Below are 70,458 nucleotides of genomic sequence, written 5' to 3'. Positions count from 1 at the left end.
TTCCACGTGCTTCCACCCAACGAACGTCTTTCCCTAGGTCTTTTCCATGGATGAAGGAAAAACAAGTCCATAAACAAACTTATTGAAAAAAATTACGAAAAAAATACAAACTTTTATATAATAAATTTGCAAACAAATTTATTTTTAAAGATGAAGCAAGTTGTTTTTTTTAGGGAAAATTCAAAGCCGCTCTTTTTTTACGTTAATCTTTATGTTTTCAATACATTTCAATTTGTAATCTGTAGCGACAAATTGTAAAGCACTTTTTTTTATTTTTCATTGATAAACAATACAAATTTTCAAAATTAGCACATGTTCAACCCATTAGATGACGAGAAACCTAAGGTTATGGAACGTAATATTGTTACTTTAAAAAAAGACCAAATTTTACGAAAAATAATAATAAAAACAGCTACACCACTTCATATTATTAAAATCAATATCTTCTTCAACTTTTACTATCGTAAACAAAACAAAACCTTCCAGGGATCATTGTAAGATTCGTTCGGCTCACACAACCATCGATGTCCTCCAGCACGCACTTGAACTTTATCCAACTGAGGGAAAATCCATCGTTTGATTTGAGGAAAGCCCTGCTGAACCGCTATACCATCAGCAACAAACAGCTGGCAAAATAAAGACATTTTATGGTTCTGTTTGTTTGCACGATGCCACATCGAAGCCCATAATGATCCCTTCAATTCCATGCTCAGCCAGCAGTCTGTAGTTTCCTGAGTCCTTTCGGAAAAGCTTGCCATTTCCAAACAGCTTATAGAAAGCGTGCAGTTATTGTGTATTTTGACGTAACTGCATTTTTAAAACAATTTGATTACGCAACAAACTTCCTCAATAACAATCCCCGAAATCCCGCCCAAAGTTGTTGATTCCAAAGTGGACTCCATCCTATATGGTCGCAAGAGAGCGCCAAGATTTATTAGGTCAATTACACGTCCAAGTTTATTTATGCCAACTGGAACTTCATTATGAGGCGATATCCTTCCCGCTGCTACACGACTGCTTTGGCTGTCGTCGTCTTGAATGACTTAAGTCTCCTCCACTAGAACTAAATCAAGCTCACTTACTCCTACTGCCTTGCTGCTGCTGCTACTTGTGCTGTGTGTTCTTGGACCCAAAGCCAGCTTTTTGTCTAAGAAAGTCGTAAATTGTCTTTATGCTCCGTCAAGCCAAACTTTCCTCATAAGACCGACCCTGCAAGCGCCAGTCAACCAGCACAACAGGACAGGACACTTCTGGCGAGTATACCGAGACCAAGACGGCGAAAGCAGTTTTAATCAACTTTTAGTCGGTCGATTTATGATTGCGCTATAAGCAATAGTGCTGGCTGTTTTTGTCACACCGATGTTCTGCTGCCTGAGCACAACGCAACACTCTGACTGCTGCTGCTAATGTTTATTGGTGGCTATTTTCCGACGATGGCCTCGTCCTTTTATGTGCAGGTGGTTACGACGGCGTTGACCGCCCGCGTCATTCTGCACCTTGACCAGGGGAGTGTGCGACACGTGGACTTCACACCAGTCCGCAGGCAGGGCAAAGAAATAGTGTGCAGTGAAATTTATGGCAAGGTAATGTTCTACGACCCCCACCCACCCACAGGTTAGACAAGGTTGTTTATGGTGTTGAAGACGTGTTCGATAAGTGGTGGAGATTTTTTTCTTCGTTGAACTGAACGCTGATGACAACGTACGGACGCACAGTGGAACCTCTTCGAACAAGGGTGTGACAAAAATAAAAAATATCGAATAAACTGTTCAAAATGTTTGAATAACCTAATTTGGGGTTGCTGAATTCAAAAAACATATTCATTTTAGTCTGAAATTTAATTTAGAAGCCATTAGGGTGGATCAAAACCGATTTTTGTTTATTAAAATAATAAAACTTTCGAATATTTCGAAGATTTTTTAAGGTTATTTTTTTTTTTTTTCATAAAATTATTTTTATTAGGTCCTTTTCGGTACTGGGACCTGGTTAGGACCGAGTCGGCTTTTGTAATTACATTTGACTTAATAATTACAGAGGATCTTGTGTGTAAATGTTAGTGGGAGGGGAGCCGATTACCCGCGGCCTACTCGGGGTTAGTAGGGAAGGGATTGATGTTAAAGACAAGGCGTGGGAAGGGAAGGGGGATTGTGTAGGGGTCTTGGTTGGCTCTTCTGGCCTTTGCGTTTTGTCCTCAGCCGCAACTCGGTGTCCAGCTGCTGGGGCGATCTTGCTTTGCATCCGGTGCAAACCAGAAACGACGGCTTTGTGTGAAGGCGAGTTATACTAAATAGAGGAAAACTAACTGAAGAGAAACTAACTGGAAGAAAACTAAATAGATATTTTGGAATCTGAGAGGAACTGATAGATAGGATAGAGAACATCAAGGTCTAGCTGAGATAGCGCGTCTCGCATCGGGATTTCTGGTGGTCTTCCTCGGGCCCTGAGGGTATCTTTCAACTTAATTCTGTGAGCCTGGTGATCTGGACACGCCCATACGAGATGGTCGATGTCCTGATAACCCTGCCCACAGTCACAAAGGTTCGTATCACTCATGTTGATACGGTACAGATGAGCCTTGGACGAGTAATGGTTCGACATAAGGCGGGACATCGTTCTGATGAATCCACGCGTCAAGTCCATTCCCTTGAACCAGGCTTTTCTTTGCACCTTAGGTCGTATGGAATACATCCAACGTCCTTTGGTGTCGTCGTCCCATTGATTTTGCCAATCCAGAAGCGCACGCTGCCTCGGAAAACCGTAGCATTCTTGTAGGCTAATTGGCCTTTCATAAATGTCTCCACTCTCAGCACCCTTCTTGGCGAGCAAGTCCGCTTTCTCATTACCCGGAATTGAGCAATGAGCGCGGACCCATACCACCGTGATGCTGAAGGACTGAGCCGCCAGGTTGTTTAAAGTCTTACGTATTTCCGTGAGGAAAAACGTAGACTCCCTGGTCGGCTTCAGAGTCCGGATAGCCTCAACAGAGCTAAAGCTATCGGTGAAGATGAAGTAGTGGTCAGGTGGCATGGTCTCGATGATTCGCAGTGCGCAGTAAACCGCGGCTAACTCTGCGACGTAAACCGAACTCGGGTCCTTCAGCTTAAAGAACAGCTGATAAGATTCATGATAAACACCGAAGCCCGTACAGCCGTCAAGCTTGGAGCCATCGGTGAAGAATCTGTTGTTTGGAGGAACATGGTTGTACTTTGATGCGAAGATCGACGGTACAACCCCCCGCAGAAGATGGTTTGGGATACCGCGAGTATCGGCTTTCATGGACGTGTCGAAGCCAATCAGGGTGCTGCTAGTTAACGGAGGCGTGCGCTGTACCGTTGTGCTCGGGCTCCACTCCCACGATGACATAAAGTCATAATATAGAAGCATGCGCCGAGACTCAACGTGAAGGTTCAGCAACGTTTCAAAGTTGTCAATTACCAGTTTATTCCTGTAATCACACCGGATCAGGAACCGGTAAGACAGTTCGTAGTAACGAGTTCGCAGAGGCAACACTCCCGCCAAGACCTCGAGGGTCATGTTGTGAGTTGAGTGCATGCATCCCAAGACAATGCGAAGACTTCGGTACTGTATCCGCTGGAGAACCAACAAGCGTGATTTCGCAGCTGTTTGGAAGCAGAAACTGCCATATTCCAGCACCGAGAGTATCGTTGTCTTGTACAGTCGAAGCAGGTCAGAAGGATGAGCACCCCACCGGTTGCCAGAGACGCTGCGCAAAAAATTAGTTCTTTGCAGGCACTTTTGCTTCAGGTAGTTAATGTGCTTCCCCCATGTTCCCTTTTGATCGAAGATGGTACCCATGTACATGAAGTGGTCCGACTGCTCGATATTCTTTCCCGAGAGAGAAAGATTGAGCTGCGGCGGTTCATGCTTCCCCGTAAAAACGACCAGTTCCGTCTTCTTCGGAGAGAATTCAGTACCCTTTCCAACTGCCCAATGGGCCAAGTTGTTCAGGGTATCTTGCAAGGGTTCTAGCAGATCGACTTCTTTCTTGGCAGCGATTGAAACCACTGCGTCATCTGCGTACTGTATAAGGGTGCAGTCTCCGGTCAAGCAATCATCGATGTCGCTGACGTAGAAGTTATACATGGATGGACTAAGGCGTGAGCCTTGTGCCAAACCCATGTAACTTATTCGGGTGATTGCCAGATCACCTTGCACAAAGTGCATGTGTTTTTCTGACAACAGGTTGATGAGGAAGTTGCACATCGTCGGATTGAGACCGCTCCGCCGCAGCTTTACTCCCAACACATCGATGGAGACTGAATCGAATGCACCCTTGATGTCTAGAAAGACAGAAGCCATTTGCTGTTTCTTACCACGGGCTATGTCGATCCCTGTGGCCAGCAAGGCTAGACAGTCGCTTGTTCCCTTGCCTCTCCGGAAGCCATACTGCGTGTCAGACAGCAAGTGCTCTCGTTCCATCCATGGTTCGAGGCGGTCGAGGATCATCTTCTCCAGCAACTTGCGTAGACACGACAGCAAGCTGATTGGACGATACGAGTTGTGGTCGGACGCCGGCTTACCGGGCTTTTGAATGGCAACCACCCGGACCTGTCGCCATTCGTGTGGAATTACGTTCTGCTCCACCAACGTGTTGAACAGTTTCAACAGACGCTGCTTGGCGACGTCCGGAAGATTCTTCAGCAAGCTGAACTTGATCTTGTCCGGACCAGGAGCAGTGTTGTTGCCCGTCAATAGTGCTATGGAGAGCTCTACCATCGAGAAGGGAGGATTAGAATCGCTCCCATCAACAACGTCGAATGATGGTTGTGTCGGCACCGAGTCCGGGCACACCTTCTTGGCGAAATCCAATATCCACTTGTCCGATTTTTCCACACTCTCGTTCGGAACGGAACCTCTACGCATGGCCCTCGCAACGCGCCACAGTGTGCTCATGGACGTATCTGCTGGTAGTCCTTCAACGAACTCCCGCCAGTACATTCGCTTCTTCCGCTTCAGAGTATTACTGTACCTGCGATCAAGAGCTCTGTACTTTTGGAAGTTCGCTCGGATTCCACACTTGCAGAAGTCCACATAAGCTTCTGACCTGGCCGCCGAGAGATCCGTACACTCCTTGTCCCACCAGGGAAGTGGCGGGCGCGTTCGGATGTATGGTCCCGGGACGGGTTTCGTCTGAGCTTGTATAGCACTGTCATAGATCAAGTTAGCCAAAAACGCATATTCTTCAAGCGGTGCCAACCCTGCTCGCAACTCAACTCCAATGGAGACTGCCTCCGCGTACTGTTTCCAGTCGATATTTCGCGTCAGATCGTAAGGCATCTCCACCGTTGTCGATTGCTGTGGGCCATGGCTAACCAGAATAGCGATCGGCAAATGATCACTGCCACGAGGATCTTGGAGCACGTTCCAGTCACAGAGAACTGCCAGACTGTTGGAACAGAGCGACAAGTCGATGGCACTCGCCTTCGTACCGGACGTGGTTGGCGTTGGTGGTGTTGCGATCCGCGTAACTTGCTTGTCCCTGTTTAGGAGGGTCATCTGGAAGTCGTCGCACAGTTCATGAATCAGATATGCTTGAGGGTCTGTCTTGTGACTTCCCCACTCGGTGCTGTGAAGATTAAAGTCACCCAGAACCAGTCGCGGTGCCTGCAACAGCTCAAGCATACCCCACAACTTTTGTCGAGTTAACGACACCTGTGGGGGAACATAGACGGACACAATGCAAATGTCCAGTCCTCTGATCCTGGCCTGTACTGCGACTGCTTCGATTCCTCCTAGCTTCGGGAGCGTGACCTTTCTAAAAGTGTGGCATTTCCTGACCCCAATCAGTACGCCTCCACCTCTATTTGGCCCTGCCCTGCTCTCTGTGATGATGTTGTACCCCCGGAAAGCTGGCGTCTCATCTCCGATAAGAAACGTTTCGCTCAGCGCAAACACATCACAGTCCCGTTCGAATGCGAATTGTTGAAAATCGTTTAACTTGGGGGTTAAACTTCTACAATTCCATTGTAGGAAGGAGATGCCGTTTTTCGTTTTTGGTGTATTACCCATCAAAGGAAATGAACGACAAGAGGGGCGTCGTGCTAGCAAGCTGTTTCCCGATGTGTCTAGCGAGAGGCTCAAACCGCTTTATGATTAAACGCGTCGGTTCACTCACAAAAGAGCACAGCCATTCCACGATTGTGGAAAAAGGAAGGACTCCTTTGAAGGCATCGGTGATCGGATTCGGTTGAGGAACCGTTTTTAGGGGGATCTTTGGCAGCTTGGGAACGGGCTTCAGCGGCTTGAGAGGAATCGGTGCCGGCTTCGGTGCCGGCTTCGGAGCGGGCTTACCCGACGGACCGAAAGGAAAATCCTCCTCGAAGTTCAACGAGTCACTTTCCTTACCCTTGCCGCCAGCGGCTTTCCTGGACTTGGAAGCCTTGTTGCGCTTCGGGTTTGGCCCGGAAGAGTCACTTTCTTCGTCTCTCTGGAAGAGGACCTCCACATCGGAATCTTCGTCCCCCGAATCTTCGTCCGCCAAAGGAGCGAAGCGATTGGGGTGGGTCACCTGACTCAGGATTTCCGCGAAGGACTTCTTGGAGCGTTCCCTCAAGGATCGCTTCATCTTGTCCTCGCGCTCCTTGTACTTTGGGCACTGTCGAGTTTTGTGCGGTTCCCCGCCACAAAGCAGGCATTTTTCAGCCTGCTTTTGGCAATCCACGTCCTTGTGGGGGCCGGCGCACTTTGAGCACTTGCTCTTGTTGCTGCAGTAGGTCTTGGTGTGTCCCAACTGCTGGCAGTTTTCGCAGCTCATCACTCGCGGAACGTACAATCGAACTGGAAGCCGAAGCTTGTACAGCTCAATGTAGTCCGGCAGAGCTGACCCTGCAAAAGTCACCCGGAACGAGGCAGAAGGAATGAACTTCTTCTGGCCACCCTCGGTGGTGACGTTGCCCAGTTGCCGGCACTCGAGTACCTCCACAGCTGGAAGTTTAGGATTCTTGAAGCGTCCCACCGCCCTTGAGAGGTCGACAAGCGACAGACTGTCATCGGTCACCACGCCGTCGATTTCGACTTTGTGGGCCGGAATCCAAACACGGTACTCAATGCTGAACCGCAGATCAGTTACGATCTGATTAGCTTGCACCGCGGAGTTCACGATCACGCGGAGCTTGCTCTTGTTCAGCTTGGTACATTCGACCACCCCAGGATAGTGCTTCTGCAAATCCTTGGTGATCTGTACAAAGTTTAACGGCTTCTGTTTGGGCCGGAAGAAGACCACCCATTCCGTTTGCGATCCCTCTTGATACTGACGAGGACGAGGAATCGGTTTTTGGGAATGAGGATTCAGGAGCGGTGGGGGATTTGGATCCGGATTCGGCACCGGTGTTTTAGGAGGAATTGGATCTGGATTGGGAGAAGGAATTGGGTTTGGAGTCAAGGGGGGAATCGGGTCTGGAGTCAAGGGAGGAATCGGTGGTTGAGGGGGAACCGGATTCGGATCTGATTTAGGACGCTTTCGCTTCTTCCTCTTAGACCCGTCCGTGGATCCCCCTTTACCGTCAGCATCCTTATCCTTCAGGAAGTGGTCCCTGTTGGTGGTGTTTGAAGGAACTCCCGAGACAGAGTCCTTCATTTCCACGTCCTCGTCACCATCAATGGATGAATCGAAATCAGATTCCTCGTGTTCCGACTCGATCGGATCCATGATTGAGGAAAAAACGGAAGAAAACTAATCAAACCAAAAATAAGACTAAAATAACGCAGAAGAAATGAGAAAAAAAAATCTAACAGGAAAAAAAAACTATGAGAAAAAAAAAAAAACTAAAAGCAAACAAAAAACTCGCCTTTCGCACTCACCGCCGAACTAGCCGCACTGGCTGCCGCCCGCAGCGGGATGCGCGGGAAGCTCGTTTGCGCGCGCTTGTTGTTGTTGTTGTGCTGCCTGCTGCCAGCCACGTAAACAACGGGGTTGTCTCCGACCTGGCCTGGCCGAAAACTGGTCCGCCGACCGCAGTCGACTCTCCGGGGCCGATTCCACCGACCAACGACCGTCTCTCGCCTCAGCTGCCTCCGCGGCCGCTGCTGCTCACTCCTCCTGCTGCTGCTGCTCGGATGCAGGAACTCGTTCCTCTTCCGCTGCTGCACCGCCGCCGTGTCCACGACGACCAGATTGTGGCCTCTCTGACCACCGGAACGGGCTTGTCCGCTCGCACACGCCTCGGAATCGCCGTGAAAAACGCGCCAAACACACCGCGAAAAAAACACGACTAACCGCTGAGACTTCTGCCGGAGCAATGTTTAAGGTTATTTGAGGATGCCAAATAGAAACAATAGTCATATGAAAAAAAGAGTTATAGAACATTAGGGTGGTACATTTTTATCATTTAAGTATAAAATTTTATAAATTATAACTTTGATTTAAAAAAAAAAATAGAAACAATGCAGGAAAAATTAATATTAAAACATGTCTATGCTTTTTATAATTCAGGATTAAAGTCATTTGCAAACAACTAAATCACTAACCTTTTTTACAAAATGGCTTTTCTCGTTTAATGTTTATGCTATTTAACGCTAGGTGATGCTTTTACATAAATGGATATGTAAACAAAGTCTTTCTTCGTGTTTATTAATCGGTCGTGTTAAAAGTGCTCTCGTTCTAACTCAGTTTTCGTTGGAAATGACGTCTCCGGCGCAAAGTAGTCTGATTATTTAGTCAATTTTTAATGGATATTAATATGTTTCTTCTATAATATACTAGGAATACAAATAAAAAGAAAAGACATCCTTGCCAAAGCGTACACCTGCAAGACTACCTCAGACAAGTGTAAAGCTATACGGACCTACATTTCTGGTCACTTGGAATGCACAAACCAAGCAGATGAAGATTCCATCAACAAATTTATAAAAAAAATTCACGTGCTGTGGAACAAATCAAATAGACTGAAGGAAAGATTTGAGGCCAAAAATGCAGAATGGTTGGACGGATTTTTGGTGTTTGAAAAACCTGCATCATCGCAAGATTCCACCTCCAAAAAACGTGGGTGTCCACCAAAAGATTATGATGAGAGTGGCCCTCGATCTAAACGCAGAAAAGCTAATCACTTACGTGCGACGACCAACAAAAGTTAGTATATAATATGATTAATGTATTTTGACGTCAACTCATGAATATAACAGAAAATATCGACTTTTGACTCTTTATAGAAACATGTCAAATTTGACCCTTCGAGCAAGAAGGAGGGGGAGGGGTCATTCAAAATATCACATAAAGTGGAATAACCTACTTTCAATTACCTTTCTAATGCAACCAGAATCACTCAATTTGATTAAAAACTGGCTGAGTTACACAAGTTTTAAGAAAAAAAATATATTAGTGCATTTTGAAGGTTTGGTTAGTAGAAAACCCAAAAATGTCTACACTCTCCAAGTCATCACAAATTCAAATTTCATCCAATATTGCTCAAATTTTGGGGAAGTGTTTTTGAAAAATCAGAAAAAGAATAAATCATCGAAAATAAAATTTTCATTTTTTTTATTTTTGTCACGCCTGGTTCCACTGTGCGGCGTCAGGGGTGACATTGGGTCAGGGGGTGAGATTGAGTCATACAAATTTTAACAATTATGTATGACTGTATCTCACCCATCACCCATCCTTAAAATGTTTTCAATTGCTCCTTAACTAATAATTTTATCTCTGCCCGCATCACTTTGTTCCAATAATTCTCCACGTATATACACATCGTAGCTTGTGTACTATCTTGTGACACGTCTTATGTTTTCAAAGCAGACTGGTCACAAGATAACAAACATGCACTTGTGAAATTTTACGATAGAAAGTAAGGCATTCCAAGAGGAATATTTAACCAATTCATAAAAAAAGATTAGAAGGGGGGGGGGGGGATGGGGGAGGTGGGTTGGGTAGTATTCAGGTACACTAATCAATTCAAAATGCAATATTATTTTAGTACATTTGTTGAATTCTTGAATATGAAGAAAAATCATAAGGTGATTGCTATATCTGACTTTTTGATCCGATTCGTGAATAGAGTAGAGTAGATCCACTTTGACTTTTTTTAGAAACATGCATATTTTGACCTTTCGAGCAAGTATGAGCAAGATTTGCTATACACAGTCTGAAAGTACATTAAATTTCATGATAGAAACTGCATACGAGACTTTGGTCACACCCGTACAAAATTGTTTCTGAAGGGCTGAAATTCGAAAAAAATTTGAAAATAGTTAATATTTTCTTTCGGTTGAATAGCTAAAAAGGGAGGAGGGGTCAATTCAAACTCCAAGAACAGTAAATTTAACAACTTTTAAATACCTTTCAAATGCAGCCAGAAGAATCAAATTTGGTTGAAAATTGGCTGAGTTATGCAAGTTTTAAGAAAAAATATTTTTTGCGAATTTTGAAGTTTCAGCTACTAGAAATAACAAAAATGTCTGCACTCTCAAAGCCGCCAAAAATTCAAATTCCATCCAATCTTGCTCAAAATTTGGGAAAGTGTTTTTGAAGGTATGAGAAAAAATAGAAAAATAGTAACAATACTGAAATTTAACTTTCATTTTTTGATTTTTGTCACACCTGGATCCACTGTGGGACGATAGGACACTGCTGCAGTGCGGAGTTTAGCACTTCATGATCATATATAACATGCTTGTCAAATGAAGAAATCATTTAAGCAAGTTTAATTAATTCTAGAACAATGATGCCTTAAATACTTATAACTACCATTTGTATGAAAATGTCCACTTGTATGCAATTCTTAAACCTTAAAAATTTGACAGTATCATTGCTCTTAACGATTTAATGAGGGGATCGAAGTAGCTGCGCGGCAGGTCGGACGCAAATTTTTCTGCTCCTGTCATTTTCATGGAGTTTTCCTTTTTTGTAACTTTAAGTGAAATTAAAATTTAATTTCTGACGAATTAGTTCGTATGGTTTGTGTTTGGTCATAATCTCGGTGCGCGTCAGGAGACGAGGTAGGAAAATGGTTTATCTGTGCTGGAGAAGGAAGTGTCCGCGTGTGTTCAAGAAGAAGACCATCATCCGCGTGAATACCTACATTCGCGTTACGGGCAGTTTTATGCCAGATGTGGGCCGGGTGCCGATAGCCATCAAGTCTCAATCATCTGTGGAGGCCCAGCGGAAGCTGGCCAAGTGCACAAGTAGTTACATGGAGCCGACTGAGAAGAATATCTCGGATGGATCGCGGGAAAATATCAGGAATCGCGGGCGGAGAAGTAAAGCAACTCAAGAATGAAGATTTGAATCAACCATGACTTCAAGATGAACATTTTGAAGCTCGTCTCAAATCTGAAATCTATGTGAAGACACTGATGTTTGGTGAGACCTTTCCATTTTAATACAAAAACACATGCATTTACACAAACATATTGACAATTCATTGAAGACAACCACGCCAACCTTATTATATACGCGGTAGGGTGTTCCCTTGGTCGTTCGCTGTGAGTTGTGGATTGCCTGCTTCTCTAATGAAGGTTCGACTAGGGGGGCATGCTTATTAATTTCTCGTCGCTCCATACCCTCAGTGACGTGATGGGAGCAAGGGCGTCTATGCAAAGTGTCCCTACACCCGCTACAAATTTCCGGCGCTTGGGGAGGGAAGAGGGTAACCATTTTGATCTATGCGTCGGTATTTGTAGCACCAAAATTCGTGCAAAAAAACTTATGCACGTGGGTGTACAGATTACGGAGTAAAAGATGATCGAATTGTTCACCTAGCGCTCACATGTGTTTCGGGACCAAGTTGCCTGCGGGAATGGGGATCATACATACATACATACATACATCATTGCTCTTAACGATTTAATAAACGACGTAGGGGAAATATACCCATTTTAATAACTCTAAGCCGTTCGACCAATTCTCATCACTTTGCCGTTTTCCGCTATTAAATCAACATTTTCAGATGTATCAACAATGGAGAGTTGCTTGCTCACTTTTATTTAAGCTATTTATTACTTTGGAACAGTCAAAAACACTTTATGAATGCTGCAATTCATGGTCAAAGTGCTGATAGGCCGATAATAGAAATAGGCTGAAAACCTTTCGTTCAAAGTGATCAAAACTGGAAAAGATAACAAAGTAATTTTCAGATATTTCTTGTCATATTTTTGGAAAAGGTAGGCACCAGGGATGCGAACATTATTCACCCGCGAAAGAGAGAGGAGGCGAAATACACAAAAGAAAATCGCTTCCGAACTTCTCGAATAAAATCAATCTGTTGAAGATTTTTTGTGATTTTTCTTGTTAGGAAAGTTATCTATTTTGATTTGTTTGCAAACATTGCCAAAAAGTGACAGGTCATTTTTCGACATGTGCCGTTACACCTGCAAGTTGAGTAGTGAAATAGATATTTCGCTGAATAATCAAGATGACGATTTTTTTAGATTTCTTTTACCGATCTTTCGTGCGGGAGAGAGGAGAGCCAAGTTCCCTTCCGATTTTTTCTCTTGATGAGCGTCAACAGATTTTTTTGATGATGATTCTTCCATCGCTGGTAGGCGCTAAACTTCTTACAAAATCAAAATTAGAGAACAATACGATATTGCTTTCATGAACTACGGAGAGATTTGAATTAATGGTTTAATTTTTTTTAGACCAAATTTCACATTTCCCAGATTTTGAGTACTTTTTAGAAAAAGAGCAATTTCCCCAAATCATCCAATCCGCAAGAAAAAAATATTTTGTTTTTTTATGGTTGACCCAAAACAGTTATGCTGACTTCTCGATGGCCAAATAAGCTATTTCCATTCTTCCATATAAGTCTTCATTCATGGTTAATAGAATTGGTGTCTTCGGCAAAGTTTTAAATAGAAGGTAAACTGAAATATTATTCAAATTTTTTGGACACTTGAAATCGATTTTCAACAGTCGTATTTTTTTTACATGTTTAAGTGGACAGACAATTGTATTCTTTTTAAACACAGACATTTTATTTGCAATTGGGAAATTATTTTCATTATCATTCTGAAAAAAATATAATTCCGCATCATCTGTTGCATTAACCACTTTTTCTCAATTCCCTCCTTTATTTTTTTTTTATCTCAGGAACTAGTTGTCCGGTTCCCAATGAAAATTTGGATAATTTTCTCCGTTCTTTGACATTTTCTGAATTGGAATTCATGGACACTATTTCTAAAGTTCAAAAATATACTTATTTTTAAGTAAAATTATCCCTTACATGGCTATAACTTGAAAACGGCGCAAATTATCAAAATTTAAGTACTTTTTTCGTTTTGATTTCAAATTAGGTACATTTTAATTTCCAAAATTTAATATACAAAATAAAAAAAATCTGTTTTAGAAAATTTTATAAAAGCATGATTGTTTTCTAAAAATCATGGCTTCCAATAAAAAAAACTCTATCCACACACCACAAAAGTTGCATTTCTTGCATTTTTTTCTAAGTTGTTCTCACCTTAACCTACAACCACCAACCTCAAACAAAATTCTGATTGTAGAAAAGGGTGTCCACGAACATCGTAATTTTTTAATCATCCATATTCTCACCCCACCATCAAGGTCTGGAAACGCTTTTGCCTACAACTTCGATCATAAAATCCAATTCGAATTGAAGGAAATGTTTACAAACAATTAGGTATGACGAGCCCTTACATTTAAAGATGTAAAATAGTTTTTTACATAGAGTTTCATTCAAACTCAAATATACATCATTCTAAAACACAAAACACGTAAACATCTAGAAAATTTTAAGTCTTAAGTCATCATACAAATTGAAACAATAAATGTCATGAATCTTTCTTTCTATAATCAAGCCATTTCTCCGGTAAAGCCTTGAGAGAATCTCAACTAGAATCACGCCAAGTTCAACTAATCTCAAGGCCAAAATCAGCTGGAGACTCGAAGACGCTTCGCACGCCGAAAGCTGCTCAAAATTCCACCCAGGTCACCAATTCTCATAACAATACATCAAACAAGACTTAAGCATCAAACACACACACGAAAGAAAACGTTTATGCCCACACCCTAGTGTTTGTATCCATTAACACACTAACAGCCACACACACACACATACGCACGAGACCACATTTCATCTCATCTCGTTTTCGGCTTTTCTAGTGTTGAAAGAAGGAACCAATAACTCATCCTAATCTGGCCGGTCTGAGCTGTCTCATTTTCGGGCGAGTTTTCCGAGTTTTCCCCCCTTGAACGTGGCAGCCAAGTGTGCGTGTGCAAACAGATGAGGGGGCACACGTATGGAAAAATGGAAGGATTAACGTTTGGGAAGGCCGTAACGAAATACATTTGGATTATTAAACTTTGGAAAACGAAAAGGTTACATTTTGTTATGGTCTGATTAATTTTATCATTTTTATTCAATGTTGCAACTTTTGACAAAATTGTTGTTTTCTTCAACAGAGCCTTCGTTCAACAAGCAGGCTCTGTGAAATTCAACCCCAAGTGTTGCGTAGACAAACTCATCATGATGTGTGTACGGTGCGCGCTGTCGAAGGAAATCGGAAACTTATCGAGCCTATCGTATTCCAACAAAGAAAAACAAGCAATTTTGGTTGATTGTTTTGCATGTTTTGGTTAAATTTGGTTATCAATCTGGCCTTTTTTTTATTGTTTTTTTTTCGATTTTTTTATCATTTTGAAGGTGCAACAAAAATACAATTATCTTTGAATTTGTTACTACTTAATGAAAGAGTGTTCACTTTTCAAGATGAAACAAATCAAAAACAATATTTTATTTTTTTTGAATACTCGAAATCATAACCTACAACTTTGCTGAAGACACCAAATCGATAAAAAAACCCTCCTCGGTATTCGAATGTTTTCATAGCATTTTTCTATTGACATTCCTCAAATTTTAATGTAGGCTTGTATGAAGAAACTAATGATGCAAAATGGATTATTTGGACATAAGCAATCGATGGACATAGTTTCACGCAAATCAAAAAGTAGAAAATAATAAAAAATGTTTTTTTTTTGCGAAATTCTATAAAACTTCTCTAAGGCCATTGCAACCATTTTTTATAAGTTTATGCGATATAAATTGGTTCTTTTTATGTATGATTTACATTGTTGCCGATTCAATAATACATTGGTCTAGATTACACTAAAAAAAATGAGTTCGCGTAAACGTGAACAGAGTTCATGCCAACGGGAACCAGGAAGAAAACTGTTCACTTTCATGGTGCAATGCACTATAAAAGTTGAACAGTTTTCTTCCTGGTTCCCGGTGGCATGAACTCTGTTCACGTTTACGCGAACTCATTTTTTTGAGTGTATCGATTAATTTATGATTAATTTGTGATTTCTCCAATTTTGCTTTTTTGCTGGACAATAAAAAAACAAATTTTTGATCAAAAAGATTAAAAGTCGTACGTCAAACGAACAAAAAAAAGTGGATAGAAGATTAATTGTTTAGAAAAAACTTTAGAACCATAAAACGCTTTTTTTGCAATAATTTATAAAAAGGAAAGTCTTCCAACACTGAAATTTCATTAATATATGGGTAATTCTCCTTCAACTCACAAAGCAACAGGGTCCTAAACTGCCCATGTTCGCATAAATGTCCCATATGCAATATCAGCAAGCTGAGAAAACGCATTTGAAGTTTGTCCTACACATAAGGCTACGTGTTGAGTTTGCGCGAAAAAACTGGATTTTCTCCTGATTTCAAGAACAAAGAACTGGATGTTGTAGGCTTTTCTGAAAGAACGCACGATTTTGAACCAAACGATGGATCAACTATAGTCCCCTTGGAACGACCTGTCAAGTAGGACCTTCTCTGTCAAGAAGAGCCACGTAGTTTTTTTTTTAAATTGATTTGAATATCCATTTTATATCCATTGCGGTCGTACAAAGGGAAAAAAATAATATCACAAATTTAAGCTTAATTTTAGGCTTAATCTACCCGACTCTTCTTGGATTTTTGAGCTTTGCTCTAAGAGCTAAATTTGTACTAAATGAAAAAAATAACTCTGTGAATTATTGCAGATTCGAAAAGTACTTCAATTTCCCATAAAATTACATATGTCTAAAATAATTAATGTTGAGTATTAATTAATGTTGAGTAACGGGAAATGGCAGCAGATTTAAAACATTTTTTAATACTTTTTCTTTGATATTTTTTTTCCTTTTTTTTAATCTGGCGACAAATTATACTTAATAGTTTATTTACACCAAATTTCTATATCTTAACGATTTCTAGCTAGAAATCATTGAAAACTACTAAGTGGGAATCACAAATTGGAAGGGGTCGTACTGCTGTACCGTCACGAGATATATCGAAATATTGGATACCAAAATAACCATTTTTTATCCTCTTCGTGATTTATCGGGTAAATTTTGGCAGGTTTACGGACAACCTCTTCCAAAATGATTGAAATTGCATAAAATCCTAGGTAATTGGGGTTTTAAGTAAATAAAAGATAAAAAAAAAATCAAAATGGAAAAACAACCTAGATCGCATTAAAAAAAACAAAGTAAAAACAATTACCAATTTCTCACTCCAATTCCAGAACAACAAACAATCAACTAGTTGCCCCCGCTTCTTTTATCGTCCCAAGTGTCGATATAAATCATTCGAATAATATTGTTTTTCCTCGGTTCCTTCCTTTTCTATTCATAAAATGGCGCAAAAAAAGTGTTTTCCAGCTGTATCTGTTCTATTTCGATTCGACAACAAAACATGGTAATATACGCAAACAACTATGACCGGAACACTCTTTCGCAGGCGAATCTCTGCTATTTTTTCCTACTTTTTTGTTGCTGGTTGTTGAATGAAAGTATTCGCTTTTCCGTCCTCTCTGCCCTTAGGACACAAGTTGAAATAGAAAAATAAAACGGATGCAGAAGGGAAAATAGATTTCCTCGCGGGCGCACGAAAATTTCCACGGTCTGATTCCAGTCAATTGATAAAAGTGGCTGTGTTTCCAACATAAGGAAGAAAAGGGAGTGGGGAAACAATAACGCTGCAGGAAAAAAATGTCCGCAAAACCGCGAGTTGACAATTTTCCCTCCGCAAACAACGAGAAAGCCCGTAAATCTTTTTTCTGGTCACCCTGATTTTATGCCGAAACTTTTTCTTTTTTTGTTCTGCGAAAGCTCTAGAGCTCCTACACACACACACGTATGGAATGTCCAACTTTTATTTTATTTCCCTTCAACTCTAGCGACAACTCCACCCTAGCCCTGGTGCGCCCGGGGCGTTACACCAACCAAATGAACGACTTTTGGGCAAACAGGTTGACAATCCACTTTGATGACGTTATTTATGGTGCTGTTGCGACAAATAGTACTGCAATGGGGAAAATATATACTATACGGTACCGGTTGTTCCAGTAAAACATCTGATCAGAGATAAAAGTTCACGTTTTTGGCGTTTCAGTTTTGCGTCATCGCTCGCAAAATTCAATTGAATTTATATGGCCAAATTTGGACCACACGCGCGTGTACACACGCTAGTCGCATATGCTAATCGCGAACAGAGGTCATTATGAATCTTCTAGAGTTCAGAGGGAACGTTTTTCATTCATATCCGCAGAGTCAACGTACAGAACACTGGGCTAACTTTGACGCAATAGATTTCAAACTTTTTTTTTTTTTTGTACACGTTTAAAATTATAAATTCAATAATTTTAACATTAATTTAAAACATTGATATCATAAAAATATGACACACCAAACTTGCTTGACTGAGTTCAGTATTTTTTACTGAAAACTACTCTACTGATTTTTTCAACCAAGAATTTTTTTCTGAAATGTCTGCAAACTTTAACTGTTGATTTCAGTAAATTTTACTACATTCAGAAATCAGAATTCGGTGGTGTGCGGGGTTGAAATTTGAAAAGTTTGGAACCCGATTTTTTTATTAATTTTATTGATTACACCATCCAACAAAATTTCTGCGCAGACTCAACTCGATGGTAAGCATGAAGTTTGGGCTCCCTAGAAACACGTGTACTTTAAATTTTTCAAAAATATTTAATTTGAGCCGAATGGTTTTTCTCCAAAATTTGTATGGAGAATTGGGTCCTAAAATGAAGCTTAGATTGCTGATATTATTGTTTACAGCGATAAAGCTTATTTTTCTGAGTACAATGACCCTTTGTACGACCACAGGGAGTTTGAAATGGATTTTTAAATCAATTTTGAAAAATTAACCTCGCGGTCCTTCTTGACAGAAAAGTTCCTACTTGACAGCTTGTTCCAAGGGGACCATAGTAGTTCGTGTCTTGCGAACCTTCGTGGTGAACGGACACTAGAGCTGCGGTATTTTTTACTACCTAAGCTCAGAGTTATTTCAAACAAAATTCACAGTCTTTTTAAAGACTACCTGAGTTACTTTCCAAAATTCTAAACAGTCTTTTCAAGACTAACCCCACCTGAAATTTTGCTGTATTTTACAAACGAAGCCATCTTTTTAAGAGAACTTTGCTTGCAAAATGCGTCAAAACAAAGGTAAACGCAAATCTTCTGAAGATTTGATCGTTACGTCGGTGAAGCGTTTGAACGCTAAACCGGCTAACGGAAACAGAAAAAGAAAACAGCCTCATCCGAGGTCTGATTCTGATTCTGAAAGTGAGGTTAATCCTCCAATCCCATTGGCAAATAGTTTCGGTGTTTTATCCGAAACTGTTGACAAGGATCCTTCTCCTCGTACTGAGCCTTCTGCCGTCGAGAAACGAGTAAAGGCTCCGCCAATTGTAGTGACTTCCATCTCCGATTTGGCCAGCTTTCGAACGCAACTGAAGAATTGCAAGGAAACTTGCAATTTGAAGGTTTCGTTCCAGCTTGGTCGAAGAGGAGAATGTCGCTTGTTGACGGAATCTTTACAAGATCACCAAACTTTTGTTGGTTATTTGAAAAACCACAAACACAATTTCTACACGTATGAGACCAAGAATGCTCGTCCATTCAAGGCGGTCCTGAAAGGTCTCTCCAACGACTTGTCGGTGGATGAGATCAAAAACGAACTTAAGGTGTTGCTTGGCTTTGCCCCATCCCAAGTAATACCAATGAAGAAAAAATCAAACGGGAATATTTCTCGCTTTGGTTTGACTTCACAATTTTATCTGATTCATTTCAACAGAAATGAAATCAACAATTTGAAACTTTTGGACAAAGTTCAGTTTTTGTTCCATGTACGGGTAAAGTGGGAGCATTTTAAGAAACATGGCGGTAATGGCCAGAATCTGACCCAGTGCCGGCGTTGCCAGGCATTCGGTCACGGTACTGATCATTGCGCCATGGTTCCAAAATGCATGGTTTGCGGGGATTCTTCTCACGACAAGGACAATTGTCCCGTGAAAGAAGTCACCCAATTTAAATGTGCAAATTGTGGTGGAAATCACAAATCAAATTTCTGGGATTGCCCCATCAGAAAAAAGGTTTTGGATTCTCGTGCTAAGCATCAGCCGAAATCCAAACCGAAATTTTCTCAAAGTCAGGTTGTACCTGCATCTTTAAATCAAACGTTCGTGCTGTCTCACTCGAACAATACCCCTACCATGGAAAAGTTAGGTAACAGCAATGGCATTTCTTATGCCAACGTCGTTTCGGGTTCGGGTTCATCCACGAATTTTAAATCCTCTACCAATTTTCAAATTGGGCAGGTACCTCAAATTTCATTTGAAAATTTTTCTGCTGGCAACGCTTTGGGATCTTCTGATCTCGGCGATGTTACGTTTGAAAAAATGTCTTTTTTGCAAAACTCACTGTTTGGTTTGATTCAAACAATGAGTAATGCTACATCCATGATGGAAGCTATCCAGATTGGATTAAAATTTGCGAATGATGTTGTTCTTACCCTGAAGTTTAATCATGGATCTAAGTAATTCCATCAATATTATGAATTTTAATGCTCGCTCTTTAAAAGCGAAAGAAAATGAATTTTTCAACTTTTTACGAGTTCATAACGTGCATGTTGCTGTTATAACCGAAACATTTTTAAAAACTGGCACTTATTTGAAAAGTGATCCAGATTATAAAGTTATAACCAATAACAGAATGAATCGAAATGGCGGTGGAGTTGCAATAGTTATCCACCGTAGTATGACTTATAGTACGTTACGTGACTTTAAGTTAAAAGTTATTGAAAGTTTGGGCATTGAACTTGAAACTTCTTTTGGGAAAATTATGATTGCAGCTGCATATTTGCCTTTCCAATGCACTGGGGAAAATAAAAATTATTTCAAAGGGGATTTGAATAAACTTACTCGGCATAGATCTCGATTTTTGATCATCGGTGATTTTAATGCCAAACACCAATCTTGGAATAATTCAAAAGTAAATTCCAATGGTAAAATTCTATTCAGAGATTGCACTTCAGGTCTTTATTCGGTTTTATATCCGAATGGGCCAACTTGCTTTTCTTCTGTTAGAAATCCATCAACAATTGATTTGGTTTTGACAAATCAAAGTCAGTATTGTGGTCCTTTAGTGACTCATGCTGATTTTGATTCTGATCACCTTCCAGTAACTTTTTCACTTTCTCATGAAGCAGTTACCAGGCCCAATAGTTCTGTGTTTAATTATCACAAAGCTAATTGGGACAGGTATCAGCATCATATTGAGAATAATTTAAATCATGATTTTGTTTTAGAAACCAAAGCTGATATTGATTCAGCCTTGGAATCTTTAACTAATGCAATTTTGGATGCAAGGAATATTGCTATTCCTAAAGTCCAAGTCAAATTTGACTCTCCCATTATTGATGACGATCTTCAGCTTCTGATTCGTCTGAAAAATGTTCGCCGAAGACAGTATCAACGTTCTCGTGATCCTGCACTGAAGCGAATTCAAAAAGATTTGCAAAAGGTTATTGACCACAGATTCACTCTCCTGCGAAATGAAAAGTTCGCAAGAGATGTCGAACAAATTAAACCTTATTCCAAACCTTTTTGGAAACTTTCAAAGGTTCTTAAGAAACCTCAGAAACCAATCCCTTCTTTAAAAGATGGTGATAATATTTTATTAACTAATGGGGAGAAAGCTCAAAAACTTGCTCAGCAGTTTGAGAGTGCTCATAATTTCAACTTAAATTTTCTGAGTCCTATTGAAAATCAAATTTCAATAGAATTTCAGAATATTGTTGAACAACAGTTTTCATCAGATGATGTTTTTAAAACGGATCTGAATGAAATAAAATCTATTATCAAAAAGTTTAAAAATATGAAAGCCCCTGGTGAGGATGGCATTTTTTACATTTTAATTAAAAAATTACCTGAAGCAACTTTAAGTAGCTTGGTCAAAATTTGCAACAAATGTTTTGATTTGGCATATTTTCCCAGTAGTTGGAAAAATGCCAAAGTAATTCCGATTTTAAAACCGGATAAAAATCCTGCTGAAGCCTCAAGCTATCGGCCCATTAGTTTGCTTTCATCTATTAGTAAATTATTCGAAAGAATAATTCTTAATAGAATGATGACACACATTAATGAAAATTCAATTTTTGCTGATGAGCAGTTTGGATTTCGCCTTGGGCATTCAACTACTCATCAGTTGTTGAGAGTTTCAAATTTGATTCAAAGCAACAAATCTGAGGGCTATTCTACTGGCGCTGCTCTTCTAGACATAGAAAAAGCATTTGACAGTGTTTGGCATAAAGGTTTGATTGCGAAATTAAAAAGGTTTAATTTTCCGATTTATATCGTGAAAATTATTCAAAATTATTTGACGGATCGTACTCTGCAGGTATGTTATCAGAATAGCAAATCTGATCAACTACCTGTACGTGCCGGCGTCCCTCAAGGAAGCATTTTGGGTCCAATTTTATACAATATTTTTACTTCTGACTTGCCGGATTTGCCCCCAGGATGTCAGAAATCACTTTTTGCTGATGATACAAGCATCTCCGCCAAAGGTAGAAGCCTTCGTGTCATCACAAGAAGATTACAAAAAAGCTTGGATATTTTCAATTCTTATTTGAAAGAATGGAAAATTACTCCAAATGCTGCAAAAACTCAACTTATTATTTTCCCTCACAAACCAAGGGCTGATTTTCTTAAACCAAAAAGTCATCACATTATAAAGATGAATGAGGTAAATTTAAAGTGGGAGGATAAAGTGAAATATCTTGGACTTGCTTTTGACAAAAACCTGACTTACAAGGATCACATTGAAAGTATCCAGGTTAAATGTAACAAATATATTAAATGTTTGTATCCACTTATAAACAGGAACTCTAGACTTTGTCTCAAGAATAAACTGTTAATTTATAAACAAATTTTCAGACCTGCCATGCTTTATGCTGTGCCGATCTGGACAAGCTGTTGCTTAACCAGGAAGAAAAAACTTCAGAGGATTCAGAACAAAATTCTGAAAATGATTCTGAAACTTCCTCCCTGGTTCAGCACCAGTGAACTTCATCAATTAGCCGAAGTTGACACTTTGGATGTTATGTCCAATAAGATAATTGATGCATTTCGACAAAAATCATTGCAGTCTTCAGCTGCATTGATCCGCTCTTTATATAGTTTATAAGTTAGTTTTAAGGTATCCCTTTTCCCTTTTGTACATGTAGGACCTCCTACATTTGAAATCACTGAATAGCGAAAGCTAAATATTTCATGAATAAATGAAAGTTGCTAGTATTTAAAATTGAGGTGAAAAGTCATCGATTGTGATTGGACACTCAATAATATTTTAACTGAATGAATGTACATGGAAGAGAAAATCAAAATAAATATATATTTAAAAAAATAAAAAAAAAAAAAAAAAAAAAAGGGGACCATAGTTGATCCATCGAAAAAATGTTGTCTTGTCATTATTTTTTTTGCATTAAAATGAAAAAAAGTGATCATTAATGGTTTTTGATCGTGTTTTTTACCGTTGTACATAAAAATTGACATAGGGCTTTAGTACCCAATTAGTGCTGTTCGCTACTTCCACATATTGCATGCAATTTTATGGTTGTATGCAAGAGATTGATTGATTGATTCGCAATGCAATTGAATTAGCTATCATCTGGTTTGTGAAATTCGACTTACCAAATTCGACCTGCATCATATTTTACTATTGAGCTATTCTCTTTGAAAGGTGAAGAAAAAGAACTTTCTGGAGGTTCTCTTGCCAAAATAATTAGACCTATAATTTTATGTTTGCTCATTAGCCCCATTATTATTTGTCCACTAAATTGTAATTTTCGTAATTTTTTGCAAAACCACTTTTTTCAAAAGTTAAAGATCCGCGTAAATTTAACCGATTTTTAACTGTCTTGAGCGCAAATGAAAGGTGATTAGTTGGCCTTCAGACAAAAAATGGTTGCGAGTCTCAAAAATCTAGCCTAAAATGGGAGAAGTTTTCCGAGATATGATTTTTTGACAATTGTCAAACTTGGTTTTGATAAATTTTGATTATTTTGATGCTCTTATCAAAATATGTCGAATATTGGTGAAATTATGTACAGTTTAAGTCGAGGAAAGACAAAAAATTAAAGAAGTCTAAAAATTTAAAAGTCAATTGAAATGAAAATGTCAAAATAAAAGAAAAACCATAATTTTAATATTTCAGTAAAAGAGTGATTGTACACTGCATTATCAGTACATTGAAATTGCAATCATAAGTATTCAGATGATCTAAGCTTCGACATAAATAAAATTAAAGAATTGAAAAAAAAAACATTTCCGGTTTTGTACAATGAAATTTCTCTAATATACTAAATACTGTTAAAACAGTCCAAACTAAAAATTAATAAATTCATCTATCTGCAAAAATTAAAAATTGCAAAAGTTTATTGTTGTCAAAACTTTTACCCAGTTTCAAAGATCATCAGTCGAGCTTATTTGAAAATTGATAATTGCAAGATATATCTCATTTTATAAATCTGTTGAAACCTTATTTAAACATTACAATATATTTTATTTTTTTATCTTTTTTGTAACGATTTTTGTATTCCGTAAACATCATTAATCAAACAGAAAAAAATTGTGGTTATATTCATCATTGTAATATTTTATCAAAAACTAGTGAATTTTCATCAGGTTCACATTATTACACATTTTCAGGTAAAGTTACTCAAAAGAGTAAATATTCTACCAACCAAATTTTCAAACTTCCAAAATTCAACTTTTTTCTGCTTTGCAATGATTACCAACCATCATTGCCGTCAAGGAGATTGCAACCGGCACATGCTGATTCGATTTGGTGCAAACATTCATTAAATTGAATGAAATATACAGAGCATTTTAGAGTGATGATACATTTTCCACTTTTTCCTTCGAAATTTTAATGAAATAGTAAATTTTAAATTAAGTTTTTGTTTGCCCTCGTTAGACATTGCCCAGTTAGATAAAGTTTGAAGTTTTTTTATTTACTATATCGATCGTTGATGTTGCATTTAAACTGTGATAAATCTAATTGTTTTCAGCCAAAGTTTTACCAATTGAATAAAAAAACTGTTGTAAAATGGATTTCAATTAGTTATCTTGTAATCATAACATTTTAATAAAATTAAGTTGATATCAACATAACACATTCTATTTTTTAATTTTTTAAAATCATAATTTAAAAATAATTTAATAATTTGATGGATAAGAAAATCGGTGCTAACTTTAGAAATGAAATATCAATGTTAAACATCATTTTATTCTAAACTTTTGTTTAAATAAATCAAATCGAAAAGATAACAGGTCCAAACTAGCACTCTTCCCTCTCTAACCAAAAATCACTGCACCCTACACTCTATAATGCCAGTGTCGGACGCTTCAAAACATAATCTCGCCAAATCGCTTAGCATTCTTGCGAGGAATGCTAACAGCCCCAAAAAATCTACCAATGAAAAGGATCTTGGCTAAATAAAAAAAAGAGACTCCCAACAAAAAAACACCAACAACCCAGCATCCAAGCGGGCAAACAGTCGTCGTCTGAATAGAGTGCTCAATTTGAATTTTAGATGGAATGTGATGACAGCATCGGGAGGTCCTTATGGCACCCTCCTCCCACCCTCAACCCAATCCGGAACGTAAGCGCGATGAAATGGGATGAAATCCGGCCATCCTTGCCATAAACACGACAGTTCACGACTTACAGACAGCTCGGGGACGCGCACTCGTCGTTTTTGCCGTTTCTAGGAGTAAGAAGTAAGGAGAAGTTCCACTATTTTCCATACGAATAAAAATCTTAAACACGTACGTCAAAAACATGCACCAATCGTGATGGAGTGTTTTGGAATATGAATTTTCTGGGCCGAGGAAAAAAAAAGAAATAAGTGGCGTCGAAACATTTCTGCGGCAGTTCACCATGTGAACCATGTTATGTAGATTCACTTACAGTAATGTCTTTCTGAGAGTTGACACAAAACGTCGTCATCGTCGTCATATTGCAGTGGCAATTTGCTGGTTGGGATAATTTGTAGTGATTTACTGGCAGGAGATTATAAGAATTAAGTTGAGTTCTTATTCTAATCTTCTTAATTTTGAGTGCAATTGGGCAGTTCAAATAATTTACAAAATTAACAAAATAATAGAAATTATCAAAATAAATATAATATGATAATAATATAACTGAAATCAATACAAATGAAATGTATTGTCTTAAATTGAATCAATTTAAAAACTGTAGATGGAAAACCCGCTCCGTTGGAATCGCTGGTGGCAGTTCGGCTCACAATCCAAAGGTTTGAACCCTGGGGGGGGGGGAGTTTCCTTGGAGTAGAAAGAGGTTTGGGTGCTCTCCCCATTCAAGCCTTTGGATTCCTAGGATCGAGCACAAAAGACCTGGGGGTCGTAAAAGTGGATGTTTTCATTGATTTGGTTTGATTTTTTAGATGAAAATAAAATATTAGAATAAAAAATTATATTAAACTCGACAAAATAAGTTAGAAGGTGATAAACGATGGAAAAAAAATCCTTTTGTAAAAAAATGACCCACTTGTGTTGTTAATTATGTCAGATAATAACAACCTCCCTGTTCGATTAGTTAACCATTAAATGCGGTCTACTAATATCCACCAAGATTTGAAGCAAACACGTGCGTCTAAATTGACCTCTTCGACCGTGTACTCAGTTAATCACCAACATGCTGTCGCGCTGCCAAGGGAGATTTTAGGGTGGTGCAATTTGAAAATTTTACATTTTCAGGTTATTCATAAGCCAAATCGTTTGTTTAAACTTGTAGAACGTGTTTTTGTGTATTAGCACTTCCAACCTTTTTTTTCATTTCAGTGAAATATTTGAAAATTTTAAAACATTTGATAAGACCAATAATAGACAATCACACCGTATTTGCAGACTGAATACTAATGAGCAGTTCTCTAAGGAATCGGTCTTTTTTCTTTAATTTTAATTTTTGTATTTTTTAATCCAGCTGAAACTTTTTTGGTGCCTTCGGTATGCCCTAAGAAGCCTTTTTGCATCATTAGTTTGTCCATATAATTTTCCATACAAATTTGGCAGCTGTCCATACAAAAATGATATGTGAAAATTCAAAAATCTGTATCTTTTGAAGGAATTTTTTGATCGATTTGGTGTCTTCGGCAAAGTTGTAGGTATGGATATGGACTACACTGAAAAAAATGATACACAGTAAATTTTTTTTTAGTTGATTTTAAATTTCACTTTTTGTCATTAAAACTTGATTTGCAAAAAAATACTATTTTTTTTTATATGTTTTAGAGAACATCAAATGCCAACTTTTCAGAAATTTCCACAATGGGTAAAAAATCTTTGACAAGTTATGATTTTTTTAATCAATACAATTTTTTCAAAAAATCGAAATATTGGTCGCAAAAATTTGTGAATTTTATTTTTCGATGTAAAATTGAATTTGCAATCAAAAAGTACTTTAGTGAAATTTTGATAATGAGAAAATTCTCTATATTTGTTTGTTGATACGACCCTTAGTTGCTGAAATATTGCCAAAAAAGCTTAAAAACAAGAAAATTGATGAAGTCTCACCCAAAAAACCCACCATTTTCTAATGTCGATATCTCAGCAACTAATGGTCCGATTCACAATGTTAAAATATGAAACATTCGTGAAATTTTCTGATCTTTTCAAAAAAAAATATTTTCAGAAATTTTAAAAAGAATTTCTCAGCTTTTCAAAAATATTTTTTTCAAAAGTGGGCAAACATGGGCACTATTTTAAAAAAATCAATAACTGCGACTATTTTGAAAAAAGTTACATAAAAATGGCTATAACTTGAAAACGGTGCACATTATCAAAATTTCACTAAAGTACATTTTGATTGCAAATTCAATTTTACGTCGAAAAATAAAATTGAAAGATTTTGCGACCAATATTTCGATTTTTTTTTAAAAAATTGTATTGATTCAAAAAATCATAACTCGGTCAAAGATTTTTTGCCCATTGTAAAAAATTCTGAAAAGTTGGCATTTGATGTCCTCTAAAACATATCAAAAAATAAAAAAAATAAAAATAGTGTTTTTTTGCAAATCAAGTTTTAGTGACAAAAAGTGAAATTAAAAATAACCAAAAAAATTTACCGTGCATAATTTTTTTTAGTGTAGTCCATATCCATACCTACAACTTTGTTACTCGATCGATCAAAAAATTCATTCAAAAGATACAGATTTTTTAATTTTCACATATCATTTTTTGTATGGACAGCTGCCAAATTTGTATGGAAAATTATATGGTCAAATTAATGATGCAAAAGGGCTTCTTTGGGCATACCGAAGGCATCAAAAAAGTTTCAGCCGGATTAAAAAATACAAAAAAATCGAATGACCGAAATATCAGAGAATTGCTCTAATATTAAAATTATCAATAAACTATAAACAAACCTAATGAAACGTAAAAAGTATGGCAAAAGGCTTGAGATAATTCACAGTATAGCAAAGTTTTGACGTGTTGACCAACTTGATACCAATTGTTGATACGAATACTTAATAGAATATAATTGCATAAAACATAACTGCTTTTTCTCACTGCGAACGAAGATTTAGGTGGATAAATCGAATGAAAATTATGGAAGAACGACGAGACGCCTGTAAAAAAAAGTCATTTATTTTTGCAAAATGTAACGTCATGATTCGAATTCCCGGACGCTTCGAAACCCGGACACCTCATCTTGTTTTATCAATTATTTGGATATAAGTGCGCATTATGAATGTCAAAACTGTGTTATTTGATAAATTCTAACATCAACTTTCATTTCAATTTTGTTTGAACGCTGTAGTTAATGTCAAACCAACTAAATAAATTAAAATTATAAGATTACTAAAAATGCGAAACATTACATGTGAAATATTTCATAGGCGTCCGAAGCACCGGGAAGGCAAAGCAGAAATTTATTGTTTTGATTTCCTTAAATTCAAGCAAATTTTTATATAAAATATCGATTGTTTTGATTTTAACAGCTTATTTGAGACCTAGAGAATGCCATTCACTAACATTTCAGTCCATATTGGTGCGAATCATTAGCAAAAACGAGTGTCCGGAATTCGAAGCAAAAGTGTCCGGATTTCGAATCAGCTTTTATCAGTGTCCGGGATTCGAAGCATAACAAGTCATTTTAATTTTCAAATTCTGATGAAAAATTGTTAGAAAAGACATATTTTGCATGCATTCTCTTAAAACTGACTGTTAATACTACATCCTGATGATATTTCTTCATTTCCTACTTATTACATGATTTTTTGTCAGCTATAACGAAAATGATGTGCTACTAAGTGTCCGGATTTCGAATCATGACGTTATAGCTTGCCTAAGGCCCCAAATCGATCAGAATATTCCCTCCTACATGGATACTTGTATAGAGAAACGAATGATACCAACTAACTTCTTACTGCGTTCCAATCTTAATGTTAGAAGAATTTTTTATTGTGCTTCCGAATATTGTTACTATTTTTGCAAAAAGTTTACCTAAATCAAATTTAAAAAAAAAAATGATCGCTCTAACTTTTTCGAATAAACGGTGCATGATTTAGTAATGTGCGTGAACTTGTGAACGAATAGCATCTAATAGCGGAATTGTTTACATAGGCTCTTACAGAATCAACTGGTAGTAAAATAGGGTTGACCAATATTTTTTTAACACCGTCATGTTTCATCAAAATAATTGCAATTAAGTTACTTACTCCATTTCCTATATATTTTTTTTTAAAGCTGCAATAAGCAATGGAATTCCCAATGTTTATAGGACCTTCTCAAACAAAACTCGAGATTTCCACTAATTCAAACTCATCTAATCCTACACAATCTACAGGTATGGGTTAAGTAGTTCACAATCATTATTCCAACATGCGTTTGCTTCTCTCTCTCTATCTATCTACGCCCTGCGTGATATCGGATCTTTGTGTTTGTCCGCGTGCTTTTATTTTCCTCCTCTCTTCCATGCACTTTGATGGTTGCTTTTTAGGCACATTTTAGATAAGTTTCGGGCGAATGTTTTGATGATGTCGACGACGAGGTGAACAGGTTGTGGTGCGTGTGTGATGGTCAGTTGAACAACAGTCATCATCGACGGGCAGTCTGTCTCCAAACCTAGCAGTGGACAGCCCGTGACAGAGTAACAAAGGGCCCTTAAGGTTGAAATGTGTTAGAATTGTGTTACTAATAATTGTCTAAAAATATTTGGTAAAACTTCAAAATTTTTAGTAGATTAAATAGCGAAATCACTGTCGAATCTCAAAAGTTGCATGTTGAAAGTAGAGAAAGTTCAAACCACCCGAAAATGACTCCAAACAATACTGTTTTGTTTTCGATGCTGTTACTGCCGTTTGTCGTGGTGCATGGTAAGTGTAGCAAAAGACCAAGTTTACGGTTGAGTTGACACATTAGAAGCACAGTTGAACAATCATAATACAACCGTCAGTTCACTTTACATGGTTTTTACATAACTTACTCTTTAAATTAACTAAGAAAATCAATACAATTCGCATTTGATGCAAATTGGAACGTTACATTAAGATTTGCAAAATATAGATTTTTTTTCCAATTTCATTGTAAAGCTATCAAATTTTCCTGTCATTCCTTTTTTCGAAAACTAAAACTTCATAATTCTTATCCGTTCTATTCTCGTGTTGCTACAGAAAAATTGTATGCAACTCGTTGCAAAACATGTTTTTTAGCACTCGTCATAATTAACTAACTCGATAAATCTTGCTGGATAAATGTACGACTTGTGCTGAAAAAATCTTATTTTTAATATTTTTTTTTTCTTTTTCTTTTTTTTTCACCGCAAATAACAGTTCTGTAAAGTACTTTTCAGTATCCATTTGAGTGCCTAAAAGTTCAACTTTTCTGCACTTGTATCGAAAACTAAAGCTTTTCGATACTATTTTAGCGTGTAACAATAATCTTGATAGCAAATAACATTCATCAATCTTTTCACTGACAAAATTCAATTCAAATTGTATCTTTCCGGAATTTCACAAATATTACATTCAACTGGTTGTAAAATTAGTTTTTTTGCAATTCCGTCGTGAAACTTCTTACTTTTCCTGTCATTCTCAAACGACGAAACAACCTACTTTTCTGTACCAAAAATACCAGAATCGAATAGCAACACTTTTCAAAATAAATACTGAAAAGTTCTACTTTTCAGCACTGAAATGGGTACTGAAAAGTTGAACTTTTCAGCACTTGTTTCGAAAAATGACACTTTTCAACACTTTTTTGATTTAAACGATTTATTGACAAAATACATGAAAATTTGACTTAAAATTTCACTCAATGGGTGTTTTTCGGAATTGCAAAAAAATGTTGTATGGAACTCGTTGCAAAACTTGATTTTTTCAGCACTCTTCGTATTTATCCAACTCGGTGAACCTCGTTGGATAAATGTACGACTCGGGCTGAAAAAATCCTCTTTTTGCAACTTGTTGCATAAACTACCATTTCAGCACTCGTCGTAATTATGTAACTCGATAAACTCGTGCTGAAAAAACTTATTTTTACACAGTAAAAAAACATGGTTATATTACTCCTGGGAAAGGGTACATCTTTTATGTCAGAAAAAATGTGTAATTTTACCTCTGAAAATGTGTAATTTTACCACTTTTCTGGTAGTGATGTAAAATTACATCATAAAAAGGGAATACACAATTTACACATTTTGTTTCCGTGAAGTAAATATGTTATATTTTTCTTTTTTTATTTTGCATACATTTTTATCTTTTTAAACCACTGCCGATTTTTACTAATTTTTAAATTTTTCCATGATTAGGTCATTTTGATCAACTATTGAAAAACTTTACTCATGTGTTTCTATTTTAATTTTTAGTACTTTTATCTACATTTGAGCCCTTCAAGTCCAGCCCAAAACAGGATTTTTCTTGTACTACTCGACCCTCTCCGATATCAATGAAACTTTGTAGACATGTTATCCTTAGCTTATTTAAGCCTCGAGAATGGCATTTGAGAAGGGCGTACATTGTATAAAAATAAGTGGTCAAAGACAATTTGGAGGAAATTTGACGGGCATTCTAAAAAAAATACTGGAAGAAAAATACATGCATTTCTATGAGATTTATTAATTTTTATGTTTAAACGTGAAATTTGAAATCCAATCCAAGTGAAGATACTACGGTTTAAAAAATTAAAAGCTCAAGGAAAAGCTCGTCTAATTTTGAAAAAAAAGTGTCCACGTGGTTTATGGATGGTCCCTAGTTTGCATTTGACAGCTTTCCAATTTAACTCTTTTTATTATTGATGCAAGCTAATTTTTCTATCCAGGTTTCTACCATTCAACTTACCACACTGAGCAATGTAATTAAGCTTCCAATTTAAAAAATATCAAAGGCAAACTTATGGGAAATTTGCTTTTTTTCCTATAAAAAAAAATTATCTCAGAATCTAAAAGTATTTTTCATTTTTGCTACCTAAATGAACAAAATTTTCAAACATAAAGACATAATTAACTATTTTCCCCCGTAAAGTTACTCCGTCCGCTTCCCATCCTTTGTTTCCCCCGGCCAGATTTCCACGAAAGTAACTTTCATTAAAAACCACCAACTGAATGGCATTTTGGCACCCACCACAAACCATCACCACTACCACCACCTCCCTGGTGGCACCTCTCGAGAGTCCTTCTCTCACACCTCATCAATAATTCATTACATTTACCCGTACCGTCGTCATCCACGTGGTCCTGTGTGGTTTTAAGGGGGTCCCATGTTAGTAGAACCGACGTAATTCCGAAACCAGTCACCTCTCCTCCCCTTCCCCCTTCAGACCAGGGCGTCGAGTGCGCACTGGAAATCGATTCCGATTTTTGTACTTTTTTTTGTTCTATGTTTTTTCTCATTTCAATGGCGTTGGAAAAATGGATAAAGAGCAAAGTTTTTTTTCTTCTCTCTACCGTGGAAGTGTTTTTCTTTCTGCGTGATGATTTTAACAGCTTTCACCAAGGTGTGTTTTCACATTAGTAGCACACACTCTACGGGCTGTTACGATATGCTAATAAAATTCCATTCTGTGAAAGGAAGGACCGTTGAAATCGATGTTGAATAGAATTTTAAGTGAAAACGTGGATCCAACATGAAAACAATTGTGTTGAATTCAGTCGTCCTAGTGCCAATTTTTTTGTTCAATTATCTTTTTTTTTTTGCACTTATTTGATCATGTTCTATTTATTCTATATTCATTTGATTTGTTTTCTTTTGTTCTACTTAATATTCGACTCTTTTCTTATCATTTATACATCTTTTGTTATTTTGGCTCTTTTTTACTCTTTCACGGGTCCCCCACAGACCGTTATTATGAAAAAAAAAAATTTCCACCCAAACCAATGATTGGACATGGTTCCTGGGACCATTCTGCACCTCTGGGCCGAGTTTCAAAATATTTGCCGGCAGAAATTTCGAATACGGTCAGTTTTAGTGTTTTGAGTAGAAATTAAGGGGAAATCGCATGTAAAATGCGTAGGAAAAGTTCAAACCTTCGATGTTTTAACTCTAAAACGTTACTGGTCATAGTTTTAAGTTGTTCTTACAGGTAGCAGAGTGATAGAAAACGATTTACCGGACTGACTCAGCCGGATTAAGCCTAAGTTAAGTGACTTAAGTCTATAATTTACAAGTTTATACATAAATATCTAATAAAAACTCCTACATTAGGCAAGGAAAGCTAGATTGCACAAAACTAACATAAAATGGGGTGACTTTTAGCCAAGGGGTGACTTTGTACCAACTTTACGATTGCATAATAGCTATACAGCTTAACTACAAGCTCGATAGGCTTGAATTGTAAGGTTTAATCGTTGCAAATATTGTTCATAGTTTATGTTGCACTCTCCCAACATTTGCCAACAAAATGCCGTAAAAAGTTAGATAATCACGAAAAACTTAAAAAAAAATAGATAGTTTTATTAGCCTTATTGTTTGAACCCGACAAGAGTTTTAGGACACAAACTACAACTACTTACATACAATTCATACATCGCCCATCGTATGTAAGTATTTGTAAGCCCAATAGTATACACATATTTGACTACACTATTTTCAAATTTTCATAAGATATGCCAAGCTTGTTAAAAGAGTAGATGAGTGATTGTGTTTTCACGTGGGGAAAGAATAAGTTTTGTTTTGCTGAATATATTATTAGCAAACGTACTTGCTGATCAATAATATGTTTCAATGAATTGTAACGATGATCAAAATTTATCAACAACACTTTATTCAATTATAGGATACAATATTTTATTATGATATACATGTTTAAAATTCATAATTGGTTGGAAATATTAATCCTATAGGAAGTTGTGACATAGAACTTTTTCTAATAATAATCATTACACAGGACAACAAAAAAGTATGGGCTAAATGATTTCTGAAGTACTCTCTGGATTTCATTCGTATGTTTCAAATTTGTAAAAGTTTCAAAACAAAAAAGGACAATTTATTTTGCAATACCACAAATTTGCCACGTAACAAAAGTTGTTGCCCTAATATTTTGATTGTTTTATTTAGATTCAGTATGAATTGATTCAGAAAAATTTGCGCATGATTTGCAAATTTGTCACTTCAAGGTGACTTTAAATCAACAGGCCTTATTTAAATCGAATTAGCAGATTTGCGTAGCAATATCATCAAATTGTTTATGTGGGAACATAAATAGACCAAATTAATCCATCTACAAAATTTGTATATATTACTTAACATAAAATTCATATTTATAAAACAATCTTTGGTCGTTTGTTGGTACAAAGTCACCCCTTGGCTCAAAGTCACCCCATTTTATATAAGTTTTGTGCAATCTAGTTTTCCTTGACTTGAAATTGCCTAATGTAGGAGTTTTTATTAGATATTTATGTATAAACTTGTAAATTATAGACTTAAGTCACTTAACTTAGGCTTAATCCGGCTAAGTCAGTCCGGTAAATCGTTTTATATCACTCTGCTACCTGTAAGAACAACTTAAAACTATGACCAGTAACGTTTTAGAGTTAAAACATCGAAGGTTTGAACTTTTCCTACGCATTTTACATGCGATTTCCCTTTAATTTCTACTCAAAACACTAAAACTGACCGTATTCGAAATTTCTGCCGGCAAATATTTTGAAACTCGGCCCAGAGGTGCAGAATGGTCCCAGGAACCATGTCCAATCATTGGTTTGGGTGGAATTTTTTTTTTCATAATAACGGTCTGTGGGGGACCCGTGATCTTTTCTTTCAATTTATTCTCTTTTTTCTACTGTTCTCCAAATATCTAATCACAACTATATTGCCGTAAACCGGGGTCAATCGGGACACATGGGGCGAATTGGGACAGCAGTTTTAACCATGTTGGAGCACCATATTTTGATTTTTCTGGTTGGTTTCGGTTAGAACAGACTCAGGTCAACAAAATGTGTACATCCATTTCCAAATTTAAAAGCTTTAAGTGCTCTTAAAATTGCTGTCCCTATTCAGACTGTAGTCCCGATTCACCCCAGATTACGGTGCTTTAATTATTGAATTCCAACTTTTAATTTTACACTCCCTTCACTTCCAGTGACTTCCCTAAAGTGTTTTCGCTGTAACAGCAACGACAATCCGGACTGCTTCAACGTGCGGCCATTAGCGAAGGTCGACCCACCGACGACGACGACGTCTCCGAAGCTGGCCGCCACCAATGTGACGAATCTGTCTGCCACGACGGCGGCGACACCGACTAATTCAGGCAAACAACTCAAAGAACCGGTGCCCCTATTTTTGGAAGAATGTAGCCGAGACGAAAAAGGACGCGAGCCTTTTTGTCGGAAAATGGTTTATACTGGTGAGAATTTTGAATTTTAAGATTAAATATTTTTCTTCCATAAAATGTAATTTTACAAAATTTTCAGTCATACAAAACAAGCATCATCGTGTGGTGCGGGAGTGCGGATACGAACCATCTCCCAAGGACTGTTACATGGCGGACAACGACTTTCACCTGGAGATGGTGTGCCAGTGCTGGACGGATGGATGCAACGGGGCGGAAAGGACAAAGTTTGGCTCGATCGCGGTCATGACCGCTGTAGTCGGTGTTCTACTAAGATTGCTGGGCAATTAATGATATAGTCGTACAAGAAAAAGCTTCATTTATATTTTGTTTATTGCTTTTTTTTGAAATTGAAAAATGTTACACCAATATAAATATGTGAAAGTGTGAAAATTGTATGGAAATAAGTGTTTGAACTAAGGCTAAAATTTGTTTCAAATATCACAATTACTAAATTTTTAACACTCAATAAGAAAAACTGTTCTTTTTAAGATTTTTCAATTTTTTTTTAATTTTAATTTTTCTTATTGTCTACAGAGATTACATGCGAACCATATTCTATATTTTTATAACTTAGTATTAAACAACATTAGGTAAATATTTTCTCACGTTTTTACGTTATCGCAAATAGATGTTTCTTTTAAAAGAAATATTGGAATAACACTTTTTTCCATATACACTCAACCCCCGGTGGTTGGTCACTTTTTCGTTTGACACTTTTTTAGTTTGTACCCCGTTGGTTTGACAAAGTCAAACTAAAAAGTGACGAACTGTCAATGCATTATATTTTCTTTATAAAATATGAAAATAAAAGTTACTTAAATTTGTATCCAAAGCTTATAATTGCCCAGTTATCGAACAAGTTAAAACTAAATTAACTATAAACAGCAACAAAGCTATTGAAAATCAAATTTGAAAGGCCTAGTTAAAGCGATTCCGTTCAGTGTAATGTCAAAATTGTATTTAATTTTGTCACATTGCTTAAAAATTTGAAAAGCAATTAATAATTGAGAGCGGTAAATTGTATTTGCAGCTTATATTAAATTTGGGGTGGCAGTGCGTGGCCGAATGGTTACGCTGTCCGCTTTGTAAGCGGATGATTCTGGGTTCGATTCCCATCTGCTCCAACCTTCCATCGGATGAGGAAGTAAAACGTCGGTCCCGGCCTTGGTTGTTAGGCCGTTAAGTCATTCCAGGTGTAGGAGTCGTCTCCATGCCATAAGTACAAACAACACACCAAACCAAGCCTACTCCGGTGGAATCGCTGGCGGCGGTTGGACTCGCAATCCGAAGGTCGTCAGTTCAAACACTGGGGTGGAAGGTTCCTAGGAGTAGAAAGAGGTTTGGGTGCCCTCCCCATTCAAGCCTTCGGACTCCTTGGTTCGAGCAGAAACTTGCAATAGAGACCACAAAAGACCCGGGGGTCGTTAATGTGGATGGTTTGATTTTGATTGATTTGATTTTGATTAAATTTATAAATTTAATTTATCAATTCATCGCAAATGTTAGATGTAGATAATATATCATTTTAATTTACCAGAAATACCTAACTATCAAATGAAATCCCAAAGCCTTTTCCACTTTTTGAAAATTAATTGTAAAATAATAAAATAAATTCAAGAAATTTTTATGTTGGCATTGGCTGGTACAAATATTTTCAAAAGTTTTTTAAAGATTGATGTTAATGTTTGGTATTTTTCAAAATTGTACTTGAAATTTCATGTTCAGTCCAGACTCGATTATCCGACGTTTGTATGGGACTTCGGATTGTCGCATCAAGAACAAAATATTTCATCAACGCCATTTTGGCCGCCATCCCTGTTTAAAAAAATTTAAATCATTTTAGCGTAGATTAGGGGTCATACTTGAGCTCGATAATTAAAAGCAAGACAATGAAAAAACTTTTTTTTGTGATACGATTATCCGAAGTTTCGATTATCCGAAGTGAAATTTTTCATCGGCCTTCGAATAATCGAGTCTGAACTGTATTTAAAATCATTCCTAGAGTTTATTTATTTATCGATTTATTTTTTTATTTAAAAGGTCCAATAAACAAAATTTCATTTTTTTTTTTGCTTTTTGGGTGTTTTTGAATATCCCTGAATCAAGGTGGCTTCAAAAACACTCAAAAACTGCCAAAACCCAAAAATTAAAAATTTTGTTTATAGGACCTTTTAAAAAAAATTAAAATCTGATTTTTTAAAACACTTGTTTTTCAAGTTTTTTCTCTGAACCTAATTATGAGAGCTTCAATTTTTGATGTATTTTTACTAATTTCTTGTTATGTTTTTATTTTCACTGTAATTTGTTCGGTGGTTGATATTGACTTTTTATAGACAGGTTTTCAGAGCCAGAGCAATTCTCCGAGAATTCGATTCGGTCATTCGTTTTTTCTTGTATTTTTTAATCCGGCTGAAACCTTTTTGGTGCCTTCGGTATGCCCAAAGAAGCCATTTTGCATCATTAGTTTGTCCATATAATTTTCCATACAAATTTGGCAGCTGTCTATACAAAATTGATGTATGAAAATTCAATCATTCATCTGTATCTTTTGAAGGATTTTTTTATCGATGTGGTGTCTTCGGCAAAGTTGTAGGTACGGATAAGGACTACACTGAAAAAAATTATACACGGTAAAAAAATTTGGGACATGAAATGCCAATTTTTCAGAAATTTCCAGTATGTGCAAAGAATCTTTGACCAAGTTATAAATTTTTAAATCAATACTATTTTTTCAAAAAATCGAAATATTGGTCGCAAAAATTTTTCAACTTAATTTTTCGATGTTAAATCGAATTTGTAAACAAAATGTACCATAGTGAAAATTTGATAAAGTACACCGTTTTCAAGTTATAGCCATTCTTAGGTAACTTTTTTGAAAATAGTCGCAGTTATTTCATTTCATTTCTTTTGAAAAAAATATTTTTGAAAAGCTGAGAAAATGCTCTATATTTTGCTTTTTTGAACTTTGTTGATAGGACCTTTAGTTGCTGAGGTATTGTCATGCAAAGATTTGCAAACAGTAAAATTGATTTTTTCTAAGTCTCACCCAAACAACCCACCATTTTCTCATGACGATATCTCAGCAACTAATTATCCGAATTTCAATGTTAAAAAATGACAACATTCGTGAAATTTTCCGATCGTTTCGAAAACAGAGTAATTCTCGCTGAAAGTGGACCACTATTTACACAAGGTGCTCAAAAATCAAAAGCAATGTACTTTTCCAATAGCACCCACCAAGTTATGAATGAACCCATGTTTGGTTGGTTAAATTTGGCCTCACCTCGGCGCCACGAAGCTGAAACATTTTTTTAAATTGGTAATTTTGTGACTTAGGCGCGTCTACAAAATTGCTAATAACTTCAATGAACCCTTGATGTTTAGGGGTGTTTTGGAAAGGAAATGAGCAGAGCTTTCGAATGCACTTGTCAGAAAAATACCGTTCCATACATTTTTTAGCCACAAAACACCAATGTATTTTTAAAAGTCATTTTTGAAGGCCGGCGCCCCGCTTTATCGAAAAACTGACAAATCCATTCGAAAGCTGAGACGATTTCACATAAAGGACCAATAAATCTAAGGTGTATGTTCCTCCTATCTTTTTTAATCTAATTTTGATTCTGTAAGCGCAGCGCTCCGGTCGCATTTCGGGCACCCAAAATGTTGCAATTTGCTCGCCCCATTTTAAGGTTTTGTCAAAAAATATAGGTGCTCACTTTTTAAATGATAGTTTATTGTCCAAGGATCAAAATGCACTTTCGATAATTGAGCAATATTTATTGTTTTGGGTTCTTCCAGGCAATTTAATGTCGAAAAATTGTTTTTTTTACTTTTTTTTGGTAAAATGCTCAATAACAATTGGGTGGACTTTTTTCTCAGTAGAACTAATGAATGTAGCATGTAGGAAATTTCACACGAACATTTTTCTCTAAAAGAAAACGTAATTTCGATACTCCAGTGCCAAGATATTTTAGTTTTAGTGAGAAAAAAAGTGAGAATTTTACAAATTTCTCAGAATTAACAAGCACGGCCTATTATTTACATGCGGCATATGTTTTGGAGGCCAGAGTATGGTTTCTTATAGTTATTTTGGTCGCTGAATTCGGATCTGGAATCAAATTTCAGATAAACAGTGAACAGTGATATTTCAGCCACGCTCAAATATTATTTGCGTGTATTCCCCATAGCCACTTAGGGATCAGCAGCCGAAGCCGCTTACCATCGCGCCACGAGGCCTCTCAAAACAATCAGAAGTTGAAAAAAAACAATATCCATAAAGAAATCCGTAAGTAAAATAACAATTAAAGGTGAGCGAAAGATGAAATATGACCGAATTCACTAGCGATTAAAATTACAGCATATTACCGCAAATAACTATTGGGCGTGGCTCCAAATTTAACGGTTAATCTGAAATTTGATTCCAGATTCCGAATTCAGTGACCTAAATAACTATAAGAAACCATACTCTGGCCTCCAAATCATATGCCGTATGTAAATAACAGGCCGTGCTTGTTAATTCTGAGAAATTTGTAAAATTCTCACTTTTTTTCTCACTAAAACTAAAATATCTTGGCACTGGAGTATCGAAATTACGTTTTCTTTTAGAGAAAAATGTTCGTGGTGAAATTTCTTACATGCTACATTCATTAGTTCTACTGAGAAAAAAGTCCACCCAATTGTAATTGAGCATTTTACCAAAAAAAAGTAAAAAAAAAAAACAATTTTTCGACATTAAATTGCCTGGAAGAACCCAAAACAATAAATATTGCTCAATTATCGAAAGTGCATTTTGATCCTTGGACAATAAACTATCATTTAAAAAGTGAGCACCTATATTTTTTGACAAAACCTTAAAATGGGGCGAGCAAATTGCAACATTTTGGGTGCCCGAAATGCGACCGGAGCGCTGCGCTTACAGAATCAAAATTAGATTAAAAAAGATAGGAGGAACATACACCTTAGATTTATTGGTCCTTTATGTGAAATCGTCTCAGCTTTCGAATGGATTTGTCAGTTTTTCGATAAAGCGGGGCGCCGGCCTTCAAAAATGACTTTTAAAAATACATTGGTGTTTTGTGGCTAAAAAATGTATGGAACGGTATTTTTCTGACAAGTGCATTCGAAAGCTCTGCTCATTTCCTTTCCAAAACACCCCTAAACATCAAGGGTTCATTGAAGTTATTAGCAATTTTGTAGACGCGCCTAAGTCACAAAATTACCAATTTAAAAAAATGTTTCAGCTTCGTGGCGCCGAGGTGAGGCCAAATTTAACCAACCAAACATGGGTTCATTCATAACTTGGTGGGGGCTATTGGAAAAGTACATTGCTTTTGATTTTTGAGCACCTTGTGTAAATAGTGGTCCACTTTCAGCGAGAATTACTCAACAATATTTTGATTTTTTTTAAATCAAGAGTAACATTTCAAAAGGATTTAATATTGAATATATTATTATTATAATTTTTTTTTTTGTTATGATGCATTTATTCAATGTTAAACAAAAATCATCTTGCATTCTTAAAAAAAACGAGCTCTTTGAAAAAAATCAGCAATTTTACTATTGCTATTCTTATATTTTAAAGCCTCAAAGCAGCATACGCTCCAGTACATATTCCAACACTATTTCCCCTGCAAAGGTCACCCAGTACGTGTACGGCCCAACCTAGAATAAAAATAATAAACCCCCATCGCGTCCGTATAAGCATTGCCTCCCCCTTCCAAAGGTCGCCCACACCGGAATCTGTGACTTTTTATCGGCATGACCCAGCACCAGGAAAGCGGCACACCAACCCAATACTTATCGCATCAACAGTCTTGCTCGCCACCCCTCGAAACCACACCCGCGATTTATGATTTTCCTTAGTGGGGTAAATCGGGAGACGATTCTTCTAAAACTGTACCACAAAGAAAGGCCAACATTTATTCGTTGGGTACGGAGTGTTTATGATGGCTTACGGAAAATGGCCAGCGCCAGGACGGGTGCGGAAGATGTTTCGTATGAATAATTTATGAAGCGTAATCACGCGGTAAAAGTCAGCCAGTAATAACGCTACGGCGCACAGGTGCGAGGTGCGGTTAATTGGCGGTTGCACTTTGCCCTTTGTGGTAGTAATTTTGATAAAGGTAACATCTTCGGGTAGGGTCAAGGAATGAAAAGGACGAAGCATTTTACTTTTATGATGGCATTTTTTGCTTTTTATTAGACTATATTTACAGATGATTGCAACTATTGAGAGTGACTAGCTTAGTTGGTGAACCGCTTGAAATCAAACGGGTCGCCGAATTCGACCTCGTATAGCAGCTGCTGAATTTTGAGCTTCACCAGAGCGTTCTTTTGGGTAGAGAGTCTCTTCAGCACGGGAGCACAACTTAGCAGAAATCGCTCATCCGGATCGGTTATGGCCACCGTAGCAGGACTAGGCGCAACAACTTGCTGACTACTCTCCACCACTGGAACAGTGGTCACCGGTTCGACGGTATCGTCCTGCATCTGTTCAGTGTGGTGTTGTTGTTGCTGGATAAGCTCTATCCGCGCTGAGTTCCCACTGCTGTTGGCTTCCTCCAGAGATTCGTGCGTTTCCGGTATGGTGCAAACCGTAGCCGTGGACGTTTCTTCGACATCTTCGTAGATGTACTCGGTTTGGTTCTCGTCAAACTGATCCTCAACCTCGTCACTGCAGCCCAGAAACTCACCGTCCTCCGTCACGTAGTCATCCAGCTGGATGAGACGATTTCCTTCGGATAAGATTGTTTCCTTATCGCTGATCGATTCCGTATCCGCGATGCTGAAATGGTGCTCATTGCTGAGTAAAACGGATTAGCAAAAGTACAAGTAGTAAAATACCATAATTTAATACCCATAGAGTTCCACATGCGACCTCAAGAAGCTCATCAGCTCGTAATAAACCCATTTCTTGCGTTTCATTCCTGGCATAGTGGCCGCAAGAATTTCCTGTCGGTAGTACTTGATAAACGTATCCCGCAAACTCTTCCATCGCTTCTTGCAATCTTCAACTACAAAAAAAAAGAATCTCAAGTTATTCACAACCATGCTGCAATCAGCACGCGTCGCCGTCGGTTAGCTTGTCCAGCGACGCGTTCGACTTAGCTCCATAGCTTGGCGGCAACGCTGCACTTCCAGCGGTTCCAAAATTTAATGTATACCTTTGACGCCGAACGCTTGGGCAATCTCCGACCAGGCGCTGTCCGTTGCGCCCGGCTTCCGGTACGCCTTCATAGATTTGTCGTACAGCACCGGATGCAGCTTGACCTGTTCGATCAAGAATTCCTCCTGCACTCGCCGGTTCAGCAGTGATTGGCGGCGCCGCTGGTGGTGGTGCTGCTGCTGCAGCTGATTCATGTCTCTTTTATTTGTGCCTTAAAATAAAACTAAAATCAACCATTCGCTCAACGTGACCCGATTCACCCCATTAAGTTATTTTCATAGCATTGGAACCTATATAAAAATTAAACATAAAAATTTAAAATAATATTACCTTTGAAGCGACGATCCAACTTTGCACGCAGCGTTGACGTTTGTTTGTTTTTGCTGCGTCGCTTTGCTGTCAGAAGAGCCCGCGTTGCCCTGCTGTAAATTTGCTTTTGCTTCGCGAGGGCAAATGCAACGCCCAGCGGGTGACGCTTGCTGGCAGTCTCACAGCATGTGGAGGAAAACGCGCACGCATGAGCAGAAACGATCGTTTCGAAGCACGTGATTATATGGCTGAATTTCGTTCGCGAGAAAAATTGTACGTCTTTGCAGTTCTTTAATTATTTATATTTATTTGGTTAAAATTTGGATATTGAATGAAATATTTTTTTAAATGTAGCATCGAATGAATGTACCGTTGGCTGGAGTGAATTGGGCGAGCTGTTTTAGCCATGTTATTGCCCAATACTTTGATGTTTTGATTAGTTAACCTTCTGTAGAATTGCTTACCACTGATATGAGTCGGTAGTTTTAAACCAATCTAGCAAAACAATATAATTGAGCCAATGTCGAAGTGTAAACAAGGAGTATATTCTGCTCGCTCCTAACGTAAACATCAACTGACGTGAGCAGGCTAAATTCTTTGTTAACACTTTGACTTTGGCCCATTGACATTGTTTTGCAATAATGAACAAATTGTCGTATTCCGTCGTTGTCGTGCTATCTTGTCGAACGCGCATTTTGGGCCAAATAGGGTCCTGATGCCCTATGTAATTTGTATGTACAACGATTAAAAATACGCTTAAAAACCATTTCTGATCCCTTTTTTTTATTTTAATGCAAAAAAAAGGTTGACAAGACAACATTTTTTCGATGGATCAACTATGGTCCCCTTGGAAAGAGCTGTCAAGTAAGACCTTTTCTGTCAAGAAGGACCGCGAGGATAATTTTTCAAAATTGATTTAAAAATCCATTTTAAACTCTTTGTGGTCGTACAAAGGGTCATTTAACGCAGAAAAATAAGCTTTATCACTGTAAACAATAATATCAGCAATCTAAGCTTCATTGTAGGACCCAATTAAGTTAAGAATTCCATTTTGTGCAGTTCTCAATGCCTCACCTTTTGACTTTTACAAATCTCCAAATTTCGATTTCAATCGTGAGATATTCAATAAAAAACGACAAAATTCCGTGCATTATTGTCACTCTTCATATGAAAGAAGTTTCAATTTTGTCGTGCTATCTTGACGCACCCTGAAAATTGCTGCAAGTGCATCAACTGGTCATTTCAGGTCAGAACGCGTTTGACACACGTAAATGCCCAACTACCGTAAACATTTGTAATTATAACTCGGGACTCCGGCAACCAAGTTCAGCCAAACTTTGGGACAATGCCCAGAACGGCCAGTCAAACATGACGTGTTGTTATTGTTGACATTGCGTGCTCTAGCTCTATTTCTTGATTATTCAAGGTCAATTATTAACCCTCTACAACCTAACCCCGCCTTTAGACGGGCTTCGATCTTAAAAAATCGCCAAAAATCAATTTTCTAACCGATCTTTGATTTTTGAAAAGCATTGGAAAGAAGAACTCTTTGAATTTTAGAAAATTTCAGGGTTGGAAGTTCAACTTGTTTTATGTGACTTTGCCAATGTTTTTAAAAATGAAATATTTTTAGGGGTCAACTTTGGCTGTGTTTTTTTTACAAACATTTCCTATATTTTCAGTAAAATAATTTAATAATAATTTTTGTAGCGTCCCAGACTATGCATTTACGCATTTTTTTTATGCAATTTAAATGATGATGGTGCGATTCTATAGCAGAAAATGTTAAAAACATGGAAAATATTGAAAAAGTGACTGTAAAAACGTGAAAAAATAGATAGGCGAACTGTAATTATATTAGATGGTAGAGTGTGGGTCTCGTGGTGCAGGGGTAGCGGCTTCGGCTGCCGATCCCGATGATGCTATGAGACGCGGGTTCGATTCCCGCCTTATCCACTGAGCTTCTATCGGATGGTGAAGTAAAACGTCGGTCCCGGTTTCTCCTGTCTCGTCAGAGGCGCTGGAGCAGAAATCCCACGTTAGAGGAAGGCCATGCCCCGGGGGGCGTAGTGCCAATAGTTTCGTTTCGGTAGAGTAGGCCAAATACTACCAAAAACAATCATAAACTAAACAAGATAAATGCAAATTAAAATACTAAAAATGAAACAAGAAAAAAATAAAACAAGAGAAGTAAAGTTTTTCGTAGAACAAAAGTTGCTCAAAATGACCTCCTGAACACGGGAAAAATAAATATGTGCGAAAAAAAAAATTTGGGCAGTAGAGGGTTAAAAATCGTTTTTCTCAGAACGTCAAAAAGCGGCGTGCGACAAGATACACCATGTGTCCAGCATTTGCTCTAATGCAATTATCAATTGCATCCTAAAGCCCAGCCACTTCCTTAGCACATGTTCCCTCCACAATGTGTTTACGCCAAATAGACATCTACATCTCTCAGCCGCAAACCATAGTCAAGGTCAATAGCCAGCATCACGTCTCCATAACTATCTACAAAGTACTGATTGAAGCAAATTGAATTACATCGCACAACTGACTGGGCCCATTCGATAACAGAATATTCCACTACAGTTAGGGAGGTCGCACCGCCCCGGCCAGCGCATGTGCCCTCCCAGTCGCAAAAAGATTGCGCGCTCAATCAACCACTTCCGGTCAGCTTTACGCTACTAAATTTAGACTTCTTGACTTTTGGGGTGAACTTATTCTTGACGACACTGACCAAGGTAAACATTTTTAAGGGGAATCGTTTCTCTTGGAAATGAAACAAATTTCGGTCGAAGAACTAAAACTCAATTTTGTTCTGTTTATTTTTCCACAAGCTGTAACGCTCCAGCGTCCAAATCGATTTCCTGACACTGAATTTATCTTTTGGGGAAAAATTCTAGCATACAACCAGTTGTTCACAAGCAGCCGATCAATGGCAGTCATTTGCATAAAATTTAACGGTCCGTTATTGCGCATGGACACCCCTATCTGGTCGAAGTAGGCCGCACCAGTTTGGAAAAAGGTAAGCGCCTCTAATCAACTCAACTGGAGGAGGCAAGTGTTGCCAGAACGTTTACAAATTTTATTTTTTTATATTTAAATAATTTTAATTTATCGCTAACATTATATTTTTTAATTTTACTTTTTAGTTCGATTTTATCAGCGTATAAAGCAGTATAATTTTTCGTTTATTTTTCATTTATTTTTTTGTTCTTACGTTAACACTAGTTTAAACTCTAACTGGCTACAACATTTTTCAAGGTTTTCTTCCAAAAATCAATCTGAACCGATAAAATACTCTTTCCTCCCGAGCTTGACGGGAGCTCGTCTCACACAAATGTATGAGAATAAAACAAGAGTAACGATCTAGTTCTGGGTGGAGACAGTTTAGATCAGGGACTAAATCATGACGCTAGCTAACTATTTTTCAAATTAGGGTAGTGTGGTGATAACGGGGGCTCAGTTCCATTGAACTAGAGGTGGCAGCGAGCTCCCCTCACTAACAGAAACCCTTTATCCGATTTTCTTTGTCGTTACTCTATTATTTATAAAGTTTCTTCAGTTGACAATTGTTCATAAACTCTATTTCATAGACGCGTCTACCATCTACTTACAATAGCTTTCGCGTACTTCATACTGACTAGTTGCGTGTGTTTCGTGTCAAAAAATTCTGCAACAGAATCGTACATGATGGCAGCACTGGTTTGATTCACGTGAAGATATCTGGAACATTTGTATTTCCAAATTTGAAAAATAAAGCTCATCAGAAATGGGCGAAAAAGAAACTTCTTTTTTGGTTTTTCTGTGTGTGTAATTCACCAATTTTATTCAACTTGTTTTTCGGAGTCTTAAAATAATTCGGTTTTTTTAAGAAGCCATCGACGTAGTTTCCTAACACTTCTAAGATATCTCGACGATCGCTGCAAAAAACTTAACCTGAAGCTGAACCCTCCCGCGCTCACATCCGCATCTGTGTAGAGTACAACGATACTGTATTTACAAAGGAATATTGCCATGCCAAAACCGGGGGTAGCCATTTTGCGCGCTCAAAAGCACGTGCCCATCGCAAAATGGCGTCGCTGAACACAGAGTTTTTCGTTATCAATTAGTTGGGACGAAATTAGATTGCTCGGGTTTGTTACGGATGGGCACGAGTTTTGGGGCATGCGAATTGAACTCCCCCGGTTGGTTCGAGGAAATTTAGCTTGCACTTTAAAATATCTCATAAATAGCGAATGTGTGTTCGGAACCTAGCTTTTATAGTACTAGTAATACAATTTAAAAAACTAAATCTATTGACTATTCAACAGTGTTTCTTTTTGTTTATTTTCTGCAAAGGTTCAATTTGATTTTCGTTTGAACTAATGGAACGTTTACTTGAATTCCAGTACGGTTTTTTGTTTGGTTGTCTTCTTAAACTATAGCATCGTGATTTTTTCTTAAACTTTTGATGAGATTTTAAAATTCCTACGCGCGTTCGTTCTGCGGTTGTGTTGCGTGTGTGTGAGTGAGTATGTTTGTATTTTTGCTAGCTTTTATTCAACTTTTGCAGCACCTAAAAACTGTTCGAAGGGAGGGCGGGGACAAAAATCAAACATCTTTTTTTTTCTGGGAAAGCTACACTAGCACACTTCTCCTAACCGGGCGACACACGCCATCGGATTAAGCACGAACGAGGAAGGCGATGGCGGCAGCCAACAGCAGTCCCAGGGTGGCCTGCACCGACGAGGCGCCGTTGCAGTTGTCCTCGAAGCAGGCGCAAACCTCCTGGCGGCCACCAAATCCGGAACGCTGGTAGCACTTGCCCTGCAAAGAAGAATCAAGTTTTCAGTTCAAAACTCCTTTTTTTTTTAAAGTAACCTTTTCGTACCTTGTAGGAGGATTCATCCCAGCCGCAGCTACGGATCAACCTGGTGTCTGGGGGCACTGCAAGAAAAAAAAAATAAAATGTTAGAAAAATCTAAGTCAGCTTTCGACAGAGGCAACGTACGGTTGTTGACGGAGAACTCGATCGACTGGTGGATCTTCCGGCAGAAGGTGTACTTGTTGCCGTCCTTGAGCGTGTCGCAGTCGACCTGCATTTCCGCCGGCGGGACGTCGTACGCGCACTGCGAGTCGTCCGCACTGTTGCAGACGAAGCACCGGATGGCATCACCTGGAAATAAATAGATTTTTGTTATGTAATATTTGTTAAATCACTTTGATTTGAATTGATAAATTGTAAGTTTGTAGTTTAATTTCAACTTTGTTATTGTAGAAAACTTTATTTGTGTTTTGGTTTTTAGAAATATTATTTCAAAGAAGCAATAAAAAGCTAATCAAGTCATATTTAGTGTAATCATCAGAGCATTTAAAGTTTTAAGCATCATATATCTTTGTCAGTCCATTTTGCATTGCATGCGCAAAACTGAACTAATGTTTCCATCGTAGAAGCTGGCCACTTTTTTTTACAGACACTCTAGAGTGCGAAAGCTGAGCAAAAAGCTGAGCAACGCCAATCGATTCAACGTTCAATTTTCTTCAAAATAAGTTCTGGCTCCCCGGGCAGACGGTAATGACAATAGCAAATACTGTTAAAATAACAGAAAGTGTAATGGAATCTTTTTGAAAAATCCATTTTTGCATAAGGGTTTAATAACAGTTTATATTTTCATAACAAAATTTGTTATTGGTCTGATATTGATTGAAAGCCAAAACAACTTTGGAATAACATTTTTTGTTATGGAAGAATACCTCCAACTGTTATTGGGATGATATTGATTGAAAGCCAAAACAACTTTGGAATAACATTTTTTGTTATGGAAGAATACCTCCAACTGTTATTGGGATGATCGGGTTAGTTGCTAAAATAACAAAAAATGATAACAAAGATTTGTTCGAAGAATAACTAAAAAATTTTTTAGTCTGTTATTATAATAACAATAATATCAAAAAATGTTATTCCCAAGTCATTTCCGTCTGCTCGGGTCGCCTTTGAATGGCATGCTGTTCCACAGATATCCGCAGTTTTAAAATGGAGGTTTTAAACTTTTTTTTGTGAAAATGGCAAAATTTGGGGGTGGTGTTGTCAAAAAACAGGGGGTGGTCCGATTTGGACGAAAATCGAGAGTGTTGCTTGTTTTGATAGTATCAACCAAAATTGGGTCCTAAAATCAAGCTTAGATTGCTGATATTATTGTTTACAGCGATAAAGCTTATTTTTCTGAGTACATTGACCCTTTGTACGACCACAAAGAGTTTAAAATGGATTTTTAAATCAATTTTGAAAAATTAACCTCGTAATCCTTCTTGACAGAAATGGTCCTACTTGACAGCTCATTCCAAGGGGACCATAGTTGATCCATCGAAAAAAAGTTGTCTTGTCAATATTTTTTGCATTAAAATGAAAAAAAGTGATCAGAAATGGTTTTTAATCGTGTTTTTTACCGTTGTACATAAAAATTGACATAGGGCTTTAGTACCCAATTGAGCTTGATCAGAAAATGTTGATTTCGAGTGCTGTGCACTTTTAAGGTGGAATGACCCATATTCAGTCTGATACATGGATTGATCTAACTCATAAAGAAAACTACCATGAGAACTATGTAGAAGGCTAGACAGAGAAAAAAAATACTTCCATTCAGTTTAACGAACCTTTATCGAACGATTCCCGAAATAAATTGATCAATTTAAACCACACATTCAGATTGATTTGGTCGGTGGTTTATCGAACCACTTCAATATGCTATTCTCAATTATGTTTTGTTTATATTACGCCTCAATCTGATTCAACTGGTAGTTTGGCGATATGACCGGAACGATTCCCGGCGTCATCAGATCAATTAAACGAAATGATTTCATCTCTGGAGTTTTTTTTAAAAGGTCCAATAAACCAAATTTCCAGTTTTTGCTTTTTGGGTGCTTTTGAAACCGCCTGTAGTCAAGGGGATTCAAAAACACCCAAAAAGCAAAAACTGATAATTTGGTTTATTGGTCCTTTTAAAAAAAACGTTACTTAATCCACCTTTAAGTGGTTGGTGCCTTCTTCACATTTAGAGCATAATGATATCCAAAATAGATACAAAAGGGCGAACATTTCAGTGTTCTATCAACATGATTAATTATTCATACCATCGGATTAGGTAGTCAGATCTTCATAAATCAGGGCACTTATATGCTTATAACTTCTGATAGGGTTGTCAGATCTTCAATCTTTTAAACTCGTTGTAAAGATCTTTTGATTACCTATCCAACGAAAGGTCGTATGATAGATTCGGACAACGTTTTCATCGAAATATATGAGATCCGGCCTCCAAAAAGTGCATAAATAACACTTAAGTGCTTATAACTTTTGATAGGGTTGTCAGATCTGCAATATCTTGAACTTGTTGGTAAGGTCTTTTGAATACCTTTCTAAAAATGTATAACATGACGGGGTTTCTTACAAAAACCACCCTTTTTACAATCTTCCGGACTTTTGTTAAAATCGTTTTTTTAGCGTAACTTTTGAATTGCCTAACTAAACATTATAATTTTCAATAGCGACTTATGGGACCCCAAGACGGATCGAATGAGACCAAAACGGTCCAAATCGTTTCAGCCAGTGCCGAGATAATCCAGTGCAAATTTTTTTGATCAACATCCCACCACACACACAGACATTTGCTCAGAATTTGATTCTGAGTCGATATGTATACATGAAGGTGGGTCTAGGAAGTCAAATTAAGAATTTCGTTTTTCGAGTGATTTTATAGCCTTTCCTCAGTAAGGTGAGGAAGGCAAAAACTTCAGATCTGTTTTTTAACAGGAAACGTAGGAGTTTCACAACGAAAATTTTAATATTGTATGCTTATAAAAATCTGAAAAGTTGTTGTTCCGTTGGTGCTACACTCAACCCCCGGTGGTTGGTCACTTTTTCGTTTGAAACTTTTTTAGTTTGTACCCCGTTGGTTGGTCAAAGTCAAACTAAAAAGTGACGAACTGTCACTTTTTACACGGCGCTCACGCACACTATCAAAACAAACGTTTGGTAGTGTGTGTGAACTCCATGTAAAAGAGGTGTCAAACTAAAAAGTGATCCCGTTCGTTTGACAACAGTTGGTGTCAAACCATCGGGGTTTGAGTGTACTATTCTGAGTAAAATTCTCGAACTCGTGAATTGTGTTCATGAATTTGAGAACCACGAAGGAATATATTCACGTTTATAGTACAAATGCACCATTAGGGTGGAATCAGCAACACATTTTTCAGGTCCTTTTTAGGGTCCCATACAACCTCCCAAAATTTGGAAGAGATTGGTTAAGCCCACGATTGGCGCAAAGCGAATGAAATTTGTATGGAAATTACTATGGGAAAACTTGCATTTTCACATTTTTTAATTTAAAAAATTCATGTTTTATTATTTTATGAAACCAACACCGTAGCAGTGTAGCCCTGGATGTCCTGAACAACTCCCCCGAAGAAAGTATTTTTCAGTTTTCAAAAGTAGTGTATTGAAATAATCAGTGAAACTCAAATAGTCTGCCAACATTGCCAAAAGAACCATGAAATACAAAATAGACATAAAAGTTCTTATATTTTGATGAACCTTACTTAAAATCGATGTCAAGAAGTATTCAGAAGACATTATTTAGTTAAGTTGCACCCCAAATCCTCAAATATATTATAGCTTTAGAAAAATTCCGCTTGACTGGCAGTGTTGGCAAAAAGTATTATTTTCATCAAATATTTCGAAATGTCTCTCTTGAATGCTCTGTAATTTTTGTTAGAAGCAATTTGGCACCATACTGTCTTCGGGAGAGTTGTTCAGGACATCCAGGGTTATACTTCTACGGTGTTAGTTTCATGAAATAATAAAACATGAATTTCGTAAATTTAGAAATGTGAAAATCCAAGTTTCCCCAAAGTAATTTCCATACAAATTTCATTCGCTTTGCGCCAATCGTGGGCTTAACCAATCGCTCCCAAATTTTGGAAGGTTGTTTGGGTCCTAAAAGGGACCCAATAACACTTTTTGTCAATAACACATTGATAGTTAACTTATTTTTCAACATTTGTTGCTAACTTCTTCTTGAGGTATTTGGAATATTTCCCCACTAATCTTAATATTTTAAATTTTGCAAAAAAAAATCAAGAAAAAAATCATCAACCTATAAATAACACCCCGGTTTACGGAACCCAGGATGTTGAACATTTTTAAGAAAATTTCTAGCAGCTCGGACTATGATCAAATCAGCTTTTACTTTCCCCTGGCTTGAAGGACCAGACGTTTATGCAACAAAGATTTCGTAATAAATATTTTTCTTTTCTACGAACATACAACGAGTGCTGAAAAAAAAGAGTTATGCAGCTAATTGCGTTGCACGGCGGAATCACCATTATTTTTTAAAGAAGTTTTGTGGAACTTCGGAACAAAAGCCAAAATGATAACGTTTTATTAATAGAATTGTGTGTGAAAGTCGTTTAACCTCTATTTATTTAAAAAATAAACAATTTGAGAATATCATGGGAAAATGATTGAGAAAACACCAAAAATGCATAAAATGTTTGAATCATAACAAAGATATAAACATATTTTTCTGGATTTTTAAATCACAATCTATTGTGACGACTGGAATTGCGAATGTGCCCACTGTGCATTCGGCGCTGGACTCGAACTCGGCCCCAATGCCGAGCCTCGACTGTCGTTGACAGCGCGTCATTGTTTACTGTGTGTTGTCATGTGGTTGAAATAAATGTTATTAACTTGATTGATTGAAACAGTTCGCACGCATTTTATTGCTCTTGACGAGATTTATCCGTTTGTTTTAATCAATTGTGTGATTTATCTTTACACCCCAAGACCGGGATTCGGCTAACCTCCGGTCGTCTGTGGGGTCGTAAAAGTGGCGACGAGACGGTGACTTTTGGCCGAATTTTCAACCGGCAAAAGTTGAACCCGCGAAGGAGGAGGCAGCACACGGCGAGATGGAAGGTGTTCCGGGAAAAGTCGTCGTTGGCGTCGGCGCGGAGCTGAGGGTGGACGGACAGCAAGAAGCACCGTTGGCAGCCGGTCAGCAGCAACAGTTCCAGATCGAGTCGCTCCTCCAGAGTTCTCCACAGGCGGCGCAGTACATCGAGTGGTTCAAACAGCCGCGAGGTTATGTGGCGGAGTTGTTCCGACGTGAGCAAGAGGTGGTTCAACGCCAGCTGGCAGAAATGCACCAGCAGCAGCTGGACTTCATGCAGCATCAAGGACAACTTGTGCGGGACATCTTGGCGGCGCTGACCGTGGCGGAACAGAACCGGGAGACTTGCGATGGCGATCGAGCGCGCCACGAGGAGAACAACAACAAAGGAATTGAGGTTAGTTCCGGTGTGCGTGGACATTGTGTGGAGCGTCTGGCCACGTCATCGACCGAAACAACGCTCAACACCGGTTGTCAGCTGGTGTACCCATCTACATTCGGGCCAGGAACGGCCGCGGATGCCCTCAAGGCGGATTTGAAGAACTCGGTGCCGGCAACGAGCGGAACATTGGTGTTCCAGAGCACAAAAGCAGTTGCTCCTGTGCTGGCCGGACTGGAGTGGATTCTGGATCCGGGAGACGATTACGAGCACCTGTCCCAACCACCCGGAGCGATAGTTTCGCTGGGTACGTCGCAGCAGTCGACGCTGGCTGGACCGCAGTGCACTTTTGGTTGCCTTGATGACGTCAAGGGCCTGTGCCGGAAGGTGATTCTTCGTGACGCTTTGATAGAGCAAAAAGTTAAGGCGGGGAGGAACACCAACACTCAAGCGCTGAATGCCGATCTGAAGGCGTTCGGAAGCATCCCAAACGAGCATGTTGTGGGTGGTGCTCCGCCATCAGAAGCAAGATTCGAGCGCATTCGAACGAAGTTGGAATTCGAGCCTCCACCATCATCACCATCATCATCGGCTCAAGCGAACGAGCCAACCGATCGAAAGACTTCACGCTGTTGGAAGAATCCACCACTCGAGCTGGTGTGCGTGAAAAGAAGCAGCGAGCCAGGTGCGGTCAGGAATTGTGTCGGCTATGAGACGTTTATTGTCCGGAAACGACCGCGCGCTATCCGCACACTCCGTCGGGCTGACTGGGATCCCGGACCGGATGCAGCAGTGATGCCAGCGATGCTCGTAGTCATCTGGCTGGAACCATGGAGTTTGACGAAACCGAAGTCTTGTGCAACAACGCCGACGTTTGGGGAGGCCTCGGAGCAACCGGGGAGTCTGGCGCAACCAACGACGACCGGTGTCATGAGACATCCTCCGACGCAGCTTCCCGTTGGCTACTCGTTTCCTTCATCCACATCAATGTCACCCCAGCAGTCCACATCGACAGGAAGTGGACGTGCCCCGTCGGTACAGGTGCCATGCTGGTCTTCAGGTGAAGATCGACGCAGTGGTCCGACCCGTACCTCCTATATTAAGTGGGGGGATATTGTGACGACTGGAATTGCGAATGTGCCCACTGTGCATTCGGCGCTGGACTCGAACTCGGCCCCAATGCCGAGCCTCGACTGTCGTTGACAGCGCGTCATTGTTTACTGTGTGTTGTCATGTGGTTGAAATAAATGTTATTAACTTGATTGATAGAAACAGTTCGCACGCATTTTTATTGCTCCTGACGAGATTTGTCCGTTTGTTTTAGTTAATTGTGCGATTTATCTTTACACCCCAAGACCGGGATTCGGCCAACCTCCGGTGGTCTGTGGGGTCGTAAAACAATCGAACTGTATTCAAGACACTTAAAAACAGCTTTTATTGACAACAACTTATCACACCTTGTCTTATTAAAGTTTAACCCAGCTGATTCAACTACCCGTGTAAATTCCCTGCGAGTCGAGTCTGTTAATTAATTATAAATGACTCGTGATCGTTCAAACAGGCAGAGAACAAAAAAAATCACCCGAGTAAATAAATACATCGCAATGACTCTCTTGCTAGGAAGACTACACTCAAGTCTGGTTCAATTTCCATAATTCCTGACTTACGTCATCACTGCGAAAACCAGATGACCTTGAACAAGTGAGGGTGTGCGCGCCATCGGGTCAGGAATTGGAAAAAAAACACACACACGGCAGACACGGGGTTCTTCCCGCAAACATACAACTCGAATTTAAATTATGCCCCATAAATCCCCCGCGTCACGTACGACGTATGACTCGTTTGATTGTTCACATAAGCACACACACACACGGTGGTGGGCCAAACCTTCCTTCCATGCGGGCATGCCTCTCGGAATCGATAGAGAGTCGACCAACGCGCGAAAAGAATCGACCAAAATCCGGTTCTTGGAGAAAACACTTTCTAAAAGGAATGACGAGCCCCTTGGAAATTCTTCACTTCTGCTCAAAAATTCTCTCACAAACACATGTCGGAAGGGATTCTCTCGCCAGGATATCGATCCGGGCACCTCGCCGCATCCTCCGGTGGCCACCCCCCTCTTCAGTGTTACCAGAGCCCCTTCGAACCTCTAAAGGGGAAAACGCTTAACCACTTGACTTACATAATCGTGTCCTTTTTTGTTCTTGAACCAAACTTGAGCACTTTTGTTCTATGTTCTTTTTTGACTGGATTTTTTTAAGGGCGACATTTTCTTCATAATTTTCCTTTGAAAAACTGTTTTTCTCAACAAAGGAATCGATTTGAAGACTTTATTAACAAGTGAAAAATCGATTCTTGCACAAGAACTTACCTTGGTGCACCACGAACGCCAACACCAGGACACTGGCCAGGATCATCGATTGCAGCACAGCCATATTGAGGAGTTCCGGATTGACGGGCAGGTTCCTGTCACGAGTTCTAAACTTGGTGCAGCACACGCCTGGAATGGATTTTTCACACGCGTATTAGACCAGAGCAGAGCCGAGAGGGTGGATGTGAACAATTTTCCAATCAAAAGACCTCGCCGTGGGGGGCCAACGCCACACTGTCTACGGAACACCGGAATGCTCACCCCGGGGACCACACACTCACACGCACCGGACCAGCAGCCAACAACCAATCCAAACCAACCCAACGACGGACAGTCAATCAATGGCCAACGGGCGAACCCCAACTGTGTGCCAGCGACGACCCTTTTCGCTCTCTCGCTCACGACGCGACGGCCGCTCTTTGGGGGGTGGTGAAATATTGTGTAACCGTGTGAGTTTTTCTACCGACCCCCCTCCTACAATATCACGGCCCCCAAAATCACACCCCTAACGGTGATGGGCTAGCCACTTTGAACCACCCTCCTAGGGGAGAGGGCTCCATAGGGGGTGGCACAGTGGGCTTTTAAACTGATTTGAAATAAGGCGTTTTGCTAAAATCTCTCAATTTAAATCCTTTCCTCATATTTTTAATAGGAGCATGAGCATGAGCATGAGCATGAGAGACCACCCATGGTTGTCCTTCTCCGTTGCTGAACAGGACCGTAATATCCTATCAATACAACTGACCATACGCTTAAACGATCTAATGGTGTTTCCCTTATCAACAGCATGTATGAATGCGTTGAAAAGATAAAACATCAAGATCATTAAAACTAGATCTGAAGCAAATAGGTTACAGTCATTGGCCACCAACGGCGCCCGCCATGTCAGTTTGTAGATCTCGGGGGGATTGGGACGGGAATGTTAGTTAGCACAGGTTGCTACAAAGGGTGGGTTCTATACGATATCCACACCCCCACGTGTGCCGGAAAACTACTTCTACTTGGGATTTTGTTAGTGGGTAAGGGTAATGGCCAGGATTCATCATAAAGGATGATGATGCGACCCAATAATCAATAAATTTTGTTTAATGATGTGATGTATTATGCATTCTCAAGGCAAACAGTCGAAAGATGCGGATGAGATTATTCCCGGTTATTTGGTGTTGAGTTTAGCATAAATGATTCAATCTTAGACAGCCGGCTGTGGAAAGATAAAACCAAATAAAATGCTAAAACGCGAAACCGCTCGGACCAAAAAACACACACAATCGGGGGGAAAAAAGACGGAAACGGCAACGAAAATCCGGCTTGCTGACCGCGACGCGAACCGTTCAAATTCTCCAAAGCAACTGTCAAACCACCTCATATTTTTAATAGGAGCAAGCAAAAGCCTTTTTTGATCTCTGTCATCTGGGGCGAATTGGGACAGCTGTTTAAGCTTGTTGCTGCACAATATTTATATCCCGAGTTTTTTTGAATAGGTCCTATAAACATATGAAACACAATAGCTTATAGGTCCTTTAAAAAAAACTCCAGATGTATTTTTGACTGGTTTCGGATAAAGAACAACAAAAATAGAGCATCGCTTTCTAAATTTCCAGCTCCAAATAGGTACTGCTGTCTCTATTCAGACTGTAGTCCAGATTAACCCCAGTTGATTGCGCATTTTTTCGATATGATTTTTTATTCATCCCCTAAATTACTGTCTTCAAAGTTATTTACAACAAGGTTTGAATAATTTTACAAGATTTTTGCAGTTGGGTCGGTCACTTTTTCGTTTGACACTTTTTTAGTTTGTACCCCGTTGATTGGTCAAAGTCAAACTGCCACTTTTTACACGGCGCTCACGCACACTATCAAAACAAACGTTTGGTAGTGTGTGTGAACTCTGTGTAAAAGGGGTGTCAAACTAAAAAGAGACCCCGTTCGTTTTACAACAGGCTGTGTCAAACCATCGTGGTTTGAGTGTATGTAATTTAAGAAAATTAATTTGAATTTATGATTATTTGTCGTTTACGTCACATTTTTTTTTAAATATGTCTTCCTGTTTTTAATCATAGAAGCCAATGTGTAATGCCAAAAACCAAAAAAAAAAAATATTTGTTCACAAATTTGGTTTTGGTTGCAATATTTTTTTGACTCATTTTTCGGAGTGATTTTTGATTATTTTTTTTCGCTAAACAATATTTATTTTCCCTAAAACGCCCTGCCATGCCCAAACATAAGCTTTTATGGGCTATGTCTGTACAGGATTTTTTTCAGGGGCATTAAACTATGTATAAGGCTAGTACGCAAATCGGAAGGAAAGGGGTCAAGAAACAGCTTTACGAACAGCAGAACAAAGGAGAGGGAGCGATTTCTTGGAAGAAAAGCACCCTCTCAGGCTTGCTTTCGCTGCCTCTGCCATTTGAAATTTTTCTTGACCGGTTCCTTCCGAAGTGCGTATACAGCTATAACTAAAGGAGCTTTTACACTACGGCAAACAAACAAACAAACTCGCATTTTTTGATAGTTTGCCAGTTTTCTTGCTTTGTTTGTTTGCCTGGATTTGTTCGTACAAACGTCAGCCTGCATACATTTAGCCTTGTTTACGAGTTTGCTAATTTGGCAAACTGTCAAACATGAAAAAGTGCGAGTTTGTTTGTTTGTTTTCCGTAGTGTAATGATCCTTTAGTATGTATGTTGCGTGCATTTTTGAGTATTTTTTATGTATTGAAATACAGTTCCTGGCATCCTAATCTATCATTCTAATGGTGAGCACCGCAGAGATAGATTCAGTGAACGGGCCACATTTCACAGAATCAACAGGGGAGGATGGATGCGTGGACATACCGTACCAAACGCTCCGAATCAGTTATGGTGTGATGTGTGCGTTTCATTAAGAGTTTTTTTTTCATAAATTTATTAACGCCGTTGATTTCAACAAATAACAGCATTGAATGGAAAGCTCTCACCAAAACCTGATAATTTTCAACAGTTGCAGCAGCCTTCGTAATTTTTTTTTAACTTCTGATTTTCACCATTGGTTTTTTGTTTTATTTTTTCTTTTTTTTCTTTTTTTTGTTATGGCAAAGAAAGCGTTTCTCCCGTAAGACAGGAAAACTGTACAGTTTCACAGCGAAATTGCAAAAAATTATATTTTTGTTATTTCAAAAATCCAAAGCAGAAGGTTCAGGGATAGAGGGTGACGAGCGGGAATTCCCGGGAAATCGACCATTTTTTGACCTCTCGTTTCCCGGGAAATTTGGTCGAGACTCCCGGGAAATTTTATACTTATAAATATAGAACTAAAATTTTATAAACTAATCAGAAAAACATTCGAAAAATTCGAAATGGATGTTAACTTGTCGAATGTTCCAATAACTATAATTGAGAGAAGCCCAAACAATGTAAGCCCTAAAATTTACCTTAAAGCATACTTAGCAGTTACATCCCAGAAATGAATTATAAAGTTTTTTTTTATTATTTGTAATTTTGAGTCCCTAAAAGCGCAAAAAATGATCTTGTATTTACAGATTCAGAAAAAAATCTAAAGGTTGAAATAGTTCCTTCAAATAATGAGGCTACTTAAACAAACTTTTTTTTTTAAATAAGTATGAATGAATTGTAACTGAATTAATTTTAAAAAAAACAAATTTATGACCTTTCCTTTTTAAATTGTTAGCAGTTTTGGCATACTCAAAAAAAAACTCCCGGGTCCCGGGAATTCCCGAGAAATGGCCAAATTCAACTCTCGATTCCCGGGAAATTCAAAATCTCGAGAATCGTCACCCTCTATTCAGGGATCATTGAGATTTCGAAGATTTTTGGCGGTCTGGGACCCTAACCCGTCGGCCATCAGGAGGTTCAAGAATCTCATATTTAATACGCACCGACCCTGATTTGCATGAGTCACATTGGAAGTCTAAATATAAATCGAGGATCCTGCTGGTACATTGCTTCTATGTTATGGCGAAAACAAACAATGCCCAATGATCACGGAACTGAACCACAAGGAGCCCTGCCAATTTGGAATATGTCGTTGGAAGCAGCGCGAGGGCTGATATCATCAAAAACCCGAGATTAAAATTAGCTGTATTAGCATAAACCAAGTCTGATATAGACAATACTTTCCCATAACTTATCAGTGTCAGTCTTAGGGAATTGGATTGGAAAAACACACACACACACATTTCGCGGTGCATCCATGGGGCTAAAATTTAATGACAAATAAAAATCCCACCAAAGTTTAAAACAAAAAAAAAAATTCTAGGATTTCGAACGGCAACAAATATCCACTTGTTCCACTGTGTGCCCAAAGGTAGCAACCCCCTCCCATTTCTTTCTCGTAGCACCCTTGGCAGGGGTGGTTGGCTGAATCGTCCGGTGGGGTGAGGTGGTCTCCAAAGGATCCATTATCCCCTTCAAAAACACACACAACCACTCGCACACAAATACATAAAAAAAAAATCAGAACCTACACCACGAGAACAAAGAGAGCGCGGAACAATCCAAACGACGGGGACACGAGCTCGTTACCGCACTGCTGACCGACCGAAACAAGACTGTGGCGCTGGAACTGTGGGGCGACCCGGCACCGAACAGGGAAGTTCCGCTCCAGGGTGAGAGTTTGAGAATGATTCGCAGTGAGAGAGATTGAGAACATCTCAGCGATTCGCGTCCCGGGGTGAGCGCGTGGAGAAATTCAGTGCTATCAAGAATTTGGCGGGTTTCGTACGCGGTTGGGGGGGTTCTGGACACGTGGTCTTCCTTGACTTAACGTAGTTTGATTCAATTAGTCCCTGGTTCTGAGGGTCTTCGACATAAACATAAACAACTCATGTAGAGCAACCGCCCACGTCGGTCTGATAACGTGGTCACCATGTTGCAGCTGCAACACGATCGTCTGCACTTTATGTTTTGATAAGAAGGCCTTATTTATTTTAGTCTGCGTCTTAAAATTTCCATCACGAGTCTACACTCTCCATCCACCGCAATCAATTAGCTCAATAATGGGAAAAAAAACTTGAACTGGCCGGTTCGGAACTGTTTCAAACCTACGAGAACCTGCGCTGAGCTGTGTCGAGGTGATGGTGTCGTCATTTGCTCGATAATTTCCAATTAACACCGGGGCGCAAACAGCCGAGCTAGGACAATCTGTCGTCAACACGAGAGATTGAGAAAAGACACTGTCGAGCTCTAATAATGACGATTGACTTTGCTGAAGGAATTAGTTTAGTTGTATTTCAATAGATTACGTTTAAAATGATTGTTAAAAGGGTTGGACTGCTAAAAGCTAGCGTGTAACAACATTTGAACTGAGTTTTACTAAAACTAAACACGTACACAACGCACACAAAATTTTGACGAGATGGGTTTCGTAATCTAAAAACTTTTGAGCTGCTGCTGCTAAAATCAAATTTTCTACAGCGCAAAATTTCTTGGCTTGATCCAAAAATCCAAACTTTTCTTTTTTTTGCAAACAATTTAAAAATGTAACTCTAAGCTATCAAGCGCACACTATGGTTTTGGAGATTTCTGCAAATTTTAAGTCATAATGACGAGGTGCTCCACTTTGATTTTGCTACGTTGTGGTGTCAATTTCGTTTCTGTCCTGCTAATTCTCTGGTCTACTTTTTGGGTCCTGGACGGCGACGTAGGATTTAAAACTTACTTAAAATATCGTGTACAATGTGCGTACCTCTCCACACGCGCGCGGGTATAAAATTGGATTAACAACACTTCCTCCCCCTGACTTCACGTTAAAACTCAAACAAAAGGTAAAAACAAGCAACTACGGCTAGAATCGTGTAAAACTTTGAGGAAGCCCTTCAAAATCCACCGGACGAAGCGGCCAGCGAGCTACCAAAGCCACTGGAACTGCCGCTGTAGCTGGTCGCCGTCGGCGAGCTGGAACCGAGCGAGCCGCTAAAATCGTAACAGTCAAAAATCTTGTCGCTCAGAATGTCCTCCAGGCTGCGCTCGAACTCGTCCGCCGACTCTTCCAGCAGCGTGTTTGACTTTTGCTGCAAAATTCAACAGTTTGTTAGAAACGCGAGTCAACCGATGAGATTTGGGGTCGCTTTACTTCGAGGTAACGCCGAGCGGCCACCACAATCTGGCGCAGGTCCTGCACAATCTCGTACACGTTCCGGTAGCCGCCGATTTGGGCCTTCGAGATGATCGAGCGGAGATCCACAAAGTTCGGGTTGATGGTGTGAAAGTCTGGGAACTGGTGAAAAGAGAACGAGAGCGATAGAGAGAGAGAGTGGGGTGTAATGTTACGTTACATCACGCTGAAGGGCTCGCGGAAGGATACTCCTGCTTATGTAACAGAGATGATTCACCTGCCGTGAGAGAAGGTGCAAACTTGCTCGCAAGAGCGCGAGAGTATCCTGAACAAGGACGCAATGCTGCGCATGCTTCATCGACAGCAACACACAACTCCAAAGGAGGCCAATCAATGACGTCAGCGAGGCGACGCATACTTACATAATTCTTGGTAAACTGCCCCACGAGAAAGTACATCGCCTCCTTCACGCTAAACACCTTCTGCAGCAGAAAGTGGATCTTGGCGACGGTTTCACTGTCGAAGCTCTTCCGGATGATGGCGTCGTTGAAAAAGTCCGTCTGCAGCTGGCCACCGAGCGAAATGTCCCCTCCATCGCCATCAGCCCCAGCGACACTTCCCAGCAAATCGGGCCGATCCTGAGCGATCGGATTCTTCAGAATCTTGGGCGTTGAAGTCACCGGACTAGGCTCCGCCAACGGGTACGAACTCTTCACCTGGCAGCTAACCTGCGGCGGAGGCGACCCAAAACCCGGTGGCTTCTTGACCGGCTCGTAGATTCCCGTCTTGAAGTACGTCCCGTTCTCGTTGTGCTTCATCTGGGCGTGCGTCGAATCGTTCACCACCGACATCAGGAAGCTCTTGGCATTCTCAAACACCACGCTGCTCCGATCGGACATGTCGCTGGTGCTCGTGTTGTCGGACGACGAAGTCGTCGTCGCCCCAGCCGCGCCCTTGCCGCCCTCCCCCAAGTTCGGAATCATATCCTTCAGGTACTCGTACAGCTCGTGAATGTGGCGCTCCTTCTCCTCGTCCGTCTTCGACTGACGACCTCCTCCATACTTGGACTCCTTCTGCACTCCGCTCGTCCGCTGCGTCTGCACCATCTGGTCCAGGTTCGTAAACGACTTGATCAAACAGTCCACAAAGTCGATCGTCGAGTCCTGCCACTTGGAAAAGCTCTCCAAAAAGTCCGGACTCAGCACCTTCTGTACCCGCTCCAGCCCCTCCGGCGTGTTGTACACGTACCCCTTGATGATAATCCACGCGTTGATGATGCGCGTAAAGACAAAGATAAAGTCCTTCACCGCCCAAGCGATCCCCTGCGAGTTGATGTTCGCGAGCACGCTGTCCGGCCGGATCAGGTCCTGCTTCATCCGGGCGCACAGACTGTCGATCTTCTTGAAGCACGGCCGCTTCTGGTGGTGCGTCGCCAGCTGTTCGGCCAGTTCGCAGCCCTGCATCGCCATCTCGGTCAGCGCGGCAAACTTTTCCTGGTCGGCCACGGCGCCCGTTCCGCCGAAGCCCGTTTCGGACGCGGCACCGCGCGATGTTGAGTCCGGTGAAAGCAGTGGGCTGAGCGGGGCGTCACTGGAAGAGGGGGTTGGGATAGGTGTTAGAATTTGTTGCTACTCTGAAAGGACGATTTGGCGACAGTCGATAGTTCTTAACTGGAATTTTCAATGAAAATCTTTCTTTTGAATGGAAGCAACAGGCTCCGTGACTTAACATTTGCTTCTTCTATCTCACTTGCAGAAGAACCCTAGATATATTTGGAGTTAGGAATTAATATTATCATATTAAATACGCGCCTATCCCTAATTAGATCGAGGATTGTTTTCGTGCTTTCTATGTTAAAGTGGTGCAAGCAAATGACCAGTAACCGCAAAGAGTTCTGAAATGGGTATGTGGGTATGAACCGTGACCAAAAACCGCCGACCACTTGCTTGTTACGGCGGTAGACCCACATATCTTCACTCTTTGGAGTCGTTAAATAACCAAGAACGTCCCAATAGGTTGTTACAACCATACTCGGTTACCTTACACACTCACTGAAGCCGTCTGGGTAGGATCCCTCCCCAATCCCCGCCTTTGATTCTAACAACATACTATTATAAAGGAAATTCATAAATGAGAAAAGGTCAATGCGGACGGAGAGCAAATCAAAATCAGCTTCTTTCAACATTTCGCAATTCGCAATTTTCAGTGTAAAGGCTAGTATGCTGATCGGAAGGAAAGGGGTCAAGAAACAGCTTTACGAACAGCAGAACAAAGAAGAGAGAGCGATTTCTTGGAGCTTTTCTTCACCCTCTCTGACTTGCTTGCGCTGCCGCTGCTGCCCATTTGATTTTTTTCTTGACCGGTTCCTTCCGAAGTGCGTATACCGCTTAAGAATGGGCCTTGACCGATCTTTTGCACCAGGTTCCCGACGAACACGCACTGCCCTTACACCTACATCTCACCCTTGTTCTGAGTCAGCACGAGCAACACGCTAGAACACGCTTTGAGTGTTCGTGCCAGGCATGCACACCTTCTTTTCCGGTTACGCATTTAAACTCGGCCGGGGGTGGTACATTACGTAGGGTTTGATGTAAGTATAAGCGCCTAACCATTTATAGTGTGCCTATCAACTTTCATTAAAGCAAAAACTGTTTTATTTTTAGTTTGAATTCAAAAACTTATTGTTATTTACTGTGTATTGTTCTCTCCTGAAATCTTCCCTATTGTTGAGTCTGTTTATCTGTTGCTATTTCTTTTGTCGCGGTGTTTTGTTACAATATTTTGGTCCTAAGCATGTTATAAAAGTTTACCAAAAAATACAATAGTAATATTTGTGTAAATCCTTTAACCATTCCATAAATTGAGTAAGGGCTCAAACCTCACTTGTGGATTGAAAACAATAGACAGTAAAAGAGAATTTATTTTATAAAAATCAAGTATCAATAGTAAGAGAATGATGAGCGTATTTTGAAGAATAAAAATGAGAAGCTAGATGTATTAGATGTAAAATTAGACAATAGTTAATAAATAGAGATACAAAACAAGCTTAGATTATAGTAATGATAATTTATAGGACAGATAAAGAATTATTCAAATAACTAAATTCGCAATAAAATCAAAAAGAATGATAAACAAACGATAAATAGCGAATGATAAATAGACTTGATATTACTAGTACATTAAGAAAAAGTATATTTTTAAGGGAAAAAAAACAAAACAAATTTTGTTACAGCAGTATCAATTGATAGAAAAGAGTGGAATAGCTTTGAGAGATAAGAGAATCAAAAGTTAGTAAAATTAAAATCAAATGTTGGATATTAAATAGAAGAATCAGTGAAGAATTGGGAATCAGAAGAGCAAAATAAAAATAGGAGATAGGTGGTAGCTGAGAATGAACAGAAGAGAAACCCCGTTGTGCGATGTTTCAGGTACATCCACAGCAGTTGACTCAACATACTGCGAATCAAAACAATACCGTCTACAATCACAAATTACTTCCCTTTCCCACATTGTCGCGCCCCTTTCTTTTAGCCGTCTCGACTCTGACCCGCGGTGGTCAAAGGTTTACGATCCGTTTCCACAGGCCACCAGTTAGGTCATCATGAAGACCAAGCCAACGTGGAGGTAAGAAAATAGGACACTCGCAAGGAACCAGAGCTTTACTGTTCTGATCAAGATATGATCTAGTAGAACTACGGATGTAGTTAGTTGCACTCCTTCCAGGATGTTCCTCACCTAGACGTCAATCGAAGAGCACGCAACAAGTTCAGTGCCAATGCATGCTATCAATCCTTGGCCTGCGAGAATCAGTAGAGCAAAATAAAAACAGGAGATAGGTGGTACAAAGCTGAGAATGAAAAGAAGACAAACCCCGTTCTGCGATGTTTCGGGTACATCCACGACAGTTCACTAAACATGCTGCGAATTAAAACAATACCGTCTACAATCACAATTTCCCTTTCCCACATTGACGCGCCCTTTTCTTCTAGTCGTCTCGATTCTGACCCTCGCTGGTCAAAGGTTTACGAGCCGTTTCTACAGCTAGGTTACACCTTGTCATCATGATGACGAAACCCAGCCAACGTGGAGGTAAGAATATATGACACTTGCAAGGAACCAGAGCCATACTGTTTTGACCAAGATGATCTAACAGAACTACGGATGTTCTTGGGTGGGGGGGGGGTTCCTCGCCTGGACGTCAACCAAAGAGGTATCATCCACCCTTGATCTGCGTTGTTTTTTTTTTTTTTTTTTTGAATTTTGAAACATGTTATCAATTTTTTTAAATCTTTCAGTTGCTCACCTGACTCCGACGGCAATCTCCGCGATCTTGCGCGTATCGATGTCCAGCTCCTTTGACTTGTTCTTACCATGCGCGACCTTGGTACCTCCTCCTCGCGCCATGTAGAGCTTCTGACCACCTAGCAGCTCGGCACCGCTGGCCAGCTGCGGCATACAACGGTAGAACCTGTTTCAAAAAGAAAATTCAAGCAACTGAATCAAGACCAACTCAACCCGTGAAGGAATCCACGCTTACATGTTGGCATCGACGGGTTGCGGCTGGGGAAGTCCTCCGTTGACGGGTTGGTAGAACACCGGAAACGACATCGGAACGGGCGGCGGCGGGGGTGCCGGATGGTACACCGAGAAGCCCGGCTGGACTAGCGTTGGCATCAGGTGGTGGCCATACTGCAGAATGGTGTACTGAAAGTCTGTGGAAAAAGATGTGAACGGTCGCATGACCAAGCATGGCCTAACCTCAATGTTTGAACCTAACCTTGACTAAGAGCAGAATGTCCGGAAGATGCCGTCGACGGCTGGTGGCCACCGGGGAGGAGTGGCGAGGAAGAGGTGATGAGAGATGATGTTTTCCCGTTGCCCAGGGAAACGGGAGGGATACCTGTGAAATAGAAAAAAATGGTTGATTAAGCACCGGAACTTCCTGCAAACCAGTAGAAAAAGCCGTTACGGTTCTTAATCTCCGAACCGGGAGCTTTGTTGAAATTTTCATCCGCCATGGCCGATGATCCTCCAAGGCGCTGGTTCCTTTGTTCGTCCGGAAGGTCGTCCTTCTTTGTTCTTTTCTCAAGGTTCTTCTACCTATCTCCGGAGAGAGAAGTTTGCAAAAGTTTTTAACCGGGACCGACTTCCGAACGGGACGAGGGCCTGGAACAAACTGGATCCGTTTGGCCTGAGACGGGAGAGTGTCCGCTCGTCGTCAGCTGATTGCAAGCCAAAATCAGCTGTTTCGCGAACTGGACTGGTGTGCGGTGCGGGACACGAGTGACGGAAGAGGAAAAATCTTTTCAAATCTTCAACACATGCTTGCTTTGATCGGGCCGGATTTGAGATTTGCGAGGGATGTTACCGTACGCGGAGCGATTGTGGGAAGCTTGAGATTTTTTTAAAAAATAATTTCAATGACTAACTGCACGCTTAACAAAGTTTACCTGTTTTTTTGAGTCGACTAAAATTTTAGCGCTTTTAAAAAAATCATTTTAGAGCGACATTTAATTCGGATTAATTCTAAGAATTTTAAATTCTTTAAAGTTCTACAAAATTCAAAAGTTTTAAAAACTCCAAAAAATCTGAAAACATTAAAAGTGTAAATACCTAGGTAAATACTAAATATTCTTAAACTAAAAATTATAAAGTTCCCAAATTATAAAGTTTCCAAAAAATAAATATAAAGTATATAAAATCTGAAAATTTCTACTAATTTGCTATAAGGCTTTCTAGTCAGAAATTTACCAACACATTCAAAGTATGTTTACATAGAGTTATCTACGTGCGCATGTATTGCGTGTACGTACACGAAAAAAAGTGAGGTTAAAATTTGTACCACCCAGCAAAACAAATGGTGCGCTAGTGTGTGTGAGATCGGGCTTAGAAAGCTCTATGACAGCTGGACGTTTGTTTGCATCAGATTTCCTATCTCTTTCTAGCAAAAAAAAATGTCAAGCGACTTCTAGCTGGTTTTTTTGACTGACTGCCCGATATGCCCAACATACTTCGCAGGGCTGTGACAGCTATAGCTCGATCATTGTTTGCATCAGGACACTGTGACGAGGAGTTCGTCATTTTTGGGTTAAATTTTATTTTTTTTTTCACTGGGCCTAGAAAGCCTTATAATCAAAACTACGAAAAAAAACTAATAATAAAACAATATTTTTTGATAATAAAATTCTAAAAATTCTAAGTATCTATACAATTTTAAAAAATCTAAACATTCTACAAAAATTCTTAAGAAAATTAAAAAAAAATCCAGCAGAATTCAATATTTTGAAACGTCAAATTATAACAATATAATATGTTCAAAGAATGAAAATGGATATTGAAATTTAATTTCTTAACAATAAAAAATCAAAAAAATATTCAATAAAAAATAAGACTCTGAAATTCAAGCAAAACATTGTAATAGGGCCGAAGCCGAAGTGTAAACAAAGAGACTATCCTGCTCACGTCAGTTGATGTTTACATTAAGAACGAGCAGGATTGACTATTTGTTTACACTTCGACTTCGGCCCTTATTACAATATTTTGCTTGAATTATAAAATGTGAAATTGGAATGTTCTTCACTTTTTTAAAGATTATACAAATTTTAGAAATTTAACGCTTTGGGCTCGTTGGAAAGGACTTTTAAATACCTTTTTAAAAAGATATAAGGCTTTCTAGTCAGAAATTTACCAACACATTCAAAGTATGTTTACATGACAGCTGGACGTTTGTTTGCATCAGGTTTCCTATCTCTTTCTAGCAAAAGTTTTTTGTCAGGTGACTTCTAGCTGGTTTTTTTTGACTGACCGCCCGATATGTCAGCCAACATACTTCGCAGGGCTGTGACAGCTACAGCTCGATCTTTGTTTGCATCAGGAAACTGTGACGAGGACTTCGTCATTTTTGAGTTAAATTATATTTTTTTCACTGGGCCTAGAAAGCCTTATTGAGGTGAGGAAGGCAAAACAAATAGTTTTTTGAGTATGACCCAAAACTGGGTTATTTTGTAGCAGCGTGTATTCTCGCACAGAACAACGTCCGGCCTACCTTCGAAAACAAAAACAACTACCTACCGTAATCACAGGGTGTCTCTTTTCTTTCGTTCTGTCAGTTTGCCACCGCGACAGCTTGTTGATTTCGGTTTTCGTTCCTCGCAGAAAAAAAAAACGACGCGTTCCTGCAGCCGGCGCAAAATCCGTGTTTAAATCCGTACCAATTCTACGTTATCCAAACTAAATGGTTCGCTAACTGTTCCGCAGAATTGCCCCCACCATGGGCGACGTGATTAAATCTCTGCGCGAAAAGTCGCAAAAGCGCAAGAAGCTTCTTGCTCAGACGGTGAGTTCTTTTTTCTTTGCTTTTGTTTGGGCATTTGGTCCGGAACTGAAAATTTAATGTCTTTCGGGGGCTTTGTTTCAGCTGGGCGTTTCCAGCGTTCAGGACCTTAAGCATGTGCTCGGGACGGCCGAGGATACGCCGATGGGCAAGGCGCAGCGCTACGATGACGAGGAGGCCAGCTCGTCGAAAAAGTCCCAATCGTCGGAGGGAATGGTGTACCGGGATTCGTCTACCTTCCTGAAGGTAAGGGGGGAACTTTTGGTCGTCGGGGTTTGTGGACCGCTTTTCAACTAATTTGTGTTTATTTTAGGGTACTCAATCGTCGAATCCCCACAATGATTACTGCCAGCACTTTGTCGATACTGGGCAGCGACCGCAGAACTTTATCCGGGACGTTGGCCTGGCGGACCGGTTCGAGGAATATCCGAAGCTGCGCGAGTTGATCCGGCTGAAGGACGAACTGATCTCCGAAACGGCCTCCCCGCCAATGTACCTGCGGGCGGACCTTAAAAGTTTTGACCTCAAAAATCTGGGAACAAAGTTTGACGTAATTTTGATTGAACCTCCGCTGGAGGAATACGCCCGCGGTGGAGCGGCCGTGGCCGCGGGGGCTCCGCGTAACTTCTGGTCGTGGGACGAAATCCTGGCTCTTGATATCGGCGAAGTCGCAGCCCATCGCAGCTTCGTGTTTCTCTGGTGTGGCAGTTCCGAAGGATTGGACATGGGTCGCAATTGCCTGCGCAAATGGGGTTTCCGGCGGTGCGAGGACATCTGCTGGATCCGAACCAACATCGACTCCCCAGGACACTCCAAAATCCTCGAACCCAAAGCGGTTTTCCAACGCACCAAGGAACACTGCCTGATGGGCATCAAGGGAACCGTCCGCCGCTCGACCGACGGAGACTTTATCCACGCCAACGTGGACATTGACCTCATCATCTCGGAAGAAGCCGAATTCGGCAGTCTGGAAAAACCAATCGAAATTTTCCACATCATCGAGCACTTTTGCCTGGGCCGTCGTCGCCTGCACATCTTTGGCCGCGACTCGACAATCCGACCGGGCTGGGTCACGATCGGACCGGAACTTACCAACTCGAACTTCAACAGCGAGCTGTACGCTAACTCGTTCGAAGAGAATCCGACCACCGGCTGCACCGAGCGAATCGAGGCGCTGAGACCGAAGAGCCCGCCCGCAAACGGGAAGGTGCTGCGTGGCCGGGGAAGAGGTTTTTCGCGGGGCCTCCGAGGACGGAGCCGGTAAGTGAGGATTTCCCTACCTTTTTTTTGCTTCTTTTATCACAACAATCACTTGGACACAGTGCAGCTGCAAATGCGTACGAAATGTTTCTTTTTTAGTTATAATCATAACGACAAACAAACAAAAAAAAAATCACATAATATAACACACTATATTCCTTTGTACGAAGAGTTGGGTTGATTTGTGCCGAAATGTCCCCGTAGGAAATCACAATATTATAGTTGTTTGAAACAGGGTTGTGGCAGAGAGATGTAAAATACTCTTTGGTTGTGATATCATCCAAGTTTTATTGCATCATAAATCAATAGCCTACCAGTAATGAAAATTCCAAATATTTTAATTTGCAAAACTATTTGTTAGTTTTATTTTTTGCAACTCCGCTGTGAAACTACAAACTTTGCCCACATACTGTGCTTTTCCAGTCCTTCGAGAGAGACAAAACTGCATACTTTTCCAAACAAAAAAAAAACAGTTCTTAGTACAACTTTTCCGCACTGTGTTTAGTGTTGAAACGTTGAACTATCATTAGTTTTTCCATACAAGTTTG

The 70,458-nt window shown here is 39.3% G+C and overlaps 5 protein-coding genes across 9 annotated transcripts; 2 read left to right on the top strand and 3 right to left on the bottom strand.

The window, feature by feature from the left end:
- The first annotated feature begins 29,203 nt into the window (after nt 1–29,203).
- Nucleotides 29,204–35,718, top strand: LOC120416097 (uncharacterized). Of its 2 annotated transcripts, none has more exons than XM_039577781.2 (3): nt 29,204–29,469; nt 34,867–35,130; nt 35,198–35,718. In XM_039577781.2, the coding sequence occupies exons 1-3, from the start codon at nt 29,466–29,468 to the stop codon at nt 35,404–35,406; spliced, it is 477 nt and encodes a 158-aa protein (XP_039433715.1). In that variant the 5' UTR covers nt 29,204–29,465; the 3' UTR covers nt 35,407–35,718. The 2 variants fall into 2 exon arrangements, with proteins under 2 accessions (XP_039433715.1, XP_039433714.1); XM_039577780.2 differs by having other exon boundaries at nt 29,396–29,666; nt 35,198–35,697.
- Nucleotides 35,719–41,283: 5,565 nt separating this feature from the next.
- Nucleotides 41,284–42,741, bottom strand: LOC120416095 (uncharacterized). Its single transcript, XM_039577778.1, has 4 exons — nt 42,614–42,741; nt 42,282–42,494; nt 41,975–42,131; nt 41,284–41,920 (listed from the first exon to the last, which is right to left on the bottom strand). Exons 2-4 carry the CDS (start codon nt 42,475–42,477, stop codon nt 41,362–41,364), a joined length of 912 nt encoding a protein of 303 aa, XP_039433712.1. The 5' UTR covers nt 42,478–42,494; nt 42,614–42,741; the 3' UTR covers nt 41,284–41,361.
- A 3,113-nt stretch (nt 42,742–45,854) lies between these two features.
- On the bottom strand, nt 45,855–59,882 carry LOC120416067 (uncharacterized). 4 transcript variants are annotated; one of them, XM_039577734.1, is made up of 5 exons: nt 59,729–59,882; nt 55,269–55,397; nt 47,583–47,747; nt 47,463–47,518; nt 45,855–47,398 (listed from the first exon to the last, which is right to left on the bottom strand). In XM_039577734.1, the coding sequence occupies exons 2-5, from the start codon at nt 55,330–55,332 to the stop codon at nt 47,255–47,257; spliced, it is 429 nt and encodes a 142-aa protein (XP_039433668.1). In that variant the 5' UTR covers nt 55,333–55,397; nt 59,729–59,882; the 3' UTR covers nt 45,855–47,254. The 4 variants fall into 4 exon arrangements, with proteins under 4 accessions (XP_039433668.1, XP_039433667.1, XP_039433670.1 ...); XM_039577733.1 differs by lacking the exon at nt 59,729–59,882 and adding an exon at nt 55,530–55,675; XM_039577736.2 differs by lacking the exon at nt 59,729–59,882 and adding an exon at nt 55,556–55,651.
- An 801-nt stretch (nt 59,883–60,683) lies between these two features.
- On the bottom strand, nt 60,684–66,662 carry LOC120416069 (protein mitoshell). The gene is made up of 7 exons (XM_039577737.2): nt 66,287–66,662; nt 66,095–66,217; nt 65,855–66,029; nt 65,621–65,785; nt 61,740–62,907; nt 61,336–61,479; nt 60,684–61,273 (listed from the first exon to the last, which is right to left on the bottom strand). The coding sequence occupies exons 1-7, from the start codon at nt 66,333–66,335 to the stop codon at nt 61,079–61,081; spliced, it is 2,019 nt and encodes a 672-aa protein (XP_039433671.1). The 5' UTR covers nt 66,336–66,662; the 3' UTR covers nt 60,684–61,078.
- Nucleotides 66,663–68,431: 1,769 nt separating this feature from the next.
- Nucleotides 68,432–70,075, top strand: LOC120416107 (N6-adenosine-methyltransferase non-catalytic subunit). The gene is made up of 3 exons (XM_039577790.2): nt 68,432–68,653; nt 68,735–68,896; nt 68,964–70,075. The coding sequence occupies exons 1-3, from the start codon at nt 68,588–68,590 to the stop codon at nt 69,912–69,914; spliced, it is 1,179 nt and encodes a 392-aa protein (XP_039433724.1). The 5' UTR covers nt 68,432–68,587; the 3' UTR covers nt 69,915–70,075.
- Nucleotides 70,076–70,458: the final 383 nt, after the last annotated feature.

This window comes from Culex pipiens, chromosome 2, assembly GCF_016801865.2.
Source record: "Culex pipiens pallens isolate TS chromosome 2, TS_CPP_V2, whole genome shotgun sequence".
NCBI lineage: Eukaryota > Metazoa > Arthropoda > Insecta > Diptera > Culicidae > Culex > Culex pipiens.
Note: the sequence above shows the minus strand (reverse complement) of the source record. Positions and strands in the feature narration are given on the sequence as shown.

Coding starts and splice junctions, on each gene's coding strand:
- LOC120416067 (XM_039577734.1), bottom strand. CDS start 55,332: ATGGCTGTGCTGCAATCGATGATCCTGGCCAGTGTCCTGGTGTTGGCG. Junction 47,748..55,268: donor GGCGTTCGTGGTGCACCAAG/GTAAGTTCTTGT, acceptor ATTTATTTCCAG/GTGATGCCATCCGGTGCTTC. Junction 47,519..47,582: donor CGAGTTCTCCGTCAACAACC/GTACGTTGCCTC, acceptor TTTTTCTTGCAG/TGCCCCCAGACACCAGGTTG.
- LOC120416097 (XM_039577780.2), top strand. CDS start 29,606: ATGACTCCAAACAATACTGTTTTGTTTTCGATGCTGTTACTGCCGTTT. Junction 29,667..34,866: donor GCCGTTTGTCGTGGTGCATG/GTAAGTGTAGCA, acceptor CTTCACTTCCAG/TGACTTCCCTAAAGTGTTTT. Junction 35,131..35,197: donor TCGGAAAATGGTTTATACTG/GTGAGAATTTTG, acceptor CAAAATTTTCAG/TCATACAAAACAAGCATCAT.
- LOC120416095 (XM_039577778.1), bottom strand. CDS start 42,477: ATGAATCAGCTGCAGCAGCAGCACCACCACCAGCGGCGCCGCCAATCA. Junction 42,132..42,281: donor CCAAGCGTTCGGCGTCAAAG/GTATACATTAAA, acceptor TTTTTTTTGTAG/TTGAAGATTGCAAGAAGCGA. Junction 41,921..41,974: donor TCGCATGTGGAACTCTATGG/GTATTAAATTAT, acceptor CGTTTTACTCAG/CAATGAGCACCATTTCAGCA.
- LOC120416069 (XM_039577737.2), bottom strand. CDS start 66,335: ATGGCGGATGAAAATTTCAACAAAGCTCCCGGTTCGGAGATTAAGAAC. Junction 66,218..66,286: donor CGGTTCGGAGATTAAGAACC/GTAACGGCTTTT, acceptor TCTATTTCACAG/GTATCCCTCCCGTTTCCCTG. Junction 61,480..61,739: donor GGCAGTTTACCAAGAATTAT/GTAAGTATGCGT, acceptor TCTTTTCACCAG/TTCCCAGACTTTCACACCAT.
- LOC120416107 (XM_039577790.2), top strand. CDS start 68,588: ATGGGCGACGTGATTAAATCTCTGCGCGAAAAGTCGCAAAAGCGCAAG. Junction 68,654..68,734: donor AGAAGCTTCTTGCTCAGACG/GTGAGTTCTTTT, acceptor GCTTTGTTTCAG/CTGGGCGTTTCCAGCGTTCA. Junction 68,897..68,963: donor ATTCGTCTACCTTCCTGAAG/GTAAGGGGGGAA, acceptor TGTTTATTTTAG/GGTACTCAATCGTCGAATCC.